Source organism: Bos javanicus, chromosome 5 (assembly GCF_032452875.1).
Source record: "Bos javanicus breed banteng chromosome 5, ARS-OSU_banteng_1.0, whole genome shotgun sequence".
Classification (NCBI taxonomy): domain Eukaryota; kingdom Metazoa; phylum Chordata; class Mammalia; order Artiodactyla; family Bovidae; genus Bos; species Bos javanicus.
The window spans coordinates 59,630,686-59,702,774 of NC_083872.1; the positions used below are offsets into that span (position 1 = coordinate 59,630,686).

Here is a 72,089-nt window from a genome sequence, read left to right on the forward strand (position 1 = left end):
CCCCCCTTTTATCTTCCTGGCCACCTCTGTCTCCTTCCTCCCTCATCACTTCTCTGTGTAACGCCGTGAACATCTCTGAGGGATCCAGACTGTGGAGAGCATATAGGGAAGTGATTACTGGCTAGCATGCTCTCTCACCTTTTGATTCCCCCTCTCCTCCTCCTGGTCATCTCTATCTCCCTCTTCCCTCTTCTCTTCTCCATGTAACTCTGTGTGCCTCTTTGGGTGTCCCTCACTGTGGAGAAACTTTTCATCATTAACCTAGAATTTTTATCATTGATGCTGTATAGATGGAGAAGTCTTGAGGCTACTGTAAGAATAAGACTGAAAACTAGACGCAGGAGGCTTAAGTCCAAATCCCGAGAACACCAGAGAACTCCTGACTCCAGGGAACATTCATCAATAGAAGCTCGTCAAATGCCTCCATACTACACTGAAACCAAGCACCACCCAAGGGCCAACTAGCTCCAGAGCAAAACATACCATGCAAATTCTCCAGCAACACAGGAACATAACCCTGAGCCTCAATATACAGGCTAACCAAAGTCACTTCAAACCCATTGACATCTCAAAACTTATTACTGGACATTTCATTGCCCTCCAGAAAGAAGAAATAGAGATTCACCCACCAGAACACTGACACAAACTTCCCTAACGAGAAAACCTTGACAAGCTACCCATCCACCCCATCCACAGCAAGGAACCTCCACAAAAAAGAAGAAACACAAACTGCTAGAATACAGAAAGGCCATCCCAAACACAGCAATATAAACAAGATGAAAAGGCAGAGAAATACCCAGCAGATAAAGGAACAGGATAAATGCCCACCAAACCAAAACAAAGAGGAAGAGATAGGGAATCTACCTGATAAAGAATTCCAAATAATGATAGTGAAAATGATTCAAAATCTTGAAATCAAATTGGATTTACAAATACGTAGCCTGGAGACAAGGGTCGAGAAGATGCTAGAAAGGTTTAAGGACCAAGAAGAAATTTAAAAAAGAGTCAATATATAATGAATAATGCAATAAATGAGATTTATTTTTATTTTCTTCTGAAAGCATCTTTGTTATATATTTCAACTATTGACTAATAAGATATAACTCAAAATTGAATCATTTTATTCACTAATAAAGACCACTGTATTCAATTTGTTGAAATATGTATATATACATGTACATGTATATGTGTGTGTGTTTGTGTGTGTGTGTGTATATATATACATATTAGGTCAGATCAGTCGCTCTTTCATGTCTGACTCTTTGCACCCCGTGAATCACAGGACCCCAGGCCTCCCTGTCCATCACCAACTCCCGGAGTTCACTCAGACTCACATCCTTCGAGTCAGTGATGCCATCCAGCCATCTCATCCTCTGTCATCCCCTTCTTCTCCTGCCCCCAATCCCTCCCAGCATAAGACTCTTTTCCAATGAGTCAACTCTTCACATGAGGTGGCCAAAGTACTGGAGTTTCAGCTTTAGCATCATTCCTTCCAAAGAAATCCCAGGGCTCATCTCCTTCAGAATTAACTGGTTGGATCTCCTTGCAGTCCAAGGGACTCTCAAGAGTCTTCTCCAACACCACAGTTCAAAAGCATCAATTCTTTGGCGCTCAGCCTTCTTCACAGTCCAACTCTCACATCCCTACATGACCACAGGAAAAACCATAGCCTTGACTAGACGGACCTTTGTTGGCAAAGTAATGTCTCTGCTTTTGAATATGCGATCTAGGTTGGTCAGAATTTTTCTTCCAAGGAGTAAGTGTCTTTTAATTTCATGGCTACAGTCACCATCTGTAGTGATTTTGGAGCCCAGAAAAATAGTCTGACACTGTTTCCACTGTTTCCCCATCTATTTCCCATGAAGTGGTGGGACCGGATGCCATGATCTTCATTTTCTGAATGTTGAGCTTTAAGCCAACTTTTTCACTCTCCTCTTTCACTTTCATCAAGAGCCTTTTGAATTCCTCTTCACTTTCTGCCATAAGGGTGGTGTCATCTGCATATCTGAGGTTATTGATATTTCTCCCGGCAATCTTGATTCCAGCTTGTATTTCTTCTAGTCCAGTGTTTCTCATGATCTACTCTGCATATAAGTTAAATAAGCAGGGTGACAATATACAGCCTTGACGTACTCCTTTTCCTATTTGGAACCAGTCTGTTGTTCCATGTCCAGTTCTAACTGTTGCTTCCTGACCTGCACACAAATTTCTCAAGAGGCAGATCAGGTGGTCTGGTATTCCCATCTCTTTCAGAATTTTCCAGTTTATTGTGATGCACACAGTCAAAGGATTTGGCATAGTCAATAAAGCAGAAATAGATGTTTTTCTGGAACTCTCTTGCTTTTTCCATGATCTAGAGGATGTTGGCAATTTTATCTCTGGTTCCTCTGCCTTTTCTAAAACCAGCTTGAACATCAGGAAGTTCACGGTTCACATATTGCTGAAACCTGGCTTGGAGAATTTTGAGCATTACTTTACTAGTGTGTGAGATGATTGCAATTGTGTGGTAGTTTGAGCATTCTTTGGCATTGCCTTTATTTGGGATTGGAATGAAAACTGATCTTTTCCAGTCCTGTGGCCACTGCTGAGTTTTCCAAATTTGCTGGCATATTGAGTGCAGCACTTTCACAGCATCTTCTTTCAGGATTTGGAATACCTCAACTGGAATTCCATCACCTCCACTAGCTTTATTCATAGTGATGTTTTCTAAGGCCCACTTGACTTCACATTCCAGGATGTCTGGCTCTAGTTGAGTGATCACACCATCGTGATTATCTGGGTCGTGAAGATCTTTTTCCTACAGTTCTTCTGTGTATTCTTGCCATCTCTTCTTACATATATGTAAGAATACATATATATTTGCAACATATACAAATAATGTTAAGGAAAGTCTCTAGAGTTTGGAGAGACAAACATTTGCTTGGAATTTCAAGTCTACATGGTGCTAACAATGCCCTACTAGACTAGCAAGATTCTTTAAGTTTTTAATATTTGCAAATCAAATTTATTATGGTTAATGTATTTTGTCAGTTTTACTTCTATAAGAGGTAATGACTATGCAGAAGAACATTTATTAATGGAAATACTTTCAACACAACGCTTAAAACCTTCTATCTGTGGTTTAAGACACAAATGAAATTCTTATATTAAGACACTTTTATTCAGTTAACCTCATTCTGTGTAATCAAATTATAAACATTCAGTGTCAAGAACTATGTCTTGCATGTACTCTTCTACAACTTGAAGTTTTTAGATTTGTTGCAATAATGAGTGAAAAACAAGCACCATTCTCTTTTCAGCGATTTGCTGAATATACAGAATTTATCCTACGGGACTTCCCATATTTGCCTTCCAGTGGTTAAGATTTTGCCTTCCAATGCAGGGCGTGTGGGTTCAATCTCTGATTGAGGAGCTAAAATCCCACATGCCTCCTGGCAAAAATCCAAAACATAAAACAGAAACAATATTGCAACAAATTCAATAAATATTTTAAAAATTATTCTCATGAATAATAATCTTTAATTTTTTTAACAAATAATTTATCCTAGATCTTGTAGGTCTTGCTCTCCTTTGGACATACTTCTATCTAGACTTGTATGAGCCACATGGGAAACTTAAATTACTTTAAAAGCAATATATATATTTTTAACTTTTATCACTCTTTTCTTGATTCTTCCCTTCATCAGAAACCCCATCTACCATATCCTGTAGAAACATGACTTTAAATCAGGGTGTCAAAGGTGTTTGAAATAATTTGAAAGATTACCTCAATACCAGACCACCTGATCTGCCTCTTGAGAAATCTGTATGCAGGTCAGGAAGCAACAGTTAGAACTGGACATGGAACTACAGACTGGTTCCAAATAGGAAAAGGATTACATCAAGGCTGTATATTGTCACCCTGCTTATTTAACTTATATGCAGAGTAGATCATGTGAAACACTGGACTGGAAGAAACACAAGCTGGAATCAAGATTGCCGGGAGAAATATCAATAACCTCAGATATGCAGATGACACCACCCTTATGGCAGAAAATGAAGAGGAACTAAAAAGCCTCTTGATGAAAGTGAAAGTGGAGAGAGAAAAAGTTGGCTTAAAGCCCAACATTCAGAAAATGAAGATCATGGCATCCGGTCCCACCACTTCATGGGAAATAGATGGAGAAACAGTGAAAACAGTGTCAGACTTTATTTTGGGGGCTCCAAAATCACTACAGATGGTGACTGCAGCCATGAAATTAAAAGACGCTTACTCCTTGGAAGGAAAGTTATGACCAACCTAGATCGCATATTCAAAAGCAGAGACATTACTTTGCCAACAAAGGTCCGTCTAGTCAAGGCTATGATTTTTCCAGTAGTCATGTATGGATGTGAGAGTTGGAATGTGAAGAAAGTTGAGCACCAAAGAATTGATGCTTTTGAACTGTGGTGTTGGAGAAGACTCTTGAGAGTCCCTTAGACTGCAAGGAGATCAACCAGTCCATTCTGAAGGAGATGAGCCCTGGGATTTCTTTGGAATGAATGATGCTAAAGCTGAAACTACAGTACTTTGGCCACCTCATGCGAAGAGCTGACTCATTGGAAAAGACTCTGATGCTGGGAGGGATTGTGGGCAGGAGGAGAAGGGGACGACAGAGGATGAGATGGCTGGATGGCATTAACGACTTGATGGACGTGAGTTTGAGTAAACTCTGGGAGTTGGTGATGGACAGGGAGGCCTGGAGTGCTGTGATTCATGGGGTTGCAAAGAGTCGGACATGACTGAGTGACTGAACTGAACTGAAAAACCAAAATCTTTAAGTACTCTTCCATATAATGAGCGTGAGTTGGGCAAAAACGTGCAAAAAAATTATCAGATGTTCTAATTTTTTCCTAATAATGACATCATTTTTCAGGCAGAGCTAGTGATAAAAGCAAAACCTGCAATTCTAAGCCCATATTTCTGGTTGTTTTCAAATTATCTGCATTGAATTTTCTGTGGCCAAATCGTCATGTATGACTTTCTGCGAGCCTTCTAACTGTGATGGAGAAACCAGGATGCCTTTTTCCAGAGTTTTTTCCCCTTATGTTGCTTATTTCAGTTTGTCTGTGAGAGGTACTGGTACAAAAGTCGGAAATTGGAAGAGAAGCAGTGGCTATTATTCTCCAGAAGTATCTGTGGCCAGACAGGTGAGCAGAGGCAAGATCCATGTCAATTCTTAGTAAGGGAGAACTACAAACTTTACTGCTAAGGCTGTTAATAAGTAATTTCTCAGAATTTACTGAGAGCTACTGCCTTTTCCCACAAGATTTCCTGAACCACTCTACACGACTGCAATCCGAGATCTTTCATATTAGTTTTCTCAATATGACTCTAGCCAACATAAGCACACTGGTTTTCCTAACTTTTAAAAACTCAGGTTGAGTCTTGGAACCTGTTGCATTAAAATAAACTAGTAAACTAATTTGGAATTGAGATGGACTTGTAAATGAACAACCAGATGATCAATGGTGTTGTATCATTCTCTTTCTCTTTAGGGACACTTTCTGTTGCTTCCACTGCTTTGGAGAATAGGAAGTGATCAGTAGAGTCACCAAGATACAGAGGAGCAACCCTTTCAATCAAATTCCTTCTGGTAGACAATTATTTCAAAGGACATTATGAGACAATAGATTTTTTTCAGTGAATGGCATTTTAAAATGTGGTATGTGCTGATTTTTCAACTGGTTGTTATAAGTGATTCAGTACTGATGAAGGTTCCTCAGAGTAACAATACCCAGGCCTAAGAATAGGAGACAGTATACAAGCTGTGGGGGGGGAGGGGGGGAACCTAGAGATTCTGCTAAATTATATCCGAAAAAGGAATGAACTAAGGATGCAAGCATCAGCTTGCATCAACCTCAAAACCTTTATGATGAGTAAGTGAAGCTTACAGTACATACTTTTTTTAAAAAAATAAGAAGTTACAAAAAGCTATAACTCATTTATAGTGATTTAAATGATGTTAATGGTGGAATGGAGTGGGGTGATGGCTGTGAAGCAGCAAAGGGAATTCCTAGCAAGATGTAAATGATCTCTATTTTTATTGTTGCATGGGTCTCAATATTTGTTCAAATCCACTGATTTTATATATACACTATCATGTATAAAATAGCTAGCAGGAAGCTGCTGTATAACACAGGGAGCTCATTCAGTGCTCTGTGATGACCAAGAGGAGTAGGATGGGGTGGCTCAGGAGGGAGGGCTTATAGGTATATGTAAGCTCTTTTGTGTAACAGAAACTCACACAATACTGTAAAGCAATTAGATGCCAATTAAAAAATCTAAAATGATAGTGTGTGCTTGTATGTATGGTGTACTTAATAAATTTGATTAAATTGATATAGCAGCATGGATTAGGATATTTATAATTTACAAATGTTTTTAAAATATGTAGAAAGATCCAAAAATCCAGATATAAATCAGTTACCTTGAATTTGTTTCACAGCTTACTATCATTGTAGGAGTAAGACTATATTGTTATATTGAATATAAGCAATTTTAACCAAAGCATGGAGTTTAATTACTTTTATACAAAATAATGATAATTTATACAAATATCGATACCATATTTTAAAATATTTTAGCTCTCTAGGTGAAACTTATTTAGTAGAATCTCAGTTCTGCTGGGGTCCAGCCCTGGTGGATCCAGGGAAACTTGAAAGAGAGATGGCATCAGCTTCGATCAGGAAACAACTGATAGATTAAATATTAACTAGAGGCTTATAGAGTGGTTAAGTGAGGATAGCTCAGCAGGGAAATTCAGTGGAGAAAAGAGGCTGAATAACTTGGTTTATGTGGAAAACCAATAAAACTTCAAGACAAGAAGTTTGCACCACCCACGTAGGCCACAGGCGTCTTCCCGTTCTCCGGAGGGAAAGGAGACACTAAGGCCTCCCCGGTCAGATCTTAGAAGCCCAGGCAAAATTAGTAGGCTTGGCGGGCCTCCGCTCTTCAGATGGGAATTTAGCCAGAAGGTGAAAGACAGAATTACATGAGGAGACCAGTCTTTCGAGGAACTTATCCCATTTTTTATTTTCCAGGGTCTGTTTTTATACACTGAGATGTTATACAAAAGTCACGTAGGGTCAGCAGTCCTGACTTTTATTAAAGTCAGGTGCTTCATACAAATGTATACAGAGGTCTTAGGGGTGTTACATCATCTTCTGGCCAGGGGGCCTGCTGACAATTTATGACCCTCTCCTTGTGACAGCAGTCAGTCAACCAGAACACTTATTTTTCCAGGGGTGATTATCTTTAAAACAGACGCCACCTTCCAAAGGTACCAGATAAAGTTACATTCCTATAGGGTGAGGGTGCAGTGGGTTTTAATTAAGGAAAGAATTTGCTTAGCCTAAGGTCTAATGTGATTAATATCAAAGATTAATACTTATTTCTTCTATGTATTCATTAATGTGTATAAGGGCAGGGGATGTGGAGACTTAGCAACAAACATTGGCTCAACAAATGAAAAACCCTTCACCAATACAATTTCTAATCAGCCCACTGGACTACAGTAATAATTTCCTAACTTCTCAAAATAATCTCTTTTTAGAAAGTTTAGAGCATCTCGTGCCTCTCACAGTTGGGAAGCTGTGAATAATCACATGGACGGACAAGCCTGTCAGGCAGGCTAGAGAACCTTCAGAGGAGTTTGTAGGTTGAAAGACTCTTGTCACGCCCAGGAATTTTTATTAAATGGAGCCCTAAGTTAACTCTTTTTCAGAGAGAGGTGGTGGGGGACAGCCCCCCGTAAAGTCAGAAGTGTAGGTGAGAGCACAAAGCAGTAAAGTATGCAGACTCTGGTTTTGGGGGTAGATGCTCGAGAATTTCCAGGGGGACTCCTGAGGCTCGATCCCAGCTTTGCGTATGCTGAGCCTCCTTCCTCATGACATTTGCCATGGGCGGAGTTCTTCATGCTGGTTCCCGGCACAGTTCCTTTACACATTTTATGCCTCTGGTTACAGTTCTTTTGAAATATTTATTCCCTATTCATCTTTCAAGGTTGAAATCAATAAACGTTTTTCATAGAAGGGCATTTTGATCTTTAAAATTAATCTGATTTCTACCTGATTTCCATCACAATGTCAATTATGTAAGGTAATAATGATCAGCGGAGAAGGCAATGGCACCCCACTCCAGTACTCTTGCCTGGAAAATCCCATGGATGGAGGAGCCTGGTAGGCTGCAGTCCAAGGGGTCGCTAGGAGCTGGACAAAACTGAGTGACTTCACTTTCACTTTTCACTTTCATGCATTGGAGAAGGAAATGGCAACCCACTCCAGTGTTCTTGCCTGGAGAATCCCAGGGACGGGGGAGCCTGGTGGGCTGCCGTCTATGGGGTCGCACAGAGTCGGACACAACTGAAGCAACTTAGCAGCAGCAGCAGCAGCAGCAGCAGCAATAATGATCAGGGTTTGAGTCTGTCTCATATTTTTAGCAGAACAAAATATTAAGAGCAGATGCAGTTTGATGCATGATACTGGTTGCTTGGGGCTGGTGCACTGGGACAACCCAGAGGGATGGTATAGGGAAGGAGGAGGGAGGGGAGTTCAGGATGGGGAATACATGTATACCTGTGGTGGATTCATGCTGATGTATGGCAAAAACAATACAATATTTTAAAGTAATTAACCTCCAATTAAAATAAATTTATATTTAAGAAAATAAAAGAAAAATACACCATAAAAAAAAGAGCAGATGCAATGCTTATCAATTAGCACAGATGTTGAAGTAGTTAAGACAAAACCAATACAATATTGTAAAGTAAAAATAAAAAATAAAACACTTGTTTAAACAAAAAATAAGAATATACAGTAAAGTTCATTTTTAGAAAGCAGTCAGCACATGATAACATCATTGATGAGAAGAGATATTTCTAGTCAGAGGTAGAATTTAATCTTCTGCATGGAAGAAAGCAGTTTACTATTAAAGAATAAAATTATCTACTCAGAAAGAAAAAAAATTGCAGAGATTCATAAGGTTGAGTAAACCCAATGTGAAATGAATCAATGAGCAGAGAAAGGTCATAGCTATGAACTGCTGAATTGAAAACTGTTTTCAATTCCTTCACTCATATTTCAACAACATCTTACTGATATCTACATTTTTGCTCATTGTTTTGAAAATAACAAAACCTTTGAAGCACATCTTTGAGAGCTTCTTTCATCTGCTGGTTCCTTAAGGTGTAAATGAAGGGGTTTAGTAAAGGACCAACAGAGGTGCTGAGCACAGCTACAACTTTACTTAAAGTCACACTTTTCTTAGCTGATGATTTCATATATGTAAAAATACAACTCCCATAAGTGATAGACCCAACAACCATGTGTGAGTAACAGGTGGAAAAGGCTTTTGTTGGTACTTGAACAGAAGGGAATTTTAGAATGATTTTTTACGATGTATGTGTAGGAGAGGACCACCAACAACAGAGTGACTACAAGTGTCACCACAACTAAGACAAAAGCCGTCAATTCTGGGATATGTGTGTCTGTGTAAGAGAGCTGAAGGATAGGGGAAGTGTCACAGAGGAACTGGTCAATTATTTTGGAAGCATAGAAACCCAGCTTAAGTTCTAAGACCAAAGGAGGAAATATAATTAGGAAGCCAGTTATCCAAGAGCTGAGTATAAACTGATGGCACACTTTTCTATTCATAATGATTGGGTAATACAATGGCTTACAGATGGCAGCATAGCAGTCATAGGATATGGCAGCCAAAAGATAAAATTCTGTAGCTCCTAATAGAAGAAAAAATAACAATTGTGTTACACAGCCACTGTAAGAAATAGTTTTGTCTCCAGTCAAAAGGCTGATCAAGAATTTTGGAATGCAGGCAGTTGTGAATGAAATCTCCAAGAAAGAGAAATTTCGAAGGAAGAAATACATTGGAGTCCTGAGACAGAGATCCAGAAAGGTGAGGAGGATAATGATTAAATTCCCCCTTACACTCAGGATCTAGTTGAAAAATAGAAACAGGAAAATCACAATTTGCAATTGTGGGTCATCTGTCAGTCCTAGGAGTAGGAAGTCTATTTCCACTGAATGGTTCTTCATTTCCCCCTCTTATCAAAGCTAAAGGAAACAAAAACTAAGTTACAAGTTAGAAAAGAGTTTTCTTCATTCTCAGCCATAGAATGTTCCATATTCAGAAACATACCTATGTGCAAATATTTTCTCAAGTCTACTTTGATTCCATCAAAATGAGTATGTTGGTCAATGTCAATCACTTATATAAATATGAGATTTTCTCCTTGACAGAAGTCCTACTTACCATTAATAGAAGACTAAATTATTTGAAATTTTGCTCTGCAATTCAGTGTCAATCATTGAGCCACCTTTGAAAGACCTTATCCTAACAGATTATTTATATGTTCATATTTTCTGTTTTCTGAATCTAGAAAATATCTCATCATTTTTATATCTTTTATCCATTTCTATTTCTTTCTTATGTATTTTGTTATTAACTTCTTTCAGTTATTTTCTAAACAGTCTTCCCTATTGGGTCACAGGTAAAGAATCCACCTACCAATGCAGGAGACTCAAGAGACACTGGTTTGATCCCTGGGTGGGGAAGATCCCCTGGAGGATGAAATGGCAACTCACTCCAGTATTCTTGCTAGGAAAATCTCATGGACAGAGGACCCTTGCGGGTTACAGCCCATGGGGTCGCAGAGACTCAGACACGACTGAGCACAGAGAGTGCATTTTCTTTACCTCCATTTGCTTGTCTCTCCATATACTTTATTAACAGGGCTTCCTTGGTGACTCAGCCCATAAAGAATCTGCGTGCAACAGAGGAGACCTGGGTTCCATCCCTGGGTCAGGAAGATCCCCAGGAGAAGGGAATGGAGACTCACTCCAGTATTCTTGCCTGGGAAATTCCATAGACAGAGGAACATGGCCGACTACACTCCAGGGGATACCAAACAGTCGGACACGAGTGAGTTACTAACACTCTAAATTCCGCATGAGAAAATTCTCAGTCATTAACGATCTCTTAAATCTATATGACTAAGGAAAAAACAAAGAAAAACTAAAATTAGTATTTCTATATTTTAATCTTGCTTTTATTTTATTCAGTTTATAATAAACTTATATTACTTTCCTTAATAGTCTGCAGGTACATTAAGAAGCCTTATATATTCATTTGTATATAAAATGATTTTTAAGTACAATTTTTCTCACTGACTGGTGCTACAGCAGTATTTCATGTGTGTGTGCGTATGTGTGTGTGTGTGTATAAGTTGCTCAGTTGTGTCTGATTCTTTGCGACCCCATGGACTGTAGCCTGCCATGATCCACTGTCCATGGAATTCTCCAGGAGAGAATATTGGAGTGGGTTGTTATTTTCTTCTCCAGGCGATCTTCACAAGGCAGGGATGGAACCCGGGCTCCTGCATTGTAGGCAGATTCTTTACCATGTGAGCCCCAGTGAAGCACACAGCAATGTTTCATAGTCATTAATTAAAATGTCTTTTTCTAACTATATTATTTATACTAGAGACTTTTTCTTGACTAGTTTTTATAACTGGCAGGCATTATTCAAAAAACTTTCTTTTTCTTTTTTCCTATTTTAAAATAAAAGCTATTATTCAGTTCAGTTCAGTCACTCAGTCGTGTCAGACTCTTTGAGACCCCACGGACTGCAGCAGACCAGGCCTCCCTGTCCAGCACCAACTCCTGAAGTTTACTCAAACTCATGTGCATTGAGTCAGTGATGCCCTCCAATCACTTCATCCTCTGTCGTCCCCTTATCCCGCCTGCAATCTTTCCCAGCATTAGGGTCTTTTCAAATGAGTCAGTTCTTCGCATCAGATGGCCAAAGTATTGGAGTTTCAGCTTCAGCATCAGTCTTTCCAATGATTATTCAGGACTGATTTCCTTTAGGATGGACTGATTAGATCTCCTTGCAGTCCAAGGGATGCTCAAGAGTCTTCTCCAACACCACAGTTCAAAAGCATCAATCCTTCAGTGCTCAGCTTTCTTTATAGTCCAACTCTCACATCCTTATATGACTACTGGAAAAACCATAGCCTTGACTAGATGGACTTTTGCTGACAAAGTAATGTCTCTGCTTTTTAATATGCTGTCTAGATTGGTCATAACTTTTCTTTCTAGTTGCTGCTGCTGCTAAGTCGCTTCAGTCATGTCCAACTCCGTGCGACCCCATAGACGGCAGCCCACCAGGCTCCTCCATCCCTGGGATTCTCCAGGAAAGAATACTGGAGTGGGTTGCCATTTCTTTCTCCAGTGCATGGAAGTGAAAGTGAAGTCACTCAGTCGTGTCCGACTCTTAGCAACCCCATGGACTGCAGCCTACCAGGCTCCTCAGTCAATGGGATTTTCCAGGTAGGAGTACTGGAGTGGGGTGCCATTGCCTTCTCTGGAGGTAGGGCAGGGTGATATGAATTGGGAGAGGATTGACACATATACACTACCATATATCAAACAGAGAGCTAGTGGGAAGCTACTGTATAGCACAACTTGGTACCCTGTGATGACCTAGAGAGGTGGGATGGGGACAGTGGGAGGGTGGCTTAAGGAACAGAGGATATATGTGTACATGTAGTTGATTCACTTCTTTGTACAGCAGAAATTAACACAAAATTGTAAAGGAATTATACTTTAATGCAAATAAAATAAGCCCCCAATAGAAGGCATTTTTCATCTGTAATTGAAATATTTGTAATGTTAAAAGTTCCTTTATAGGTACCGACAACTATTTTCTATGGAAAATGCTTTAAACAATGATTTTTAAACTAAACATACTCTAATTTGAGCAATAACAATAATGGTTAATCTCTGCTACAATTAGTTTTAATTTCATTGGATAGTGTATGCACAAATAAACTGATAGTGTTACCAAAAATACTCTTACAAAAAAAAAAAAAAAAAAGCACCTACTTATGAAGAATCTCAAGAAATTCCTGCTGTCTCTTCGTTTCTGAAGCCAAAATTTAACTTTGTAAATTTAAGCTTTGTCAAATTGGAAAATTCTGGGTCAGAACTTAGGTGTTTAGCTCTGAGCACTGAAATCTTATTCCCTAAGAAGCACAATGAATCCACCATTTCTCAAAAAATAAGTGAAACAAGGTTTGAATAATCTCATCCCTTATTTTGGTTAAGATTTCCTGCCTTAACTGTTGACAATCATAGATTACATCTTATTTGTAGTGTTAATCATCATCCAGAGCCCTCAACATTTACATACAGTTTTGAGTATGCAGTAAAAGAAAAGAAAGAAAATTCATAATCATACCAGAGGGAGATTCAGAGAACAGAAGCCATGAAAATAACAGAAATAAAAAGAAACTCAAGAATATCCATACATATTTACCTTACAGTTTGAAAATAATGAGAAATAATTTCAATAAAGAGCTAATTACCAATGTAAAATAATTGGTATGAAGAGTCCAAGGAATACTTAGCCAATAATTAGAAGTAGAGGAATAAAGGTTCATGAAAGAAGACAATATGAAACATTGAAGGGAACAGCTACCCACTCCAGTATTCTGGCCTGGAGAATGCCATGGACTGTATTCCAAGGGGTCACAGAGTTGGACAGGACTGACTGACTTTCACTTCACTTCACTTCACAGTGGTTATCAGGAATTTATAGACCAGTGGGGATGAGATTCTTTAGAAGGAGAAATTTCAGAGGAAAAAATATAGTAAAATGTTTAGGAAAAAATTCAGCAGGATCAAGAGGATAACCTCTCAGTCATAGTCTACATTATTACTCTTGCAAAATAGAAACAGGAAAATAACAATTTACAGTATGGTGAATCTGTCAGTCTAAGCTGAATGAACTCTATCTCCAGTCATTGGTTCTCAATTTTCTTTTATGTATTTACTGAAACCACATGATAACTAGTGAAAGGTAATATTAAATTGACAAGCAAAGAAAGAAACTTTTTCAGAATCCTATTCATGAGCACCTATTTTTTCTGCGTAAGTATCATATGATACAGTCATATAGCAAACTGCTTTTGAGATCATGATATTCTAAGACTTCTTTCCTGTTAAATAATTTGTTTAGTCCCTATTTGTCAAAACACATTTTTTAAAATATTTCCAGTGTGACTCCTACAATATGAATGTTTTAAAGAATCAAGGTGTATGACTTTTGAATTATACTTTCTCATGATATTAAAAGAATAGTTGTAATATATTCTAAAGAGCTTCCCTGGTAGCTTAGTTGATAAAGAATCTGCCTCCAATGCAGAAGACCTGAGTTCAATTCTTGGGTCAGGAAGATCCCCTGGAGAAGGAAATGGCAACCCACTCCATCATTCTTGCCCAGAGAATCCTATGGACAGAGGAACCTGGCAGGCTACAGTCCATGGGGTCGCAATAGTCAGACACAACTTAGTGACTAAACCACCACCAATATATTCTAAATGTTTGTGGCTCAGCTAGTAAAGTATCTGCCTGCAATGCAGGAGACCTGGGTTCGATCCCTGGGTTGGGAAGATCCCCTGGCGAAGGGAAAGGCTAGCCACTCCAGAATTCTGGCCTGGAAAATTCCCATGGACTCTAGTCCATGGGGGCACAAAGAGTCCTACTTTCTCTTAAGAAGCTCTACCTAAATTTGACAAGCTGTGCTACATATTCAAGACAATTAAAAACAACAATAATACTATTAAACTACTGAGGAATCAGAATTCAGAGGTCAGTGCTAATGGGAAGTGATATATCATAGACTATTTGAAGCAGTAAAGATTGAGAGTATAACTTTAATCTTCCTGGAATTGGGAAGAGAAGAGTGGGAGTGAGGATGCCTGTTCAATAATGCTAGGTCCTTATTAGGAGTGTGAGTGTATCTTTTATGGCAAGTAACTATTGAAAATATTTAAATGAAGCATTTCAGAGTACTCTAATGAAAAATTAATGGCTTAACTGGAAGGCGATGTATTTTTAACCAAACTCTATCTTGGTTAACACATAACAGAATCATAACTTGAGAATATTGAGAGATTCTTAAGCTTTTCCTATGTTAGACAGTCTCAATATGGAACATGCATACATATATATACCATATATATATATATATATATATATATATATATATATATATATATTATTTTCACTTACATGCTCTTAAAACTTACAGAAGTTATATAATGCTCCATGATCATTATATCTATTTTCTCAAAATGGAAGATGTAGATATACAAATAATCAAGAGAAAATGCAATTATTTTACTCTTTCAAAAACACTATTTATGAGTGAAATTTCTTTTAATGTTCACCTCATTACCAAGCTGAACAGAAATCTGTAAAATAATCCAATCAATTACATAATATATGTATATTTCTCCCTGACTACATTTTATTCTATTATTTTAGATAGTATTCAAATCATGACCCATAGGTAAAGTAAAAAAGAAGTAAAAAATATATTATGGTTTAATGCTTATATGTTTCTGGCAAAAAATCATGAAACATACTGTGTACCTGTGAAAATTTTTTAATTAATTTATTTATTTTAATTGGCTAATTACTCTACAATATTGTGGTGGTTTTTGCCATAGACTGACATGAATCAGCCTCTGTGAAAATGTTTTAATCATATTTCATATTTTAAAATTTTGGTCAAACATAGAAATTCCTTTGATGAATAAAATCCAGATTATTACCAACAAAGGTATAATAGGAATATTAAGTATAGGAATTTCAAAATTACTTAAGGAAGGAAAAATTCAGCTTATTCTACTAATTTGGTTTCATTGTTAGGACATATCGGCATATATTTCTATGTCCATATGTATGACACTCTGAAGGAATCAATACATTTTGTTAGCATTGTTCTCTTTCATTTAACAGATATTTACAATCACTCTCCAATTAGCTTCAGAAGTGTTGCAAGTTATTGAAGGGGGTGCTTATTGGGTATGTAAACATTGTATTTCATTTTTAATTTTAATTTTTAAAATAAACCAGCAATTCTCCCAAATAATCCCCCACCTCTCTCTCCCATAGAGTCCAAAAGACTGTTCTATACGTCTGTGTCTCTTTTGCCGTCTTGCATACAAGGTTATCATTACCATCTTTCTAAATCCCATATCCTCTCTCTCCCACAGAGTCCAAAAGACTGTTCTAGACGTCTGTGTCTCTTTTGCTGTCTTGCATACAAGGTTATCATTACCATCTTTCTAAATCCCATATATATGCATTAGTATACTGTATTGATGTTTTTCTTTCTGGCTTACTTCACGCTGTGTAACAAGCTCCAGTTTCATCCACCTCATTAGAACAGATTCAAATGTATTCTTTTTAATGGCCGAGTAATATTCCATTGTGTATATGTACCACAGCTTTCTTTATCCATTCATCTGCTGGTGGACATCTAGGTTGTTTCCATGTCCTGGCTATTATGACCCAGAGGGATGGTATGGGGAGGGAGGTGGGAGGGGGTTTCAGGATTGGGAACACATGTACACCCATGGCAGATTCATGTTGATGTATGGCAAAATCAATATAATATTTTAAAGTAATTAGCCTCCAATTAAAATAAATAAATTTAAATTAAAAAAAATAAAACTAATACACAAGGAAAAAGAAAAACCAGCAAGATAATGCACTTTTCTTTCATAACTGAACCACTAATAAAACTTAACAATTCTCAAATAGAAACAACTAGTTCCTATAGAAAGTCACATAGCAATCATTTCTTAAAATATTTCCTAATTTGAACAATAGCATTAATGTTTCATCTCTGCTACACGTTTCTCTCAGCTCATTAAGTAGATTATGCATGAATAGATTGGTAGTATTACAAATGTAAATTAATATTACTATTTAACCTCAGATATGCAGATGACACCACACTTATGGTAGAAAGCAAAGAAGAACTAAAGAGCCTCACTCTTCTGAGTGAAAAAGTTGGCTTAAATCTCAACATTCAGAAAACTAAGACTGTGGCATCTGATCCCATCACTTCATGGCAAATAGACAAGGAAACAATGGAAACAGTAACAGACTTTATTTTGAGGGGCTCCAAAATCACTGCAGATGGTGACTGTAGCCATGAAATTAAGACACTTGCTCCTTGGAAGAAAAGTTATGACCAACCTAGACAGCATATTAAAAAGCAGAGACATTACTTTGCCAACAAAGGTCCATCTAGTCAAAACTATGGTTTTTCCAGTAGTCATGTATGGATGTGAGAGTTGGACTATAAAGAAAGCTGAGAGCCAAAGAATTGATGCTTTTGAACTGTAGTGTTGGAGAAGACTCTTGAGAGTCTCTTGGACTGCAAGGAAATCAAGCCAGTCAATCCCAAAGGAAATCAGTCCTGAATATTCATTGGAAGGACTGATGTAGAAGCTAAAACTTTGGCCACCTGATGTGAAGACCTGACTCAGTAGAAAAGACCCTGATGCTGGGAAAGATTGAAGGCAGGAGGAGAAGAGGACAACAAGAGGATGAGATGGTTGGATAGCATCACCAACTCTATGGACATGAGTTTGAGTAAATCAGGGAGTTAGTGATGGATAGGGAAGCCTGGCATGCTGCAGTTCATGGGGTTGCCAAGAGTCAGAGATGACTGAGTGACTGAACTGAACTGAACCTAAATACAAATGTGATATAATATTTACATTGCTTGCTACATTAAATATAACTTACATAAAACTAGTTTATATTCCTGATAACTAAAACTCAAAGAGAAAAGAAACACTTTGAAAACTGGTATAACTACTTTCATATAATCAGAGGAAAAGGAAGAGAGATGAGAAAAAAGTTTCTATTGAAGAACATGAAGAAAATTAGCTTCATTGAAACAAGGCTTTTGTAAAAATAACTGTGAAAAGAGAGAAAGATGATTATCAAATATAATAAAAGGGAGGAAACTACAATTATATACACTATTATTATTATTATTATTGACACCTTCATTTATTTTCTTAATACATCATGCAATAACATATTCACTTGTTTGAAAAAGAAACAACTGTGTGTATTATATTCACTAAGGCTTTTTTCACTTGTTGGTTCTATAAGCTATAGATGAAAGGATTCAAAAGTGGGGCAATGGAGGTATTGAGTAGTGCTATTCCCTTTTAAAAAGATTCTCTTTGACTGATGGTTTAACATACATGAGGATGCAGCTGCGATTGGAAAAGAATATCACAATCATGTGAGAAGAACATGTTGAAAACGCTTTTTTCCTCTCATTAGTTGAAGGGATTTTCAGAATTGTTAATGTATTATAGGTACGTGATGTGAATACCATTGACAATGGGACCACAAGAGTCATCAAAGCAGAAATGAATCCCATTGTCTCAGTGAGCTGTGTGTCTGAGCAGGAGATCTGCAGGAAGGTAGCTGGGTCACACATGAAATGATCAACAATGTTAGAAGCACAAAAGCCAAGGCTTAGGGTTAAAAAGAGAGGTACAAAGATGATCAAAAAGCCAGCAATCCAACAACAGAAGACAAGAAGTGTGCAGATTTTACTGTTCATGATGGCTGTATAATGCAGGGGTTTATGGATGGCAACATAGCAGTCATGGGACACAGCTGCCAGAAAGTAAAATTCAAATGTTCCAAGTAATAAGCTAAAAAACAACTGTGCAATACAACCATTATAGGAAATAGTTTTGTCCTCCATTTCCATAATAATTAGAAATTTAGAGATGCATGTAGTAGTAGTAGTCAGAGAAGGCAATGGCACCCCACTCCAGTACTCTTGCCTGGAAAACCCCATGGATGGAGGAGCCTGGTGGGCTGCAGTCCATGAGGTCGCTACGAGTTGGACACGACTAAGCGACTTCACTTTCACTTTCCACTTTCATGCTTTGGAGAAGGAAATGGCAACTCACTCCAGGGTTTTTGCCTGGAGAATCCCAGGGACAGAGTAGCCTGGTGGGAGGCCGTCTATGGGGTCGCACAGATTCGGACACGACTGAAGCGACTTAGCAGCAGCAGCAGTAGTAAAGAATATTTCTAAAAAGGAAAAATTCTGAAGAAAAAAAATATATGGGGGTCTTGAGGTGAGAATCCACCATGGGGAGAGTGATGATGGTGAGGTTACCAGTGATGCTTAACAAGTAGGTGAGAAGTAGGAAGATAAATAATACAATTTTCATTTGTGGGTCATTGGTCAAACCTGCCAGATAAACACTGTCACTCTTGTGTGATTTCCCATTAATGCCCTCTACTTTACGAGGTCAACATAGAAAAAAAAAATGGAAAGGAAGAAAACAATGTTCCCAATGGGAAAATGACAAGGGAGATAACTAGTGTCTAAGGTAGAGTTAGCAAATTGAAATTTCAGATGGGTAACACACTGATCCTTCATGTTATAAAAATGGTTAATGCCATGAAAAACAATCCTTTGCATTTCCAGGATATCTGGACAGTTGATTCAAAGTTTCCCTTCTAATTTCACCACTGAATAATATATGTGATCATATTAATTGTTGGTTGATTTTAAGTGAATAAATTCAAGGAAAATTAAGCAGACTGTTAAAGCATAGAAACATGCTTGCTTTTCCACTCTTAATTTTGGGGAAGAATTATGATAGATGTCATTTTCTGTTTTTCATAAGAGCACCTGAATACACATCATCACTTCATGTTTTGTATTTAACACAAACACACACACACACACACACACACATGCACATGCACATGCACACCCCTAGCTATCATCAGTAAATAGGACTAATACACTTTTGCCATTTTACTCAATCAAATTCAAATTTCTGACTAATGTTTCATTTACTTTCATGGCAAATGAGATCCAGTTTTACGTGTATGAATATGAGACATCAGGAATATACTTATTTGGTGTCCTTACTGGTATTTACATTCCCTTGATATCTATCACCATCCTCATCCTTTCCAGTTTGTGTTCTGAAAAAAATATAAGCAAGAATATTCTGATGACCTGAATATATAACAAGAAAACTTTTCCTCTACATGGTTTGACTATAAGTGTAGGTCAGCTAAAGTGAAAATGAAAAAAAAAAAAAAAGCAGGATTTAGGAGTGGATAGAAATGCATAACTATGTACTCAAGAAATTATATGAGGTGTCAGAATTAAAAGCAAGAGAAAGATAAAGACGAAGTTTATGGAAACCTAGAAAGGTAAGTTGGGTTTTTAGTGATAAGACAGTGAATTTGAGAAAAGCTATTAAAATGTGTAAATAATAAGTAAAATTTAATAAAATTAAAACTGTACATATTATTAAAAATGTGCAACTTAGTATATAAAATTAATAAATAAAATTTACAAGAAGATAGTAGGTACCAATGAAATTTCTCTCCATCTACTTGTTATTTACACTTGCCATTTTATTCTTTGTCTAAAGCACAGACTAAAAACGATGACCAGTTTTGAGATCAACACGCCTAAGAGATGAGGAGTAAGTATTTGGTAAAATTCAAACACATAATAAATCTCAGAATTATTGACAAAAGTTTATGAAGCATACATTTCCATATCATAAAAATATTAAAATGGATGGCTAACATGTAAAAGTTATGAAACATTACCTAGATATAACTATTTTCAACGACAGGCATATTTCAAGTGAGGGTGAATCGTTCAGGGTTGTATAGCTAACAACTGGGAAATGGGATGAAGAGCTGAAAGAGTGTATTTTCTAAAATTGTCTTCTTAGACAAGTCAAAGTTTGTATAAATAGTTTTAGACCAAATATAGCATATTTCTTAAACAAAAAATGATTAATGATATCTCTAGGGAAATGTTACTTCCTTGGTATCTTCCTCATCAAACACATAAAATGATCAAGCTTTTGTTATGGGAGATAGAGAAGATAATGTTTTCTCTATTTAGAATATCCAGGTTTATTTCTAATCTCTGAAACATATGCTATTATTGAAAATAGAGCAACAAAAATAAAAATAATCATATATGGACAAATGAAAGTTGTTTTCAGTAATATCCAGAGGGATTTATAGGAGAATTCTTAGATAAAGAAGTTGGTGATGGACATGGAGGCCTGGCGTGCTGCGATTCATGGGGTCGCATAGAGTCGACACGACCGAGCAACTGATCTGATCTGATCTGAAGATGAGGAAATAAGATCTGCTGTCGAAATCATGAAGTTAATAATGTAGATAAATATGGGTAAAGGAAGAGACTATTATTTTTCCTGGACATTCACTTTATATGCAAATAATTATGGAGCAATCAATAATAAATGTTTATTTACACAAATGACTCAATGACAAAAATTGTAGGAATGCATATACTAAACACCTAAATCAAACTTTACCATGTCAAATTATCTTTCTTCAACTTAAACAATTTAACACAGAAACTTTCCCCAACACACACTGTAAAAAAAAAAAATAATAAAGTCCAATTACAAAACCATTAGAAGTCAGCCTATGAATGCAATAGTGTTTAGTTGTATTAGCTATTATGAAAGTGAAATATATTTGAAAAAGAAAAGCTTCTCAATAATAAATCACCTGTGTATTCCATATGCCTTTCCTAAAACAATGTTTAAATGATTGGAAAAGTGAGGTTAAAGTTTAATGATAAAAATAGAACAAAAGTGAATTAAAACATATCTAAAAGGAAATCCAGTTTTTAAATTTAAAATTTTCCACATACCAATTCTTATCATGTTTTTCAGTGCTAAATCAGTCTCCCCAAAATACTTAAAATTTCAAACAATTTTTAAGAAGATATATACACAGATTTATTCAGACAAAATCATCTCTGCCCAGTAGTTAATACTTTTGTCATCATGCTGAACAGAGCACACTGATATTCCATTCTTCTCTGAACAGATCTCACTCAACTCCTCAACATACGATTCTTCTCTCAGATCATTTTATGGCAACTTTGTGCATGTTTTGATTAGCACTTTGTTTTTCTTCAGGTTTTTTGATTACTGTATTAAATTTTTCCATTACTAAATGAACAGCCTAATTAGATCCCATTTGTTTAATTTTGCTTTTATTTCCAATATTAAACTTAAAAGCTTCTGCTACAACAAAGGAACCTATAAGCAAGGTGAAAAGACAGCCTTCAGAATGGGAGAAAAAAATAGCAAATGAAGCAACTGACAAACAACTAATCTCAAAAACATACAAGCAACTCCTGCAGCTCTATTCCAGAAAAATAAACTACCCAATCAAAAAATGGGCCAAAGAACTAAATAGACATTTCTTCAAAGAAAACATACAGGTGGCTAACAAACATATGAAAAGATGCTCAACATAACTCATTATCAGAGAAATGCAAATCAAAACCATGATGAGGTACCATTTCACGCCAGTCAGAATGGCTACGATCCAAAAGTCTACAAGCAATAAATGCAGGAGAGGGTGTGGAGACAAGGGAAACCTCTTACACTGTTGGTGGGAATGCAAACTAGTACAGCCACTATGGAAAACAGTGTGGAGATTTCTTAAAAAACTAGAAATAGAACTCCCTTCTGACCCAGCAATCCCACTGCTGGGCATACACACTGAGGAAACCAGAATTGAAAGAGACACGTGTACCCCAGTGTTCATCGCAGCACTGTTTATAATAGCCAGGACATGGAAGCAACCTAGATGTCCATCAGCAAATGAATGGATAAGAAAGCACTGGTACATATAAATAATGGAGTATTATTCAGCCATTAAAAAGAATACATTTGAATCGGTTCTAATGAGGTAGATGAAACTGGAGCTTGTTACACAGCATGAAGTAAGCCAGAAAGAAAAACACCAATACAGTATACTAATGCATATATATGGAATTTAGAAAGATGGTAATGATAACCTTGTATGCAAGACAGCAAAAGAGACACAGATGTATAGAACAGTCTTTTGGACTCTGTGGGAGAGGAAGAGGGTTGGATGATTTGGGAGAATGGCATTGAATCATGTATAATATCATATATGAAATGAATCGCCAGTCCAAGTTCGATGCATGATACTGGTTGCTTGGGGCTGGTGCACTGGGACGACCCAGAGGGATGGTACATGGAGGGAGGAGGGTGGGGGGTTCAGGATGTGGAACACGTGTATACCTGTGGGTGATTCATGCTGATGTCTGGCAAAACCAATACAATATTGTAAAGTAATTCACCTCCAATTAAAATAAATACATTTTTCATATTTAAAAAAAATAAAATAAATTAACAATCTAGAAGAAATGGACAAATTCTTAGAAAGGTACACAAATAAATACATATTTATGTATTGAATATTTTTTTAAGTATCACCCAAAATGCCATAAAATAAACCAACACTTGACCCATGGAGTATTTATGCTTTCTGTGCTCTGTAGGAGGATATCTAAAATTTGTGAATTATTCTCAGGAGGATAGGAAATCTAAGAACACCAATTGCAAAGATCAAACATTTATTATTCAAATGTTCTCCCCAGGCACTAAATATTTTTAACAGTGAAATTATATATTATATATATATATATATATACCTTTAACTATGTCCCCAGAGATCTCAGTATAAATGTCTCCAACAAGAATGTTTATTCCACACACTCATGTTTTGAAATCCCAGACACATAGGTAGGATCTGGAAGCAGGAAAAGAAAACATTGCTTATGTTGATAACAAGAAGTAACAATATAAGATGATTAGCCTGTCCAGGAAACATTATATCTCAGTATAAATGCAGTATCACTAATTCTTCAGACACACCTAGCATTTCATGTCCCATATGCCCTCAGTTTCTTTTTCAAAAACCATTTTTTATCCAAATAGTCTTTGTGATATTTTTTTATTTGATCTTCAGCTAAAGATTCATAATAAGTAAGAATTCTCCACTTCTATAGTTTTAAACCCTTTATGTATGTCTATACCTTGCCAATCATGCAACATGTTGCAGCCATGTGCCAAAATTCTGTCCAAAGGATGTAAATGGAGATATCTGTGCAACTTCCAGGGATCATACTCTGAAAAATGGAATTTTCACTCCTCTTCCTCTTGATCCCCCTTACTGCTGAAATGCAGATGTGATGGCAAGCCATTTGGAGCCGTGGCTATGATCAATTACAGTAGAAATGATGAATAAACAAGATAGAACACACATAGGTTCCTGACAGGACTGTAGACCATACCAACATAAAGACAGAATCACATTATGGAGGAGTTTTAGCATACCAGCTGAGAGGGTAACAGGCAAAGAAGGCTAGAGGCCGGAGAAAATAGGCTGCAAGTGTCAAGGCATTTTTTATATCTTTCTTAAGCAAAAGGAGGAAACAAATTACAAGTTCAGATTTTTTTCCCCTTCTCACTCCAGTACTTTGGCAAGCTCATGCAAAGACTTGACTCATTGGAAAAGACTCTGATGCTGGGAGGGTTTGGGGGCAGGAGGAGGAGGGGACGACAGAGGATGAGATGGCTGGATGGCATCACCGACTCGATGGACGTGAGTCTGAGTGAACTCTGGGAGTTGGTGATGGACAGGGAGGCCTGGCATGCTGCGATTCATGGGGTCATAAAGAGTCAGACACGATTGAGCAACTGAAATGAACGGAACTGAACTGATAGAAAATTAAAAAGAGATTTTTAAAAAATTCTGTGTTGCAATGATGACACCTGGTTCCACCTGAACTTAACTTTTCTCAAACCTTGAGCTAACCAATGTATTTTCCTTATGGAAATGTTTTCCTTAAGCTATGTTAATGAACTAGGTATTTACCCTAGACACCAGACCACCAAACTCAACTATTGAGAAATCGGTATGCAGGTCAGGAAGCATCAGTTAGAACTGGACATGGAAAACAGACTGGTTCCAAATCAGGAAAGGAGTACATCAAGGCTGTATATTGTCACCCTGCTTATTTAACTTATATGCAGAATATTCATGAGAAACGCTGGGCTTGAGGAAGCACAAGCTGGAATCAAGATTGCTGGGAGAAATATCAATACCTCAGATATGCAGATGACACCACCCTTATGGCAGAAAGTGAGAAGGAACTAAAGAGTCTCTTGATGAAAGTAAAAGAGGAGAGTGAAAAAGTTGGCTTAAAGCTCAACATTCAGAAAACAAAGATCATGGCATCTGGTCCCATCACTTCATGACAAATAGATGGAGAAACAGTGTAAACAGTGGCAGACTTTATTTTTAGGGGGACCCCAAAATCACTGCAGATGATGACTGCAGCCATGAAATTAAAAGACACTTACTCCTTGGAAGAAAAGTTATGACCAACCTAGATGGCATATTAAATAGCAGAGACATTACTTTGCCAACAAAGGTCCATCTAGTCAAGGCTATGGTTTTTCCAGTAGCCATGTATGGATGTGAGAATTGGACTGTAAAGAAAGCTGAGCATCGAAGAATTGATTCTTTTGAACTGTGGTGTTGGAGAAGACTCTTGAGAGTCCCTTGGACTACAAAGGAGATCCAACCAGTCCATCCTAAAGGAAATCGTCCTGAATATTTATTGGAAGGACTGATGCTGAAGCTGAAACTCCAATACTTTAGCCACCTGATGCGAAGAGCTGACTCATTTGAAAAGACCCTGATGCTGGAAAAGATTGAAGGTGAGAGGAGAAGGGGACGACAGGGGGTGAAATGATTGGATGGCATCACCAATTCAATGGGTATGAGTTTGAGTAATCTCCAGGAGTTGGTGATGGACAGGGAGGCTGGTGTGCTGCAGTCCATGGGGTCGCAAAGAGTCAGACACGATTGAGCGACTGAACTGAACTGAACTGAACTGTCTCTCTTCAAGTCTGTCCCAACTAAGACTAGAACCGATAATGGCTCAACAAACCAGTATGCTTTACTCATACAATTATTCTCCTAATCTGTGTTATTAAGATTATGTATTTCCTTGGAAACCTGCCTTTCTTCAAGATTCATGTCAATCGTTTAATGGCCCAGGATGACTCACCTTTAGCCAATGTTGTCTCAAAATGCATGTTGTAGGTGAGAGGGCTTTTGCCTCTCTCTGAGTTTTGAGATATTTGCTTTCTCTAATTAGCAGCCTGCTAGTAGGTATATGGTTCAGTTCAGTTCAGTCACTCAGTCGTGTCCAACTTTTGCAACCCCATGAATTGCAGCACACCAGGCCTCCCGTCCAACACCATAACTTTCTGCTAAAGACAAGCAGGGGGGCACTCTTTCTGCCTGCTTCTGAAGTCTATGTCAGAAGCTTTCTCAATCTCTTTTATACTTTAATAAAACTTGATTACACAAAAGCTCTGAGCAATCAAGGGCTATCATTGGCCCTGGATTGAATTCCTCTCCTCCAGCGGCCAAGAATTCTGGTATCTTTCATGGCTCAGCAATAACCTTTCACAGCATGACTATTAAAGATAGAAATAAATTATTTTTTGCTTTACATGCTATGCTATTTTTCTCATACTATATAAAATATATATTTTCAAAACCTGTTTACTTGGACTGATATTTCATATTTGTTTAACTTGTTTACTCTGTCTGTGTGTCTTCTCTCATGATCCTTTATTTTATGATTATAATTAATGGATATGTATGACTTTAATCCTTACAGGTAAGTTTGGCCTTGGAGTAGAAAACGAAACAGGGCAAAGCCTAACAGAGCTTTGCCAAGGGAACACACTGGTTATATCAAACACCCTCTTCCAACAACACAAAAGACGACTCTACACATGAACATCACCAGATGTTTAATACCGAAATCCAATTGATTATATTCTTTGCAGCCAAAGATGGAGAGGCTCTATACAGTCAGCAAAAACAAGACCTGGAGCTGACTATGGCTCAGATCATCAATTATTGCAATATTCAGATTTAAATTGAACATGGTAGGGAAAACCACTAGGTAATTCAGGTATGACCTAAATCAAATCTCTTATGATTACACAATGGAAGTGATGAATAGATTCAAGGGATTAGACCTGTTAGGGTGCTTTACAATCTATAGATAGAGGTTCATGACCTTGTAAAGGAGGTGGTGAACAAAACCATCCCCAAGAAAAAGAAATGGAAGAAGTCAAAATAGTTGTCTGAGGAGGCCTTACAAATAACTGAGTAAAGAAGTGAAAGGCAAGGGAAAGATATACCCAACTGAATGCAGGGTTCAAAGAACAGCAAGGGGATATAAGAAAGCCTTCTTAAGCGAACAATGAAAAGAAATAGAGGAAAACTATAGAATGTGAAAGTCTAGAGATCTCTTTAAGAAAGTTGGAGATATCGAGGGAACATTTCATGCAAAGATGGGCACAATAAAGGACAAAAAATGGAAAGACCTAATAGAAGCAGACGATATTAACAAGAGGTAGCAAGAATATAAAGAAGAACTGTACAAAAAAGCTCTTAATGACTCAGATAACCATGATCGTGTGGTAACTCACCTAGAGCCAGACATCCTGTGCGTGGCTCAAGTGGGCCTTAGGAAGCATTACTACAAACAAAACTAGTACAGGTGATGGAATTCCAGCTGAGCTATTTCAAGTCCTAAAAGATGATACTGTTGAAGTGCTGCACTCATTATACCAGCAAATTTGGAAAATCCAGCAATGGTCACAGGACTGGAAAAGGGCATTTTTTATTCCAATCCCAAAGAAAAGCAATACCAGTATTTAAAGTACCTTTAAATTTCTTTTATTTCACATGCTAGCAAGATTATGCTCAAAATCCTTCAAAAAAGGTTTCAACAGTACTTGAATTGAGAATTCCAGATGTGCAAGCTAGATTTAGAAAAGGCAGAGGAACCAGGGATTAAATTGCCAGCATAGACTGGATCATAGAAAAAAATAAGACAATTCCAGAGAAACATCGATTTTTGCTTCATTGACTATGCTAAAGCCTTTGACTGTGTGGATCACAAAAAAAACTGTGGAAAATTTTTATAGATGGAATACCAGACCCCCTGGAATGGAATACCCGCCTCCTGAGAGACCTGTATGCAGTTCAAGAAGCAATATTTAGAACTGGACATGAACAATGTACTGGTTCAAAATTCAAAAAGGAGTATGCCAAGGCTGTATATTGTCACTCTGCCTTTTAACTTATATGCAGAGTACATCATATGAAATGCTGCACTGGATGACTCACAAGCTGGAATCAAGATTTCCAGGAGAAATATCAGCAACCTCAGATATGCAGATGATACCACTTTAATGGCAGAAAGCAAAGAGGAACTAAAGAGCTTCATCGTGAAAGTGAAAGAAGAGAGTGAAAAAGCTGGCTTAAAACTCAACATTCAAAAAACTAAGATTATGGCATTGGGTCACATCACTTCATGGCAAACAGATAGGGAAAAAGTGGAAGCAGTAGCAGACTTTATTTTCTTGGGCTCCAAAATCACTGTGGAAGGTGAGTGCAGCCATTAAATTAAAAGACATTTGCTCCTTGGAGGAAAGGTAAGAAAAACATAGACAGAGACATCACTTTGCTAACAAGAATCCATATAGTCAAAGCTATAATTTTTCCAGTAGTCATGTATGGATGTGAGTGCTGAATCATAAAGAAGACAGAATTCCAAAGAACTGATGCTTTCAAACTATGTTTTTGGAGAACATTCTTGAGAGTCCCTTGGTCAGCAAGGAGATCAAACCTGTCAACCCTTAAGGAAATCAGTCCTGAATATTCATTGGAAGGACTGATGCTGAAGTTGAAGCTCCAATACTTTGGGCACCTGATGTGAAGAGCTGATTGATTGGCAAAAAGCCTGATGCTGGGAAAGACTGAAGGCAGGAGGAGAAGGGGATGACAGAGGATAAGATGATTAGATATTATCACACACTTAATGGGCATGAGTCTGAGCAAACTCCAGGAGATAATGAAGAACAGGGAAGCTTGGCATGCTGCAGTCCAAAGAGTCAGACACAACTGAGCAACTGAACAAGAGCCAACTCTGATAGTTTTCTTTTTTCATATTTTCTAGTTCCTTGTTAAAATTATCACTCTGTTCATCTATTGTTTGCCCTAGTTCAGTTAACATTTTCATTACTAATATTTTGAACTGTTTATCTGTTAAATTATTTTTTTCATTTCACTAGTTGTTTGTTCAAATTTCTTTTGTTTGATTTGAAACAAATTACTCCATCTTCTTGTGGCTTAAATTTCTGTCTTTATGAAATCCGGTGAAACAGTCATATCTATCCCTGTCTTGAAGGCTGTCTTGTGTGGGTGCATCACTAGACAGTCTGTGTGTGCCTAGTGACTTTGGCCAGAGATCTGGATCAGAAGTGAGTACAAATCCTATTTCCCCTGGACTGTGCTGGCGGCTATCAACTTGGTGGGATGGCAGTTGGAGATGAAGGGGCTAGAATCAGAGCCAGATGTAAGCTGGGGCTTTTTCTATGGTCAGAGGCCAACACAGCCCCATCAATATATGGACTGTCCCTTGGTGCTGAAGAAGAAGCACTGAGGGTCAGGTTATATCTGATTTCCCGTTCCGTTTAAGTGTGTGCTCTCCCTGCCTCTCATCATCAACACCTTTATCCAGAAGGGGCTAGAGCTGGAGTAAGAGGGGCCAGAATGGGCACCTGTTGCAAGCCAGGGTGTGTTCTTGGGGGGCTCTGGCACACTAGTATTCAAGACTGGACCTGATATGCTACCTCTGTGAGTACCACCAGCAAAGGCCACCCCTACCTTGTTCAGATATAGTGCCAGATCTAAATTGACTTTATCCCCTTGCCCTAGTTGGGAGTTGCACCATGGAGCAAGAGGGGCTGAAGTGAACACTTGACATTGGCCAGGGCACACATGTGGCCAGTATGGGAAAATGACCAGAGTCCCAGGCAGTTTCAATCTGCTTCTTCCACCTTGTTTCAGGAGCAAGCAAGTATATATGCTCTTCACAGAGTATAAGTTTCCCGAAGCCCTGCTGCAAGCCCCATGGGTTTTCAAGTCAGCCAAGGAAACTTGTTTTCCCAGTCTTAGACTCTAGGACTGTGGTGGATATGTGGTTCAAACTGCTCACTCCCCAGAGAGGACTTCTGAGTCCATGTAACCTCTCCCTTCTTCAGTGTCCCCTCCTAAGGCTGAAGTTCCCTACCGGATTGCTTCTTTTTCCTTCCTACCTGACTCTGAGGGGATCTTTCTTTACACCTTTAGTTGTATAGCAATCTTTCTGGCAGTCTCCAATTTGTTTTCAGTGAGAATTGTTCCATAGGTATATGTGTTTTCGATGTATTCACTGGGGGAGGTGAGCTCAGCATCTTCCTACTCTGACATTTTCATCTCCCTAAGTAATTTGTTTTAAAAATATTGCTTCATATCTTTTAATCCCCTTCACCTATTTTAACCCTCCACCAACTCCTCTTCCCTTTGGTAATCCCTAGTTTCTTCTCTGTATCTGTTAGTCTCTTTCTGTTCTGTTAAATTTATTTTATTTTTGATTCCACATATAAGTGAAACATTTGGCATTTCTCTGTCTCTGTCTGACTTACTTCCTTAAGCATAATACCCTTCAGCTTCATCATGTTTCCACAAATGACAAAATTTCATTTCATGGTTGAGTAATACTCAATTGCCTATATACAGGCACCCCTTCTTCCTTATCTATTCATCTCTTGATGGACTTTAGGTTACTTCCATATCTTGGCTACTATAAATAATGCTACTGTGGACATTGGGGTACATCTATTTTTTTTTCAAATTACTGTTTTTGCTTTCTTTAGACAAATATTCAGGAGTGGAATGGCTGGATTGTATGGTAGTTCTATTTTTAATTTTTGAGTAATCACCATGATATTCTCCACAATGGCTACATCAGTTTAAATTCACATCAACAGTGCACCAGGGCTGCCTTTCTCCCACATTCTCACCAACACGTATTATTTACTGTCTTTTTGATGATAGGCATGCTGATAGGTTTGACATGGTATCTCATTGTGGTTTTGCTTGGCTTTTTCCTGATGATCAGGGATGTAGAGCACCTTTTCATGTGCCTGTGGGCCATCTGTATGTCTTCTTTGGGGACAAAAAATGTCTATTCAGGCCCTCTGTCCAATTTTTAATTGAGTTGTTTGCTAAGGAATGGCAACTCAGTCCAGTATTCTTACCTGGAGAATCTCATGGACAGAGGAGCCTGGTGGGGTACAGTCCATAGGGTCACAAAGAGTTGGACACGACTGAAGTGACTTAGCCATCATGCACTGTTTCTGGGCTTTCTATTCTGTTCCATTGATCTCTCTGTCTTTTTTTTTTTTTTTGAAAGACTATACTGATTTAATGACTGTAACTTTATAGTGTGGTCTGAAGTAAGGGAGTGTGAGATCTCCAGCACTGTTGTTTTTTCTTAAAATTTCATTGACTATTTGGGATCTATTGTGATTCCATAAAATTTTAGGATTATTTGTTCTAGTTTTGTGAAAAATGTCATAGGGATCTTAACAGGGATTTCATTAAATCTATAGATAACTTTGGGTAGTGTGGATATATTAACAACATAATTAATTCTTTTAATCCATAAACACCAGATATCTTTCCATATATCTGCATCATACTCAATGCCTTTCATCAATGTTTTATACTTTCAGAATAGAAATATTTCACAACCCTGGTTAAATTTCTTCTAGAGCAATTTATTCTTTTTGATGCAATTATTAATAGGATTGTCTTCTTGATATTTCTTTCTAGTAGCTTCACTGAGCTATCTTTTGCTCTTATGCATAATGACAATAATTTTTATATCACACGGTTGTTTCTAAAATTATATGATTTGCATAAAACACCTACCAGTTTCTGTCATTTATGGAGTAGTCAATAAACTGAGTTCTTATCTCTAATTCTATATTTGTTGTTCAGTCTACTTCAGTAGAGCTGAAAAGGTGAAAGCATTTAAGGATAAAGTATTTTAGCATTTCACATGGAAGATTTCTTAAGAAGTAAATTGTACTTCTATTTAAAAGTTGTGTTAGAGATCTATTTTAATCAAAAACAAACAAAAAGTAGTAGAAAATTCTCTGAGGATTCAGGATTCCTAGGTGATGGTACCAGCATGATTAGAAATAATCAAATTGATATTTCATATACAAACTGAAATAATGAAGATGACAGATGATATAACTTTAATCTACCTTGGTACAGGAAGAAATAGTAATTGGGACATTTTAGTTTAAAACTGCTGGATCCCTATCAAGAGTTTCAGTACATGCTCTATGTTAAGTACAGTGTAGATGATAGATCTTTAAAATATATATATTTCAGAATAGCTCAGTGATAAAGTAGTGGTTTAACTCAAACTTATGTTTTTAAAGGACATTCCTCCCAATTAGCACATAGCAGAGTCAAAATTAGTCAGGAATTTAGAGAGCCTTGTCTTATTTTAATTAGATTGTCTCAAAATGTATATATGTATCTTCTTCAAGTTTTGTGTTCTTAAAATTTCTAAAAGTTTAATAATGCTTCAGAGTCATTAGCTCTACTTTCACAAAATGGATAAAAATGATACTTAAATTATCACCAAAAATGTAATAATTTGTTTAAATACACATTTTCCCAACAATTATGTTTAAGACCCAAATAGCCTTTAAAGTATAGTTCATTTTATGGTTTTTAAATAAACATATAAAATTCTCTGGTCAGTTACGTATTATATGTAGTTTTCTTCCTGCCTATCATTTATTCTGCTCATAAGATAGTAGTCAAATATACTTTCTTATAAAGAACTAATTTCTAAAGAATGTATTAAAACAACTATATTTTAATAAACATTTAAAATATGAACATTGTATTAATTTGTTTTAATTTTCTATTATTTTAAGTAGAATATACATTAATAAATTAGTAGTATGAAAAATATAAATGGATATTAGATTTAAGTAGGTATTAAGTGATAACAACTAAAAGATAGTAATAACATGGCATCACAAGCTGCTTTAAATATAGTTCAAATGTAAGGATACTTTTAGGCTTGACTAACTAGAACTGAGAGATAAACAAATTTAAAATGTGTCTCAATTTCTTTCACATGTACAAAGAAGGTGAGATTCAAAATAAATCTCTATAGAAGACTATAAATAAAATTAAATTCTAGCACAAAATTTGTGTAAAAATAAAGCTTTAAATAAAGATTAATGTTGTAGAAATGAAAGGAAAAGCAGAAGAAATATGTATTAGAACTACATTGGATATGCTGTTGTTGATTGATGCCCTTTTGCTTATCTTCTTTATGTATAGTGCAAATCATATTCATTCCTTTGAGAAAGAAACAACTCTATGTATCGTATTCATGAAGGCTTTCTTCACTTGTTGGTTCCTTAAGGTATAAATGAAAGGATTCAAAAATGGAACAACAGAGGTGTTGAGCACTGAAATTCCTTTGGAAAAAGATATTCTTTGTTTGACTGAAGGTTTAACATATATAAAGATGCCGCTGCCGAAAGTAAGGGATATCACAATCATGTGAGAAGAACACGTTGAAAAAGCCTTTCTCCTATGACTAGCTGAGGGAATTCTTAGAATGGTCAAGGCAATACAGGTATATGATATAATCACCATTACCAGTGTGATCACCAGTGTCACCACAGCTGAGATGAATCCCATCATCTCGATTAACTTTGTATCTGAGCAGGAGATTTGTAGGAGGGGAGTGGAGTCGCAATAGAAATGATCAACAACGTTGGAGGCACAGAAGTCAAGGTTTAGGCCATAGAGGAGTGGTGGAAAGATGACAAAGAATCCAGCAACCCAACAACTGAGGACAAGCTGCATGCAGATTTTACTGTTCATGATGGTTGTGTAATGCAAGGGCTTACAGATGGCAACATAGCGGTCATAGGACATTGCTGCCAGTAAATAACATTCAGATGCTCCAAAAAGAAAGGCAAAAAACAGTTGAGTCATACAACTGTTATAGGAAATGGTTTTGTCTCCTATTGCCATCATAACCAGCAATTTAGGGATGCATGTAGTAGTATACGAAATTTCTAAAAAGGAAAAATTTCGAAGGAAAAAGTACATGGGGGTCTTCAGGTGTGTATCTACCAGGGTGAGCGTGATGATAATAAGATTGCAAGTGATGCTTAGCATGTAGGTGAGTAGTAGGAAGATAAATAAAACAATTTTTGTTTGTTGGTCACTTGTTAAACCTGCTAGAATAAACATTACCACCCTTGTATGATTTCCCATTCCAGTTTTCTGACAATTGCTCTGTCTGAATAGAAGAAAAAGAAAAAAAAAAAATGAAACCAAGGGAGACATAACAGGAATAATCACTATTTAAGTTAAAGTTAGGTAATGACAACCCACTCCAGTACTCCTGCTGGAGAATCCCATGGATGGAGGAGCCTGGTAGGCTTCATGGTGTTGCTAAGAATGAGACACGATTGAGTGACTTCACTTTCACTTTTCACTTTCATGCATTGGAGAAGGAAATGGCAACCCACTCCGGTGTTCTTGCCTGGAGAATCCCAGGGATAGGGAAGCCTGGTGTGCTGCCGTCTATGGGGTCACACAGAGTCGGACACGACTGAAGCAACTTAGCAGCGGCAGCAGCAAAGCAATTTTTCATGTACAGCAAAACAATGCTCATTCATGTTTTAAAAGTGTGTTGTTGTTTTTTTTTTAGAGATAGTAATAGATGCATGTGCAAAATATCTGGATAGATTAATTAAAAGTTCAGCTTGCAGTTCTTTTAGAGAATCATCTATATAACAGTAGTAATTGTTGATAGTTTTTATGTAAGGCAATCAGAGATATAAAGAACTTTTAAAGTATAATAAATGTTTTTACTCTCTTTATATCATCCATGAGTTTGGATATATGCCATTTCCTGTTCAATTAAGTTCTCAGACTAGAACCAAAATTATATCTATCATTGAAGCCCCGGTTTCATACACACACACACTATTCATCCTCAATAAACAGAGCTAGGAGAAAGCAATGGCACCCCACTGTAGTACTCTTGCCTGGTAAATCCCATGGATGGAGGTGCCTGGTGGGCTACAGTCCATGAGATCTCGAAGAGTCGGACACGACTGAGTGACTTCACTTTCACTTTGAACTTTCATGCACTGGAGAAGGAAATGGCAACCCACTCCAGTGTTGTTGCCTGGAGAATCCCAGGGACAGAGAAGCCTGGTAGGTTGCCGTCTGTGGGGTTGCCCAGAGTCGGACACGACTGAAGCCACTTAGCGGCAGCAGCAGCAGTACATCTTTTCCATTTTACTCAATTAACCAAACTCAAATGCCTGATTTTAGACTCATTTATCTTCATAGCTAACCTCATCCGATTTCATATAAATTAATATGGGGCACTGGAAATAGTCTTATTTTCTGTTCTTGGGTTTACCTGGTGGCCCAGTGGTTGAGAGTTCACCATGCAATGAAGGGGACACCAGTTGGACTTCGGGTTCAAGAGAATCTCATATGCTGCCCAGTGAGTAGGCTCTTGCATCACAACTACTGAGCCTGCACTCTAGAGCCTGTGCTCTTCAACAAGAGAAGCCACTCCAATGAAAAGCCCGTACACTACAACTATACAGAGTAGACCACACTTCCAGGAATTAGAGAAAGCCTGCACAGCAACGAAGACCCAGAGTAGCCAAAAATGTGCACGTGTTAGTCGCTCAGTTGTGTCCGACTCTTTGCTACCCCATGGACTGGCTGCCAGATTCCTCTGACCATGGGATTCTCCAGGCAAGAATACTGGAGTAGGTTGCCATTCCTTTCTCCAGGGTATCTTCCCAACCCAGCGATCCAACCCAGGTCTCCTGCATTACCATGTAAGCCACTGGGGAAGCCCAGCCAAAAATAACTAGCTAAATAAATAGAATGTTTTTATAGTCTTACTTTTTGTTCTTTATAGTATTTCCATCTCCTTAGTCTCTGATGTAACCTATCCTTCCCATTTTGTATGCTAAAACAAAATCTGCAAGTACAGTCTGTAAAGTCAATGTGTGTATTGAGAAATTGCAGTTTGCCTCTGCAGGTTATGATTCTGAGAATGGATGTGGTAGAATAAAGTGAAAAATAAGGATAAGGGATACAGAGGCAAAGAGAGAAATATAAATATGGCACCATGAGATTGTATGAAGTGGAGGAAGTTAAGATAAGAGAAATATAAACATAATGGTAAAGCTCTATGTAAATCAAGAGAGGTAAGAAAAGGTTTTCAGGGATAGGGTAGTGAGTTTGAAGGAAAAATTAAAGTAAGGTTAAAATATGTATATATTAAAGGAGGAAATTTTTATGACTGAAATTTCTCTCCATCTGCTTATATTTTTATACTTACCTTTTTGTTCTCTATCTAAAATACAGACTGAAAATATGAACAATTTTGAGAGTAGCATAGTCTAAAAAAGACGATTAACTGGTAAATTTCAGTACATAATGAATCACATAATAGGGTGACACAAATATTAAGAGACACATATGTCCCTATTGTAAGGATATTAAGTGTCTGGATAATGTGCAATTAAAGAAATATTGTCTATTTACAACTACTCCCCTCACTGGCATATAATGAGTGAGACAGATTATTCAGGTTTGCACAGCCAGTAAAAGTGGACATGAAGATTAATTGAAAATGTGTTCTCTCTAAAGCTGTCCCCTTAGTAGTAAAACATTTTTATGAATAATTAAAAGCCAGAATATAGTGTATTTGCTCAAATTCATGTATCAAAACCATACATATAAATATATAGAAATTTAAGAATGAAAAGAGATGCCATTTTTCTTGGACATTCAGAAAATTGTACAGCAATCTGTTATAACTTTTTTCTCATTTACACAATTTATCATAAAGGCAACGATTGTAGAATGCATATATCTAAATAATCTTATAAGAATTTTATCATGTCACATCATTCCTTTGTCCAGCTTCACCAATCATATCACAGTAACAGTTCCCCAACAGAGACTATAAAAAATTTACATTACAAACCGTTAGAAAGAAGGTCTATGAACACAGTTAGGGTTAGCTGTGTTAGATGCTGTGAATACCAGCTAAATTACAAAAAGAAAAAAGAATTTCAAGACTAAATTTTTGTTATGTTGCATTACACTTCTTTCACTGTTTTCCCCTAAATCAAAATTTAAAAGGTTAACAAAAATAAAGTAAAATAGAACTAATGTGTATATACATATACACACACATATGTACACAAAAGAAAATATTATCTTTACATTTTAAAACATACCAATTCTTTTCATATGTTGAGTCCTAAATCATTCTGCCAAAAACATTTAAAAATCCAACATCTTCTTTACAGAAGACATAATGCATATTGATTTATGTGACATATCTTTGCTTCAATATTTAGTTTTTGTCATCATGAGGAACAGGGTACTGATATTTCATTCCTCTCCAAATGCATTTCACTCCACTTCATAATCTTTGATTATAGTTTTTTACATATATTGCAAAGTTTGAAACAATTTGATTAGAACTTTTAACACAGTTTTTAGGCTACTACTTTAAAGTCCCCATTATATACTGAATACTTTTCTATGTACTACCCAGAGTGCCATACAAATTAATAAACTCTTGACCACAGGTAGTGTTTATACCTTCTGTGCCCCAAAGGAAAATATCTAAAGATGATGGAGAATTCTCAGGAGGATGAGATTCGTGAACACTATTTCCCAATGGGCAACTAATTTGCATGTTATAAAGTGTTCTCTCTAGGCACTAAATAATTTAATATATATATAGATATAACTGCTTTTAATGTATTTTCAAAGAATTAAGTATAATTTGTCTAATATATTATTGCCCTTCCACACATTCATGTTTTGAAATCCCAGATACAAAGATAAAGCTTTGAAGGAGAAAGAAAAAAAATTATTTTAATTAGTAATAAATAGTAAGAACATTAGATGGAGAACATAGCTTGTTATAGAAAACATTGTATCTTAGGCTAAATACGTAATTATTGACAATTCAGGCATGCCCAAAGAAAAGTTGTTCTTTTTTGTTTTCCAAATAGTGTCTGTGATATTGTCTAGTAGAATGCAAATTAATAGTTCACAATAACTGAGCATTCTCCATTTCTTCACTATAAATAGAATATTCATATATGTGTACATGTAGCTAGCCTTTCTTGCAACTTGCTGTGGTTATTTGACTAAATTCTATTCAAAAGATGTAAATGGAGATACTTTGTGCAACTTTCAGGCATATCCTTTGATAGAAGGGGTTTGTTCTCCTCTTTCTCTCCCCTCGCCCCCACTGTTCGAATGCAGTTGGGATGGAAGTATTCTGAGCCATGAGTATTCAAAATCTCAGTAGGAATGGTGAATCAACAAGACAGAACACACCCAGGTTCCTGAGCCGATCATAGGCTACATCAGAATAGAAACACGATGACTTAATGAAGAGTTTTCATCATACCAGCCTGAATATTTAAATGAGATAAAAATAAGCAATTTTTTTTGAAACTTTCCATTCATTTTTGTTTTTTTAATCTTTTAAATATTTTATTTATTATTATTATTTTTTTTATTTATTTTTTTACTTTACAATATTGTATTGATTTTGCCATACATCAACATGCATCTGCCACGGGTGTACACATGTTCCCAATCCTGAACCCTTGCTCCCACCTCCCTCCCCATACCATCCATCTGGGTCATCCCAGTGCACCAGCCCCAAGCTTCCTGTATCATGCATCAAAGCTGGACTGGAAATTCGTTTCTTATATGATATTATACATGTTTCAATGCCATTCTCCCAAATCACACCCCCCCGCCCCACAGAGTCCAAAAGATTGTTCTATACATCTCTGTCTCTTTTGCTGTCTCACATACAGGGTCTGTCATTACCATCTTTATAAATTCCATATATATGAATTAGTATACAGTATTGGTGTTTTTCTTTCTGGCTTACTTCACTCTGTATAATGGGCTCCACACAATGGAGTATTACTCAGCCATTAAAATGAATACACTTGAATCAGTTTTAATGAGGTGAATGAAACTGGAGCCTATTATACAGAGTGAAGCAAGCCAAAAATAAGCAATTTTTAAATCACTGTGATATTTATCTTTCTCATACTCTACCAAATACAGGATATTATACAAATCTAAGAACGGTATGAAGTTTTATTCCACTTAAGAGTCAAACAGGTTAGCCCATCACCACTTCACAAATATTGACAAAAGAACACAGCCTACTGCCACAGAGGTGGAAATTTTATTATTCACTACACAGGTGAAAGCATGAGCTTCATGTTCTCACGTTTCCCCTTTTCCTCTACATTCCATGAGAACCCCTAGTGGGTGTTGTTTACAATATGCTCCTCTATCAACAATAACCTTAGAGGAACCCCAAGGTTAGTTAATTCTCAACTTTTCAAAGGGAAAAACTGCCTAAATTTGTCCAATTAGAAGACAATGTCTTTAATTTTCTGAAGGAAATGAAAAATCTGCCAAAGCTGTAAAACATTCTTGAGAAGGCAGTCCAGGACAAGACTGACCACAAGAGGTACAGACGTATATACAAATAAAGCCACCCCTCATTTCTAAAGCATTTTGACTTCTGTTGAAATTTCTCCTAAGTACATCATTCTGGTGAGCTCTCAAATTAAACTGGAGGACTTTTCTCTTGCTCCTAAGGTGCAAGTCACAAATATTTCAGAAGAGTCAGCCCAATGCTTAGTCTTCACACAAGAAATACAAACCCAGGTGTGCATGAGGTTTCTTAAAAAGAAAGTGTTTACAATTTTTGCTGCAAGAGGCACCCAGATTAAAATCTTATTTTACCAGCATAGCCTTCCACTTGGCTGGTAGGCCTCAGGGATCCCATCCTGTAACTTGGTTGTGGATGGAATGTTTTAATTCAGTCTTTCTTATTTAATTTAATCCAATTTAATCCTAAATCAATCCAATCTGTCCTATTTGTTCATGCCATCAGACGTGGTATTTTTCACCCTTACTCACTGGCTGGGAGTAGGGGTAGGAAAAGCATCAAGAAATATTTTGCCTTAGGATGGGGGTGGGGGGTGCTTCTAGTGATCTCCCCTATTGTGTCTTTTATCTTGATAATCTTTCTGAGTGAGGATTGCAAGACCAACTGTCATGTAAGCTTAAGTTGTTTGCAACTGTTCAAGAGATCTGCAGTGGAGTGTTTTTCTTCTGGAGAGAGGCTCCAGGGATAGTTCTTACTGAAAAAGATCAAAAATGTTTGTTCCAACTCATGGTTGCTAAGGCCTAAGGTATTCAAAAGCAGAGACATTATTTTGCCAACAAAGGTCTATCTAATCAAGGCTATGGTTTTTCCAGTAGTCATGTATGGATGTGAGAGTTGGACTGTGAAGAAAGCTGAGTGCTGAAGAATTGATGTTTTTGAACCGTGGTGTTGGAGAAGATTCTTGAGAGTCCCATGGACTGCAAGGAGATCCAATCAGTCCATTCTAAAGAAGATCAGCCCTGGGATTTCTTTGGAAGGAATGATGATAAAGCTGAAACTCCAATACTTTAGCCACCTCATGAGAAGAGCTGACTCACTGGAAAAGACCCTGATGTTGGGAGGGATTGGGGACAGGAGGAGAAAGGGACTGCAGAGGATGAGATGGCTGGATGGCATCACCAACTTGATGGATGTGAGTTTGAGTAAACTCCGGTAGTTGATAATGGACAGGGAGGCCTGACGTGCTGCAATTCATGGGGTTGCAAAGAGTTGGACATGACTGAGTGACTGAACTGAACTGAACTGAAGATATTTTCTCACTAAATGCTAGGATATTCTGTCCCCGCAATTCCAGGAAAATTGGTGTTCCTTTTCAGTTAGTATAATTTCATCAGTGTTTCCAACATCACCTACTTACACTCAGAATTTTTTTTTAGAAGAGTCAAGTGACTCAATGACAAGCCCCTTTTAATGAAACTTAACCAGAATTGGAAAAGGTCAGTTTTCATTCCAATCCCAAAGAAAGGCAATGCCAAAGAATGCTCAAACTACCACATAATTGCACTGATCTCACATATTAGTAAATTAATGCTCAAAATTCTCCAAGGCAGGTTCAGCAATACGTGAACTGTGAACTTCCAGATGCTCAAGCTGGATTTAGAAAAGGCAGAGGAACTAGAGATCAAATTGCAAACATCCACTGGATCATCGAAAAAGAAAGAGAGTTCCAGAAAAACATCTAGTTCTGCTTTATTGACTATGCCAAAGCTTTTGATTGTGTGGATCACAACAAACTGTGGAAAATTCTGAAAGAGATGGGAATACCAGACCACCTGACCTGCTTCTTGAGAAATCTGATGGAGGTCAGAAAGCAACAGGTAGAACTGAACATGCAACAACAGACTGGTTACAAATAGGGAAAGAAGCAGGTCAAGGCTGTATATCGTCACCCTGCTTATTCCACTTATATGCAGAGTACATCACAAGAAACACTGGGTTGGATGAAGCACAAGCTGGAATCAAGTTTGCAGGAGAAATATCAATAACCTCAGATATGCTGATGACACAACCTTTATGGCAGAAAGTGAAGAACTAAAGAGCCTCTTGAAAGTGAAATGCTGCTAAGTCGATTCAGTCATTTCTGATTCTGTGCGACCCCATAGATGGCAGCCCACGAGCCTCCCCCATCCCTGGGATTCTCCAGGCAAGAACACTGGAGTGGGTTGCCATTTCCTTCTCCAGTGCATGAAAGTGAAAAGTGAAAGTGAAGTTGCTCAGTTGTGTCAGACTCATAGCAACCCCATGGACTACAGCCCACCAGGCTCCTCCATCCATGGGATTCTCCAGGCAAGAGTACTGGAGTGGGGTGCCATTGCCTTCTCCATGAAAGTGAAATAGGAGAGTGAAAAAACTGGCTTAAAACTCAACATTCAGAAAACGAAGATCATGGCATCTGGTCCCATCACTTCATGGCAAATAGATGCGGAAACAGGGGAAAGAGTGACAGACTTTATTTTTGGGACTCCAAAATCACTGCAGATGGTGACTGCAGTCATGAAATTAAAAGACACTTGCTCCTTGGAAAAGTTATGACCAACGTAGACAGCATATTAACAAGCAGAGACATTACTTTGCCAACAAAGTCTGTCCAGTAAAAGTTATGGTTTTTCCAGTACTCATGTATGGATGTGAGAGTTGGACTATAAAGAAAGCCGAGCACGGAAGAATTGATACTTTTGTACTGTAGTGTTGTAGAAGACTCTTGAGAGTCCCTTGGACTGCAAGCAGATCCAACCAGTTCATCGTAAAGGAAATCAGTACTGAATATTCATTGGAAGGACTGATGCTGAAACTGAAACTCCAATACTTTGGCCATCTGATCTGAAGAACTGACTCATTTGAAAAGACCCTGGTGCTGGGAAAGACTGAAGGCAGGAGAAGAAGGGGACAACAAAGGATGAGATGGTTGGGGGCATTACTGACTCAATGCACATGAGTTTGAGTAAACTCTGGGAGTTGGTGATGGACAGGGAGGTCTGGCGTGCTGTCGTCCATGGGGTTGCAAACAGTCAGACATGACTGAGTGACTGAACTGAACTGAACTGGACCAGAATTAAGTGCAAATCCATAAGGTCCTCCTCTGTGAAGTTGTTGCCACCTGGAAGTCGTGCCAATCAGACTGACTAGGGGATGTAATTAGGGGAAAGTAAAATATCATTCCCAAGAATAATCTAGATGGAATCTCGGGTTTTCCAAGTAGATGTGTGTATCTCTTTATCCCCAATACCCCTTATTCAGATCACTACCAAGAAGAAATGAAAGGAGATAACTCCTTTCTGAGAACAGTTGGATTCAGTGACTACATCCTTTAACTAGGTCCCAGGGATCAGGAAGAGATGAGAGAGATGAAATCTGACTTTTGCTCATCAGTTTGCCCAATAAATGTGGTCAAATTTCAGTTTCTCTGAAGAGCTGAACACTTGACAGAGATTAGTATATAGAACCAAAATAGTGTAGATGCAACCAACTGATCCCTAACTTGAAATATTGGCAAAATATGTGGAAATGCTGAATAGACATTTTTCAAAAAAGGCATGCAGATGGACAACTGACACATGAAAAGATAACTCAAAATTTTGATCATTGGAGAAATGCAAACTAATACTGCAATGAGATATCAATTCACACATTTTAAAGTGACTATTATAAAAAAGGACAACGAATAACAAGTGATGTGGAGAAAGAACAATTGTGAATTATTGGTGGGAATGTAAATGATGTAGCCACTACGGGAAATACTATAAAGTTCACAAAGAAATTAAAAATGGAACTACTATATGATCTAGAAATTCCACTTCTTGGCATTTATCTGAAGAAAATTAACTTTTATTCAAAAAGATATAAGAGCCCCCATGTAAACTACAGCATAATTTGCCACCACCAAGGTATGACCATCACGGATGAATGGATATTCAAAACTTAACGAAGAGATGGTCATTTCTTCATTGTACCTTCTTCCTTCCTTTGTGCATGTGTGCCTTCAGTCTAAGTCACTTCAGTCACACCCAACTCTTTATGACTCCAAAGACTGTAGTCCACCAGGCTCCTCTGTCCATGGAATTCTCTAGGCAAGAATACTGGAGTGGGTTGTCATGCCCTCCTCCAAGGGAACTTCCCAACACCAGGAGAACCCACATCTCTTATGTCTCCTGCACTGGCAAGCAAATCTTTTACCACCAGTGTTATCTGAGAAGCCCTCTTCCTTCCTTTGTTGTCAACTAACTGCCCATAGATGAGTTAGTGTATTTCTGGGCTCTTTATTCTGTTCCATTGATCTATGTGTCTGTTTTTGTGTCCATAGCACATTGTTTTCATCACTGTGGCTTTGAAGTATTGTCTGAAATATGGAAGAGTTATACTTCCAGCTTTGATCTTTTTCTCAGGATCATTTTGCAATTATGGGTCTGTTTTGGATCCATATAAATGTTAAGATTATTTGTCCTAGTTCTGTGAAAAATATGGATATTTTGATTCTGTCTTTCAATTGCTCAGTCATGTTCAACTCTTCATGACCCCATGGATTGCAGCAAGCCAGGTTTCTGTCCTTCATTATCTCCCAGAGTTTGGTCATACTCATGTCCATTGAGTTGATGATGCCATCCAACCAACTCATCCTCTGCGTCCCTTTCTCCTGTGCCCTCAGTCTTTCCCAGCATCAGGGTCTTTTCCAACGCTTGGCATCAAGTGGCCAAAGTATTGAAACTTCAACTTCAGCATCAGTCCTTCCAAAGAATATTCAGGGTTGACTTCCTTTAAGATTGTCTGGTTTGATCTTGCTGTTCAAGGGACTCTCAAGAGTCTTCTCCACTACACAGTTTGAAAACATCAGTTCTTTAGTACTCAGCATTCATTATGGTCCAACTCTCATATCCGTACATGCTACTGAAAAAACCATAGTTTGACTAGATGGACCTTTGTCAGCAAAGTGATGTCTCTGCTTTTTAATACACTGTCTGGGTTTTCATAGCTTTTCTTCCAAGGAAGAAATGTCTTTTAATTTGATGGCTGCAGTCACCATCCTCAATGATTTTGGAGCCCAAGAAAATAAAATCTCTCACCATTTCCATTGTTTCCCCCATCTATTTGCCATGAAGTGATGGGACCCAATGACATGATATTAGTGTTTTGAATGTTGAGTTTTAAGCAAGCTTTTTCACTCTCTTCTTTCACCTTCATCAAGAGGCTCTTTAGTTCTTCTTCACTTTCTGCCATAAGGGTGATGTTATCTGCATATCTGAGGTTATTGTTATTTCTCCTGGCAATCTTGATTCCAGCTTGTGATTCATTCAGCCCATCATTCGCATGATGAACTCTGCATAATAGTTAAATAAGCAGGGTGACAATATACAGTCTTGATGTACTCCTTTCCCAATTTTGAACCAGTTGGTTACTCCATGCCCAGTCCTAACTATTGCTTCTTCACCTGCGTACAGGTTTCTCAGGAGGCAGGTAAGGTCGTCTGCTATTCCCATCTCTTTTCAGAATGTTCCACAGTTTGTTGTGATCCACACAGTCAAAGGCTTTAGCATATTCAATGAAGCAGATGTCTTTCTGAAATTCCATTGCTTTTTCTATGATCCAACGGCTGTTGGCAATTTGATCCCTGGTTCCACTGCCTTTTCTAAATCCAGCCTGTACATATGGAACTTCTCAGTTCACCTACTGTTGAAACCTAGCTTGAAGGGTTTTGAGCATTACATGCTAGGATGTGAAATGAGTGCGATTGTGTAGTAGTTTAAACACTCTTTGGCATTGTCCTTGTTTGGGACTGGAATGAAAACTGATCTATTTTAATAGGGAATCATTGAATCTGGGTACTATGGTTACTTTCACAACATTAATTATTCTAATCCAGCGAGTTAGTTAAGCTTTAAATAGGCTACAGATTGTTATTCATAAGTGAGTATGATAATACATGTCTTATGCTGTTTTTAAGATGCAGGCTAGTACATTTCACAAACCTGGCCATTGTAAAAAATTAGTTAATGTTAGCAATAATTTATCTGGTTATTGCATGGCAGTAATTCCTTAACATCTCTAGATTTTCTTCAATCTGTTTCTAAACATATACCAGAAGTCCAAGCCTGGTTGAAAATTTGAAACTATCAATGTGTGTAGTTTAAGAAATGCATTAAATTGGTTTGTTCCAAATTTCTATTCAGAATTCAAACTTGGAATCCACTACAGAAAAGCTGATTAGGTGATCAAATCTAGGTGGGGTACTAAACTCTGCATAGAATATACACCAAACTGAATCTCTAAATTTCTGAACGGTGGAAAGGAACATGGATAATTGAAGTCCCACTTTGTCTTCCTATGAGGGAATTTTTAAAGGAAATCAACAGAGTCACCAAATCAAAAGGCAAATGAATATGATCATATATAAGAAATGTATATGTGATCTGAGCACGAGGAGAAAATAGAAGTGAATGTTAGACTGGGATTTTTAGGCAAGTCACAATGAACCATGTAAGTCATGTAAAATAGTAATATTTTGTAGAACACAAGCATAGAAGAGATGTACAACACACTTCACACTTGTTGATTTATTTTACTTATAAACTCAAGAATGTCACTAATGTTGTTCACTTCATTAAGAAAGCCTCAATATTTTTGATCATGAGCTTAAAAGCATATTTCACTTGTCTGTTTCTCAGTGTATAAATAAAAGGATTCAACATGGGGGCAACAGAAGTACTGAGCAGAGCTATCCCTTTATTTAAAGACACCCTTTGCTTGGCAGAGGGTTTCACATACATGAAGATGCAACTTCCATAAGAAATGGACACAGCCACCATGTGAGAAGAACATTTAGAAAAGGCTTTCCTCCTCTTTTGAAAGAAGATATCTTCAGAATAGTCCTAATGATGTTTGTGTAGGAGAAAATCACTAACACCAGAGTAACCAGGAGAGTTAAAATGGCTGAGAGAAGCATCATTATTTCTACTTTTTCTGTGTCTGTGCAAGAGAGTTGTAATATAGGAGATACATCACAGACGAAATGATCTACAGTGTTGGCTGCACAGAAATCAAGCTGGAGACCCATGAGGAGTGGTGGAAAAAGTATTATGAAACCAGCCAACCATGATGCAAAGACCAGTAAGTTGCACACTCTGTCACTCATGATGGTCGTGTAATGCAGGGGTTAGCAGATGGCCTCATAGCGGTCATAGGACATGGCAGCCAGAAGAAAAAATTCGGTTGCACCCAAGAGAATAGTAAAAAACAGCGTGCTGCACAATTGTTGTAAGAAATGGTCTTATCACCTGTTGCCATACTGACAAGAAAATTGGGGATGCAGACAGTTGTGAATGAGATTTCTAAAAATGAGAAATTTCGAAGAAAGAAATACATGGTTGTCTTGAGGTGTGAATCTAGCAGGGTAAGGGTGATGATGATTAGATTTCCAGTGACGCTCAATAAGTAAGTGAAAAAAAGGAGAAGAAAAATAACCACCTGTAATTGTGGATCATTGCTTAGTCCAAGAAGAATAAAGGTTGTTACTGTTGTGCGGTTTCTCATCACTGACGTCTATTTAAAAAAGGAAAGAAAGAAGAATCAAAAAGGAATAACAGCCTATAAAAATGTACTCATATAATCTTTATTCAAAATTTCACTGAGTGCAATTCATGAGGTTTTTTGGTTTGTTTCCTTAAGTGTCATAAATTCATGTGTTCCCAAAGGGAAACATAGTACATTGATAATCTTATAAAAATAGAAACAAAGAGAAAAAAAATAGTATCTTAACTTGTATTTTCTGTATTTTCAAAGTTTCCAATCTATTTAGTATACATTAAATTATTTACATAACTTTCTTCTTCTTTCTTTATTAAAAGAATCAATTATGTTTATACGGATGAAAATACAAAGTGATGGAACTATCTTCTTGGGTCACAAATTCTAAAGCTACACAGAGCCTCCAAAGATCTTCAGAAAGCCATTTACTTAAGAAAGGTTAAATGTCATTATCTTCAATTTACAGGAAGATGATTAATTCTACTCTGCCAAACATCTCTTTTTGTGTTTATTACAGTTTAAGGTAAACTTTATACTTCTGGAAGTCAGATTTCACCTGAGGTGAAATTTTCACCTTTAAAAATTAACATAACTTGACCTAAATATCCCTAGCCTATATAAAGTGGGAATTACTTTTACCAAACTTCTATACTCTTCAATATTTAAATCCTCATGGCAACTTTTAGTTCTGCTTTTTCCACTCTACCTGAAGATTAGAATTTACTTTCATCTTACTCACTCTGGCTGTGCTCTTTTTTCTGATATTCACTCAAGCAGATACAAAGTATATCATCCTGAATGGAGTGTGTTATATAGCACACCTTACTAAATATCTGCAGTAATGAGCAAGGTTCTCGAATAAGGTATTTAAAACAATAAAAGATTATCTAGACATGCCTGGTGCATCACTGCTCCATGTGTCTCCCCCTCTTGCCATGGGAGCCACTTCTTATTCACCTCTAACCTCATTTCTTTCTGGTTCAATACATGACAATTTGAAATTCTGTTCTCCATCTTTTCTTATTTTTTTATCTTCTTCAAAATCATCCTTACACCTTACATTCATCACCACTAAAGTGTGTCATAAATTCTTTCTAGAGAATGAAAATATTTTCCTCAAGAATAATATGATGTCATATCTGAAACTATTTTATCCCTATTATATTTCTATATTACAATTCTGGACTTAATATGCAAACATCTCAAATGGTTATAAATGAATACAATGCAACTAAAATTTTTGTCTTTCTTCTTTTACCTCCTTTGTTTTCTATCCTCTTCAATGGATCCTTTTTTCTAAATGTGTTTATATTCTAAGTAAAATTTATACTCAGTGAGATTTTAGAAATATAAAGTTAGTTGATTTTAAAGGTGAAATGTATAGGCAAATATCAATAAATTGTGATGAGCTATATAAACTGCCAGAGTATTTTGTCAGAGGTAGATTCATAAATGTTAACTCTATTTTGTAGGGGCTTCCCTGGTGGCTCAAATGGTATAGAATCTTCCTGCAATGCAGGAGACCCAGCTTCTGTGTCTGGGTCAGGAAGATCTTCTAGAGAAGGAAATGGCAACCCACTCCAGTATCCTTCCTGGGGAATCCCAGGTACAGAGGAGCCTGGCAGGCTGCAGTCCATGGAGTCACAAAGAGTCGACACAGCTAAGCAACTAGGCACACACACTAGCCTAACCTTAAATTACAACATTCTAAACAAGTATTCTAAACTCCATGACAACATTATTTTCTTCCTAATTCCTCAAATAAATTCTTGCTGGGTAAAAGTAAAATAGTCATTGTTTAACTACTGTTACAGTCCCAGGGAGTCTTCCCTGGTAGCTCAGCTGGTAAAGAATCGGCCTGCAATGCAGGAGACCTGGGTTCAGTCCCTGGGTTGGGAAGATGCCCTGGAGGATGGCATGGCAACCCACTCTGGTATTCTTGCCTGGAGAATCCCCACGGACAGAGAAGCCTGGTGGGCTACCTACCAAGGGGTTGCAAAGAGTCGGACACTACTGAGCGACTAAGCATAAGCACACATTCCCAAGGGCTTCCATAACTGCTTTGACAATTTACAGGTACAAGATAAGAGATTCTCTTATAATATTAAAATTAGACAGCTCTTGAAAGGCTTAAATTCTATTAAATTCAATACAACTGCTTGATAAATACAAAAATAATTTCCCAAGTTCAGTCCAGTGTCATAATCCACATTATTTACACTGACTCTGTGCACTAAAGGAACACGCATTTACAATTATCTGAGGTAAACAGCATTCATTTAATAAAGAGATTTCTGAGATTCTGTTTAATGATGAGAAGAATATCTACTGAAAGCCAGATTCTAGGAAATGAAAAGTTCAGATTTCTTACTACAATACAACAATTGATGCCTTCAGTGTAAGTTTTAAAAGTCAATTTAATGTTTATTTGTAAAAGAAAAATATTTCTAATTGCATGCCATCCTATTTCAACTGATAAGCAGGGGTTGAATATTTCTTCCAGTTTCATGCAGTAAAGTTATTCTAATTAAAATAAAAATGGACTTTTCCCCCCAACCTTAATGTCTTTAGTAGCAATTCATTCTTAACTTGCTTCTTTTGACATGAGTTCCAGGATAGAGGCAATTTTTAATGTTGCCTATCCACCATGTTTTTATATTTTGCTTTAACCCATACTTTTATTTTGCATTCTTATTCAAACAACGTTAGCTTCAGTAATACACACTCAAATGTGTAAATTCAAGGATTCTGTCACAGTAAGAAACTCAGTTTCATTTCTTCTCATTTTTTTAAGATAGGAAATATTCTCCAATTTATGTTTTATTTAACTTGGAGCATATTTTTCAAGATTAGAGCAAAACAAATAGTTTTTTTCTTTTTTTAAGAAGTTAAGAAAAACATGAATAAAAGGAGAAGATTTCAGGCTCCTTTTATTTTGAAATGGTTCTGTCTTACATGGAAAGCTCAGCTGTTTATTTTGTAGCTTTAAGATTATAGGTATCATCCATTTTTAAGCAGTATGTCACATGTCTCAAGAGGATTAACTGATTTTAAAAAAATTTTTAAAGGAAAGTTTTCCCTGAGAACATTGCACAAGATGTTAAGACTATATGAAAAATGACTGAATGGAGAAATTATAATCCATAAGCTCCATATAGAACAAGAAAAAAACACCTTTGGTTTGTTTTTTTTTTTTTTAAGGCAGCTCTAAGTTGTATGAGGGCTTCCCTGGTGGCTCAGATGGTAAAGAACCTACTTGCAATGCAGAAGACAAGGGTTCAGTCCCTGGGTTGGGAAGATCTCCTGGAGAAGGGAATGGCAACCCATGGACAGAGGAGCCTGGTGGGCTACAGCCCATGGGTCACAAAGAGTTGGACACAACTGAGGGACTACACTTTCACTTCTCATTTTCATAAGTTGCAAACCATAGGAATTAAAAAAAAATACTAAGTTACCCTACATGTCCATGACAAATATACATTAAAAACAAAAGAAGAAAAAAAGAAAAGTGAAATGCACCTATCTCTTTTTCAGTCCAGCAGGAAACATTTTGTAATTAGAAGACGGTGTCTGCTACAACTGCCACCATTCTAATCCAATAAACCATTACCTTCCACCTAGTCTTTATAATAGCCTGTAGGAGATGTCTAAATAATCTTTGCTTCCTTCCCTCATCCAATCCATTTTCTACAGAGAAGATAAAAATATGTTCTCTAAAATTTAATTCATATCATCCCACATCTTTGCTAAAATTATGTCCTGAAACATAATTGAATGGCAAGGTACCAGAGATCAGCAAAGAATCCTTGGTATAACTCCTCACTTCCTTCCTGTCCTATCTTCACGTTCTTCCACTCTTTTCTTTTTATATTTCATTCTCGAGCTCTTTGTCACCTCTCTCCCCACCTCTGCTCTCACTCCCTCACCAAACTCGAGACCTCAGATTATCTTGGGTTGGCCAAAAAGTTCATTCAGATTTTTCCTTAACATTTTCATGGAAAAGCCTGAATTCACTTTTTGAGCAACCCAATATATCTCCATCAAAAAATCAATTTGCAAAGTGACCATTGTGAGGAGACATTTCTCTTCTCATGGATTTTATGTATAGACATTTATTGCTTATAATTCTATCAATATTTATTTCTACATGTTATTTCTTCACTTTTTAAATCTGGTTCTCCTACAAAATTCCAGTTGCATCATAGTAAGACCTTGTCTATTATATTTTTAATTTTAGCATCTGGAATAACCTTGGTACTAAGTAGTAACTGAATTAATATATGTGATGAATTAAAAATGAAATTATCTTGATAGGAGAGTTGATGAAGTTTATTCAAAAATTTTGATGAAGATAGAACAGAACAAAAAATAAGGCAAATTCACTACATATGACCAAGCATAGCAACAGGAAGTCTGGGCAGTAAGAACGGGGAGAATTTAGAGGAGATGGCACACCGAATTCTATTCAATACTCTGTAATGACCTATGCTTCAAAAAAAAAAAAAAAAAATTCACATGGTACAACCAAGTGTTTGCATGCCACAACAAAAATCAAAGATCCCACGTGCCATCACTAAGACTTGGTACAGCCAAATAAATAAATAAAAATTTAAAAATATTTGAAAAATGGTTTAATTATTGTGTTATTTTTTCAACCTGAAATACCACTGTAATAAAATTGCTTTTTAAAAAAAATTAAAGATATATATATGCAAAGTTCAAAAAGTGAAAAATTCTGGAACTCTGCCAATGAAAATTAGTAGCCTCCTGCTTCATCCCTCACCTATGATTAACACTTATTCTCTGGAGACTTCCAGTATTAGCTTTTGTCCCCCTTGATATTTATTACTGTTTCTTAATTGACATTTTCAGTTTAGGCTATTGGAATTCTAGTATGAAAAATTAGTTATTTATTTTCTTATATCCTTACTCCTCCCCTAGGTTGGGAACATGCCCTGGAGAAGGAAATGGAAACTCGCTCCAGTATTCTTGTTGGCTTCCCCAATGGCTCAGTGGGTAAATAATCTACTTGCAATGCAGGAGACAGAGGAGACTTCCCAGTATTCTTGCCTGGGTAATCCCATAGACAGAGGAGCCTGGCAGGCTACAGCCCATGGGGTTGCAAAGAGTCTGAGACAATGTAGAGACTAAATCACCACCACAAAAATAATTTCTATTAATATTTCTCATTTTTATTATATTTTTCATACTTTTATAGTGATCATCAGTTTTATCTTAATTTACACTATTTTGACAATGAAATTATTTTTCAAGCTGAGCAACATCTTTGTCTACATGCTTTTTCTCTATTTAACAATATTTTGTACCCACAGGGATCAATTTACATTAAAATAATTGCATAAGTATTTACGTATTTTTCAGTATTCCCAACTCAGTCTAGAATCCAGAAGTGCGACTATATCCTCAAAAATAATAAATACATTAGGCAATCTTCCATCTTCATTTTCCCTTTCCTCAGCATCATCTGTTCTGGAACACTTTTTGCTTCCAGCCATGTCAGCATGGATTGTTTCTAGGTTCGATGTACAACTCTTGTATTGAAATGCCTGTTCCCCATATACATGAAGAGTACTTTTACCTTTCTCCTCTTTCCAAGTGTAGTTACATGTTTGGGGGATATTTGAACTTCCTAATATTAGAGTGCCATTCTTTAAGGCAGCAATAACAAAATTCTGAGAGCAAAATTCATAAATATGGAATTAGAAACATACATGGATGTTATTTAGAATAAGGAAAATCACAGCAAGCCACACATTAATTAAGCTATTAAAATCATAAAATGCAGAAGTGAGAATAAGGTCTGTTCTACTTTACTTTAACTTAGTAAACAAGGTCCCACACAGTGAACATGGGGTTGCCACCATCAGGACCAATGCAAACCCAGAGACGGGGCTGAACAAGGGAAAATAAAAATGCTGCAAACCTCTCCTATGGTTTTCAGTTGAATTTTCTTTATTCAACACTCACTTGGTTGTTGGAAACATTTGCTTGTGTCCAGAGTTCCAGAATAATTGATTCTGAAATTTTGGCTCAATATGTCTGTATTTCTGTGATGTTACATCCAGTAGAAAAATCTGAATGAAATGTTTGGCCAACCCAATACTACAGGAAAAACTGGATACCCAAATACCATCAAAATAATTATGATCTGTGCTCAAATTATCAAAAGATTAATTTAGTAATCCAGTTCCCAGGAGCCAAGTACAAGCTGATAGCACATTTTGCTGTACATATTGATCAGGCAATGAAAGAGTCTGAATCACAACAAAGTAGCCATAGAACATAGGAATATAAAATGTGGAATATCCCCAAAAGTGGGGAAATTAATTAGCTACACTCTGTTTCCACTGTTTCCCCATCTATTTCCCATGAAGTGATGGGACCGGATGCCATGATCTTCATTTTCTGAATGTTGAACTTTAAGCCAGCTTTTTCACTCTGCACTTTCACTTTCATCAACAGGCTTTCAGTTCCTCTTCACTTTCTGCCATAAGGGTGGTGTCATCCACATATCTGAGGTTATTGATATTTCTCCCAGCAGTCTTGATTGCAGCTTGTGTTTCTTCCAGTCCAGCATTTCTCATGATGTACTCTGCACATAAGTTAAATAAGCAGGGTGACAATATACAGCCTTGACGTACTCCTTTTCCTATTTGGAACCAGTCTGTTGTTCCATGTCCAGTTCTAACTGTTGCTTCCTGACCTGCATACAGATTTCTCAAGAGGCAGGTCAGGTCGTCTGGTATTCCCATCTCTTTCAGAATTTCTCACAGTTTATTGTGATCCACACAGTCAAAGGCTTTGGCATAGTCAATAAAGCAGAAATAGATGTTTTTCTGGAACTCTCTTGCTTTTTCCATGATCTAGCAGATGTTGCCACTTTGATCTCTGGTTCCTCTGCCTTTTCTAAAACCAGCTTGAACATCAGGAAGTTCACGGTTCACATATTGCTGAAGCCTGGCTTGGAGAATTTTGAGCATTACTTTACTAGCATGTGAAATGAGTGCAATTGTGCGGTAGTTTGAGCATTCTTTGGCATTGCCTTTCTTTGAGATTAGAATGAAAACTGCCCTTTTCCAGTCCTGTGGCCACTGGTGAGTTTTCCAAATTTGCTGGCATATTGAGTGCAGCACTTTCACAGCATCATCTTTCAGGATTTGAAATAGCTCAATTGGAATTCCATCGCCTCCACTAACTTTGTTCATCAGATTTTTTATTTTGGGGGGTTCCAAAATCACTGCAGATGGTGATTGCAGCCATGAAATTAAAAGATGCTTACTCTTTGGAAGGAAAGTTATGACCAACCTAGATAGCATATTCAAAAACAGAGGCATTACTTTGCCAACAAAGGTCCATCTAGTCAAGGCTATGGTATTTCCTGTGGTCATGTATGGATGTGAGAGTTGGACTGTGAAGAATGCTGAGGGCTGAAGAATCGATGCTTTTGAACTGTGGTGTTGGAGAAGACTCTTGAGAGTCCCTTGGACTGCAAGGAGATCCAACCAGTCCATTCTGAAGGAGATCAACCCTGGGACTTCTTTGGAAGGAATGATGCTAAAGCTGAAGCTCCAGTACTTTGGCCACCTCATGTGAAGAGTTGACTCATTGGAAAAGACTCTGATGCTGGGAGGGATTGGGGGCAGGAGGAGAAAGGGATGACAGAGGATGAGATGGCTGGATGGCATCACTGACTCGATGGATGTGAGTCTGAGTGAACTCCGGGAGTTGGTGATGGACAGGGAGGCCTTGCGTGCTGTGATTCATGGTGTTACAAAGAGTCGGACATGACTGAGTGACTGAACTGAACTGAACTGAACTGAGGAATTGTTCAGTCTTTCATCACAGTAGTTAACTCTAGTAGTAGTTAACTGTGTTGAAAGACTAAACAATTTCCTAGAGTGTAGCTAATTAATTTTTCCCACTTTGGGGGATCTTCCAAATTGTATGGCAAAACCAATACTATATTGTAAAGTAAAAAAAAGTAATAATAATAAAAGGAAAAAAATAAATAAATACTAAAAAAACTTTAGGAATATATATTTCAAAAAGAGAAATTTTGGACGAAAAATTACATTAAAAATTTTAGGTAGGGATTCAACATTGTAAAGAGGATAAATTCTTGATTTATCTCAAGAATTATTCTCAGTCACTTATTTGTGAAACAGAAACAGGAAAATAACAATTTTCAATGAAGTTTAAGCTATCAGTCCAAGTCAAATGAACTCTATTTCCATGATTGATTCTTATTTCCCTTTTATGAATCTTAACAAAACTACACAATAAAGATAATTAAAGTGGCAATAGAAGTGTTTTTTTTTTTTTTTTTTTTTTGAGGTTGACAACCAAAGAAAGGCATATTTGCAGAATCTTAGCCACGAGGCAGTATTTTTCCCTGCATAAAATGTCACATAAGAGCTGAAGTCATATAACAGACAGACCTAGAGATCGCTATATTCTAACAGATATTCCCCTCTTTAAGAACTTGTATAGCTCTAGTTGCCAATACATAAATTACCTTATTGTTTGCAATTTGATTCCTTACTCTATGAATAGTTTAAAGAGTTATTTTAAAGAACATGTTAGTCACTTATAGTGATATCTAGGAAAAAATTACGGAAGCACATTTGAAATAGTAAAGTCAAATATAATCTATGGTCCAAAGGGCTCCTCTCAATAATAGACTTTTAAGTCCATGTTATTTCTACACATGGAATACATGTGATTTCTACACATATTTCTACACAAAGTTATTTATATTTTTCATGGGCTTCCCTGGTGGCTCAGTTAGTAAAGAATCTGCCTGCAATGCGGGAAACCTGGGTTTGATCCCTGGGTTGGGAAGATTCCCTGGAGAAGGGAATGGCTACTCACTCCAGTATTCTGGCCTGGAGAATTCCATGGACTGCATAGCCCATGCGGTCCCAAAGAGTCGGAAACGACTAAGCGACTTTCACTTCACTTCATACTTTTCACATTTTATTTTTCCATCAGTATCTGAATTTAACTTATAACCGCCAAACAGTGTTCATTTATTTAACACAGAAAATCTCATTTATTATTTTTTAATAAGTATCTTATTTTTTGCTAAATGTATTAACCTGCAGATATATTTATTATATTGTTTTATCTTTAGTCCAATTGATGAGTTTATGCTTTCAAAATCTGTATCATATAAAAGGACAGAACTTTAAGAAAGCTGAGTGAAACAGAAACCAAAAATGCTTTCCTTTATCATCTTCCTTATGATACATGGGAAAATATGTGTAATATTTATAATTTGTAATTCCTTCAACTCATTTATTGTTGTACAAACCATAGGAAGTAGGCTTGTATATCCAAGTGATTTTCGAAACCTGAGTTAGGTATTTCTTTGTCATTAATATGTTGGTCATTTCTCCAAGAGGCAGCAGTCTTCTATACCTTCTTATGGCCCTTATTGTATTATTTTTGGAAATATCTACATTTCCTTTAACTCTTTAGTTCTACTGTTTTGTACACTTGAGTATTTTGCCATTTATAAACTGGTTAGATTTATTCACACAGACATTTATTAAATGTTTTAACTGAGAAATCCTGGAAGTTAAAATGGTTGAAAACTGTTGAGTTATCAATTTTACTAGACATGATACTTTCCAGTCCATTCTACAGGAGATCAGCCCTCGGTGTTCTTTGGAAGGAATGATGCTAAAGCAGAAACTCCAGTACTCTGGCCACCTCATGCGAAGAGTTGACACACAGGAAAAGACTCTGATGCTGGCAGGGATTGGGGGCAGGAGGAGAAGAGGACGACAGAGGATGAGATGGCTGGATGGCATCACTGACTCGATGGACGTGAGTTTGAGTGAACTCCGGGAGTTGGTGATGGACAGGGAAGCCTGGCATGCTGCGATTCATGGGGTCGCAAATAGTCGGACTCGACTGAGCGACTTAACTGAACTGAACTGAATATTTTCATGTTATTTTTAACAGCTTGATTTTCTATTACAGATACTCTATATCCAGTATTTTTATGATGTACTTGTTTAGTCTCTAAGTCGTGTCCAACTCTTTGTGATCCCATGTAGTGGTAGCCCTCCAAGCTCCTCAGTCCATGGGATTTACCAGGCAAGAATACTGGAGTGGATTGCCATTTCCTTCTCCTGGGGATCTTCCCAACCCCGGGTTCAAATCCACATCTCCTGCTTAGCAAGTGGATTCTTTTACCACTGGGCCACCTGGGAAGCTGGTACTTATTTAACTGTTTTCTCTAAGGTCTGAATTTAAGCATCTGTGGAAAGTAATTTCAGTAATATTTTCCCACTTTTCTTGGTCCAACTCCATGTATTATATTTCTCCTCTTACTAATCACTGGACTTGCCTGGTGGCTCAGTCAGTCCAGTATTCTGGCCTGGAGAATTCCATGGAGTATGGTCGATGGGGTTGCAAAGAGTCAGATATTACTGAGCAACTTTCACTAATCACTACTTCTAATCATTACTACTAGTAATCACTTACTAATCATTACATAATTTAGTACTCCTTTAAAGGAGTACTGAAAACTAAAATCTTTCTAAATTTGTTTTCATGATTCTATTTTTTTCCATCATCAACACCTTTTATTTTATTTTTTAAACTAATTTATTTATTGAAATTGGAGGCTAATTACTTTACAATATTGTGGTGGGTTTTCCCATACATTGACATGTATGATTCTATTTTTTAGCTCTGTCCCCTTCAAAATGAACTTATCTTATACTTACTGAACTATCTTTTTGCTCTTATGTGAAATTCTAACTATTATACTATATTGTTATTTCTAGAATTATATATAAAATCCCTACCAGTGCCTTTACTGAGTTCTCAACAAAACAGAGGTCTTATTTTAATATCATATTTGCTGTCCAGCAGAAAAGCTGAATGCATTTCAAAGTAAAGCATTTCAGTACTTCAGGTAGAAGCTCAGCTGACCCTGTATTGAAGAAACTGTGTTACTTGTTCAAGAACAGATTTTTTTTTTTAAAGCACTATTAAACTATCTGGAGATTCAAATTCAGACGCCATCAGTTGTGGGTCTATTAGATATAAAGAAATGCGATATGATACAGACTAAGCAAAATGGCAGAGAAGACAGATAACATAACTAATTTTCCTGGGAGTGGGCAGAATAGGAATGAGGAAGTTGTATTTTAGAAGTGCTAGACCCTGAATTGTAGAACATCTGTGCAATATAAGTAGTAAATGACAGACATTTAAAAATATATAAGTGAAACATTTCAGAATAGCTCCATGATAAGTTACTGGTTTAACTTGGATAGTGTTTTTTAAGCAAATTCTTCCTGACTCACACATAACAGAATCAAAACTAAAAAGAACAGTGAGAGAGCCTTAGGTTTTACTTGTATAAGATTGTCCCAATATGTTACATGTTTTTTTCATATTCTGTGCTCTTGAAATTTCTAAATGTTAAATAGTGTTTCAAGATCATTAGATATATATTCTCAAAATGAAATAATGATGAAGTAAAATGATAACCAATTTTTTAAATGTTATTCCTGAAATCATATTCCTGACACATATCTTTTAAGATATAGTTCATTAACTGGTTGTACCAAAACCTGTAAAATTGTCCTGTCACTTATATACTATATATATTTTTCTCCCTGGCTATATATTTTTCTGGTCTGTCATAAGACAGCATTTTTCAAACATATTTTATTCAAATCAAAAAAATTTATTCAAAATCAAAATACTAAAAGGAAATGAAAAAGATATTATAGTCAAATGCACAAACATTTCTAGAAAAAATCATGAAAATGATGTGTACTTGGGAAAACCCTTTTTACTCTATTTAATATCTCCAAACTTTGGTCATGACACACAAATTGATTTGAGTTCCCCAAATTCCACTCACTTTATGACTAAGAATTCAAAAATCCTTAAAAAAAAAACCATTATTCTGTCATCTTGGTTTCCCTGAGAGAAGATATAGCTATGTAACTATATATTGACACTTATGATAATCTGAAAATACATTGACTAGCATTGTTTTCTTTATTTAACAGTTATTTACATGCACCTTTCAATAAGTTTCAGAAGTATCCCAAGTTACTGAAAGCTGTCTTTTTATATATGGAAACACCAAATATGTTTTATTATTATGTTTTATTAATATCTTGTTATTTAATATTATTATTTATATTTATTTTATATATTGTTATAGTATTAATGTGTTATATTCATTATGTTTTATTATTAACTTTTAAAATAGGCTAGTAAAATAATACATTTTCATCTACAATTTAAATACTTGTAAATGCTACCAATTCTCAAACACAAACTAAGCAACTAGTTTCTATGAAAATTATTTTAAAATAACAATCATTTAAAAAAAATCTCTAGCCTGACCATCAACACTACAGGTTAATCTTTGCAACAATTTTCTTTCATTAAATTAAATGGACTATGTACAAATCTATTGTTAGTATTACAAAGGAATATAAAGAAATATTAGCTTAAGTAGGTTATAACTAAGTACAAATAAAGGATAGCAATAACATTTACATTGCATGCTACATTAAATATAATTTAAATAAAAATTATTGTATTCTTGACTAAATAGAATTCATAGACAAGTAGATGGTTTGAAAACTTAGGTATACATCTTTCAGCTTATAAAAGAAAAGAAAGTGATTTTTTTTTTAATCTATTGAAGAACATAGGAAAAAGCTGTGTTGTAACAAAGATTTTTGAAAAAATAAAGCTTGAAAGGTACAAAGATGAATGGAAATAAAAGAGAAAATATGTATCAGAAGCTATAATTGGATACAATGTTATTACTATAGACCCCACTCTTTATTTCATTTATATAAAGTGAAATATAATATTCATTTCTATTAGAAAGAAATAACCCTGCATATCATATTCATGAAGGCCATTTTCACTTGGTTCTGTAAGCTGTAGATGAAAGGATTCAAAAGTGGGGCAACAAAGGTATTGAGCACTGCAATTCCCTTGGGAAAAAATAGTCTTTCTTGGACTGAAGGTTTTACATATATGAAAATGTAGCTGCCATAGGAAAGAGATATCACAATCATGTGAGCAGAACATGTTGTAAAAGCTTTCTTCCTCTGATTCGATGAAGGAATTTTTAGACTTGCTCTTGCAATATAGGTATATGATATTATCACCATTACTAATGTGACCACAAGAGTCATTGCAGCAGAAATGAATCCCACTGTCTCAATTATATGTGTGTCTGAGCAGGAGATCTGCATGAGGACAGTTGTGTCACAGTAGAAATGCTCAACAACATCGAGGCCCAAAAATAGTTTTAGATCTAAGAGGAAAGCACAAAGGTGGTAAAGCAGCCAGCAATCCAACAACAGAAGACAAGCTGAATGCAGATTTTACTGTTTATGATGGTTGTGTAATACAGGGGCTTACAGATGGCAACATAGTGGTCATAGAATATAGCTGCTAGCAAGTAAAACTCAGAAACTCCAGGAAGGAAGACAAAGAATACTTGAGAAACACATCTACTATAGGAAATGTTTTTGTCCCCAGTTGCCATCATAACTCGCAAATTAGGGATGCATGCAGTAGTATAGGAAATTTCTAAGAAGGAAAAATTCTGAAGGAAAAAATGCATGGGCTTCTTGAGGTGAGGATTCATTAGGATGAGTATGATGATGATGGTATTGCCAGTGATGCTCAGCAAGTAGGAGATAAGTAGAAAGATAAATAATATGACTTTCAATCATGGGTCATCAGTCAAACCTGCTAGAATAAACAGTCACTCTTGTATAATTTTCCATTAATATCCTCTACTTTTCCAGTTCTATGTAGGAAAAAAAGAAAATGGTTTAAGTGAAAAAAATAATATTGGTAACTAATGTTCAAAGAAAATTTAGCACAATTATGTTTCAGATAGAGTAACACAATTCACATTTGTGTTTTAAAAATGGTTATGCCAGAAGGAGTGGTAGTTTGCATTTCCAGCATCTATAACAGATGATTCAATCTTAATTCACAATTCTAAAATAGCCTGGATGATGGAAATACATGTTGATTGATAATACATGAATAAGTTGAAGGGAACTTAAATGCACATTTTAAAGCATACAAAAATGCTTTTTCCTTTGTTGTTTTTATTGCAAGGGTTGGTATGAATGCCAATACCTGTTTAATTGAACGCTTTGCATTATTAAAGCAAAATGATACCTGTCATTACATGTATATCAGCCCTTCTTATGCATTTAACACACACACACACATGCACACATTCACACACACGGTCCTAGCCACCATCAATGAACAGGGCTAACATATCTATACCATTTTAATTAATTAATCAAGTCAAATGCCTGATACTCATTTCCTTTACTTGCATGGCTAATGAAATCCAATTTCTGATAAGTCAATATGATAAATTGGGAATGTACTTATTTGCTGCACTTATTGTCATGTACTTTCTCTATTTCTGTTACCATTCTCAAAATTCCCCCTTTGGAATCCTGAAACAAAATTAGCAGAAATACAGTGAAATTTTCAATATATGTTATAAGAAACTAATGTTTTCTTCTGCGTTACAAATCTGAAAGTACATGTAAGAAAAAGTAAAAATAAGAATGCAGGATATAGGATCAGATAGAAATATGCAAATATGTGTTCAGGAAACTGTAGAAGGCTTAAGAAGTAGAAAAAAGAGAAAGGAAAAGCAAAGCATTATGCAAAAGTAGAACATTAAGAAGAGTTTTTAGAGATAGAATTAAACTAAGGAAAAATTTGAAAAAAGACTGAAAATATGCAAGTTATTTTCAAATTAAAATACATAAATTAGTAAGTGAAAATTATTAACTTAGTAAAAACTAGGAAATAAAAATTATAAGGAGAAAATTTTGACCATTTGAAATTTTTCTCTATCTGCTCTTATTGTTTACACTTACCACTTTATTCTTTTGTCATAGAGATAAAAATATAGCAAATTTGAGTTCAGCATAGCCTGAGAGATGAGTCACCAGTTGGTACATTTCAAACGCATACTGAACCTTAGACTTACTGACAAAGTTTAGGAGGTATATATTTCCTTATTATAAGGATATTCAAACATATGAGTAACATGTAATTCCAGAAATATTAACTATAGAGATCTATTCTCATCACTGGACATACATGAAGTGGGACAGTCCTGTTGTTCAGGTTTGCACAGATAAAAATTTGAGGGTCAGGATCAAGTTAAAAGAGTTATATTTTTCAAAATTCTCCTCTTAAAAGTACATTTTGTACAAATAATTTTATAGCAGATATACTTCATTTTTTTTAATAAAAAAGATTAATGACATCTCTAAGGAACTGTTACTTCCTTGGTATCTTCAACGGGAAGCATATAAAGTAATTAAGGTTTTGTGAGAAGTACTAGATAAAACTGTCAGGAGCCAGCGTGAGGAACTCCGCCCGTGGGAAAGGTCATGAGGAAGGAGACTCAGCATACCCAAAGTCGGGATCAAGCCTCAGGAGTCCCCATGGATATTCTCGAGCATCTACCCCCAAAAACCAGAGTCTGCCTACTTTACTGCTTTCTGCTCTCACCTCTGACTTTACGGGGGCTGTCCCCCACCACCATCTCGCTCTCTCTGAAAAGGAGTTAACTTACAGTTCTAGTTAATAAAGTTTTTGAGCATAATAGGAGTGTTTAAATCTAAACCCCTCAGATAGCTCTCTAACTTGCCTGACAAGTTTACCTGGACTCCTACAGCTATGCATACGATTGTTTACAGTCTCCCAGCTGCAAGAAGCACAGGAAGCCTAAGATATTCAAATAGCTTAGAGCCTCTCAGAGAGTTAGAAACTGTCAGAATAAAACTAGTAAAAGATTTCATTGATGAGCCAGTGTTTGTTGCCAAGTTTCCACATCCCCTGTATTGTATCCTTGAATGTGTATTAATTAATATAGTTGGTATATAGAAAAAATAAGTAGTGGCCTTTGTGTTAGCAACTTTAGACCCTTAAGGTAATAAATTCTTTCCTTTGTTGTAAACCCACTGCACCACTGCCCTATAGGAATGCAACTTTATCTAACACCTTCAGAGGATGGCGCCAAAACTTAAAATAATTACTCTTAGAGAAAATAAGTCTTACAGTTGACAAACCTTTGTCAGAGTCATAAAATGTTAATAGGCCTTCTGGCCAAAAGATGATGTAAATCACCTAAACCATTTGCATACGATAAATTTGCAAAAAAGAAAGCCTGGTTTCAATAAGGATCAAAGACTGCTGACTTTGCATGATTTCACGCCCCCTATTATCCTCTATGTGCAACTTATGGTATAAAAGCCCCTGTTGAAAATAAAGCTATGGGCCTTGCTCACCAAAGCTTGGTCTCCCCTTGTCATTCTCTCTTGTTTCCTTTTCCTCCTTTTCTATTCTGTTCTTCCTTCATGCCAAAATAATTTGGAGCATGGGGGTCCTCTGTGACCACTTATTTGCCTGAGCTTCTAAGACCCACTCGAGAAGGTGCCTAAGGTGGGGGCACCTTCCGCTATTCGAGAGGGTGCCTGTGGCCTCCGTGGTCAGAGCAAGTTTGGTGTCACGAACTTTATTGATTTCCCACGTAAACCAGTTATTATTGAGCATCTAATAATCACTCAGCCTTTGCTATCCCTTAATCGCCAACGCCATCATCCTGAGGGAATCCCTGGATCCAACCGGGGCTGGACCCCAGGATAAAACGCTTACAACATTGAAAATATCAAGATTATGATTCCCAACTTCTAAAATACACATTATTATTATTAAAGAAGTGTACATATATTTATATATATTATACACATATATGTGTGTGTGAAGTCGCTCAGTCGTATCCAACTCTTTGCGACCCCATGGACTGTAGCCCGCCAGGCTCCTCTGTCCATGGGATTCTCCAGGGAAGAATACTGGAGTGGGTTGCCATTTCCTTCTCCAGGGAATCTTCCCAACCCAGGGATCAAGCCCGGGTCCCTGCATTGCAGGCAGACCCTTAATCCTCTGAGCCACCAGGGAACCAATCAGTCAGTTAGTTCAGTCGCTCAGTCGTGTCCGACTCTTTCCCTTCATATAGGGACGCCATATATGTATGTATATATACATATATGCACAAAAGGACAAATAAAAGTTACTCAATAAGATCTGAAGAAGTTACACTAGAATTCTAAGAAAAAAAAAAAAAACAAGATCTGATGTCATAATCATCTTAACAATGTAGACATATTCAAAAAGAAGTGACTATTCATATTCCTGGACAATCTTTCAGTTCAGTTCAGTTCAGTTCAGTTGCTCAGTCTTGTCCGACTCTTTGCAACCCCATGAATTGCAGCACGCCAGGCCTCCCTGTCCATCACCAACTCCTGGGGTTCACCCAAACTCATGTCCATCGAGTCGGTGATGCCATCCAGCCATCTCATCCTCTGTCATCCCCTTCTCGTCCTGCCCCCAATCCCTCCCAGCATCAGAGTCTTTTCCAATGAGTCAACTTCTCATATGAGGTGGCCAAAGTATTGGAGTTTTAGGCTCAGCATCAGTCCTTCCAAAGAATACCCAGGGCTGATCTCCTTCAGAATGGACTGGTTGGATCTTCTGGCAGACCAACAGACTCTCAAGAGTCTTCTCCAACACCACAGTTCAAAAGCATCAGTTCTTCAGCACTCAGCTTTCTTCATAGTCCAACTCTCACATCCATACATGATCACTGGAAAAACCATAGCCTTGACTAGACGGACCTTTGTTGGCAAAGTAATATCTCTGCTTTTCAATACGCTGTCTAGGTTAGTCATAACTTTCCTTCCAAGGAGTAAGGATTTTTTTTTTAAATTTCATGGCTGCCATCACCATCTGCAGTGATTTTGGAGCCCAAAAGTAAAGTCTGATACTGTTTCCACAGTTTCCCCACCTATTTGCCATCAAGTGATGCAACCGGATGCCATGATCTTCGTTTTCTGAATGTTGAGCTTTCAGCCAACTTTTTCACTCTCCACTTTCACTTCCATCAAGAGGCTCTTTAGTTTTTCGCTTTCTGCCAAAAGGGTAGTGTCATCTGCATATCTGAGGTTATTGATATTTCTCCTGGCAATCTTGATTCCAGCTTGTCTTCTTCCAGCCCAGTGTTTCTCATGATGTACTCTGCATAGAAGTTACATAAGCAGGGTGACAATATACAGCCTTGATGTACTTTTTTTCCTATTTGGAACCAGTCTGTTGTTCCATGTCCAGTTCTAACTGTTGCTTCCTGACCTGCATATAGGTTTCTGTAGAGGCAGGTCAGGTGGTATGGTATTCCCATCTCTGTAAGAACTGTCCACAGTTTGTGGAAAATAAAGTACAAATGTTAATTTTCCAGACACAGCTTCCACTTCATGTCATATATGACCTCAGTTTCTTTTCTCCAAATAGTTTTGTGATGTTTTTTATTGGACCTGAGATTGATCTTTAATAATTAAGCAGTCTCTACCTTTCTTATGTGGAATGAATATTTTTCCATGTATATAGTTAGCCTTCCTTGCAACTTATTGTGGCCATGCAACTAAATTCTGTCCAAAGGATATATTAAAAGAAGATACCTTATTCAATTCCATGGATTATCTTCTGATAATAGTGGTTATTCCTCGTCTTCCTCTTTACCGCCTCTCACTACTGAAATACTGATGTGATGGCGAGTCATTTGCAGTCATTATCATGAGAAAGTACACAAGGAACGTTGAATACACAAGATAGAACACATCCAGGATCCTGATACATTTGTAGGTCATACCAGCATAAAAACACATGATTTTAGGGAACGGTTTCACATACCAAGCCAGATTAAAATAATTTTTTGTTCAAAGAGCTCTGATATTTGTTGATTACTGTCCAAACATCAATTAAGTTACAAATTTCTTAGTTATTTAAAGAAATATTAACTATTTACAGATTGTGTTTTAAATATGGTTAGATCATCTTGGGTCTCTCTATTGGTGTCATTTCCATTATTTTTGGTCATTTGATCTCCCTCTGGTATACCTGCAAATTTTTTAATCTATACTCAAAACTATCTGCAAATGTTAAAGGCTCTGGATGACAAGTTATGCCTACAAATAGAATTTATTATATCACAGCACACAGGTAAAGCCTGATGATCTTGATCAAAACAAATAGTAAGATTATTCAAATCTGTTTTTCATCTTTTTTGAGAAATAATGAATTCATTATATTTATTCTTAAGGTACAAAATTTCAGCACTCTGAACTAAAAGCCTACATTTTTACACATGTTTTTGAATCTTCATAAACTGTAACTGTCAAAATTTTGCCTTCAGTGACTAGTAGACAGAAAGAATTTCTTCTCAGAGGTTTAATCTGTTAGCTGTTGTTTTATTCGTGCAGGCTCAGGTTTCCATTGTGTTAGTCGCCCAGTCATGTCTGACTCTTTGTGACCCCATGGTCCGTATAGCCCGCCAGGCTCTTCTGTCCATAGGATTTTCCAGCCAAGGATTCTGGAGTGGGTTGCCATTTCCTTCTCCAGGGAACGCAGGGATCGAACTCGGGTCTCATACATTGCAGGAGGATGCTTTACCATCTGAGCTACTAGGGAAACCCCCAGATCTCCATTACTTAAGGATTAAGACTGATCAAATGTGTTCAGGGAAAAACACTGAAAAATTTCAGGCTTGTTAGTCATCAGTTGCTTTTTCACAAATTCATGATACTACTGTCAAAATTAAAATATATATCAAAGAAACAAGCACTGGCACACTGCTATTAATTAAAATCCTGAATGAGTTTGTATTTCATTATTTTTCCTAGGACAACAGATGTTTGAAAAGCCACCATGGGCTGAGAAGAACATAGTGATACAGAGATAACATTTATTAGGCAGAACAACTATATACACTCCTTTTGATCATGAGTGTAGAAAATCCAGCCTGAAATTTCAAGGGAATCTAGCTTTTGCTAAGGGTGGTTACAGGAAATCAAGACAAGTAATTGGTATTTATCTTTCCCAATTATTTTCTGATTTCTTTATACTATTTTCATAGTCATGTAAACATACTATATTTAGTAGCTTCCAAAGACCCAAGTTTATTTTTTCATAGCTCTAACTGTAACAGAAAAGAATATTTTCTCAAACATTTAGAAAACTTTATTAAATTGAGTTTTACTGAACTGATTTTGGCCTCATGCCAAACTATGCTTTATGGATGATTTTCTACCTGAATAAAGAAATAAATAAAATGATTGGGGTAGAGCTAAAGATGAATGTGTGTGTGAGAGAGAGAAAGAGAGAGAGAGATTGTGAGATTAGCCTGTCAGATAGATTATCTGACAAATTGTATATATCATTCAAGACAATTCATGTTGATAATACGCCATATGGTAAATGTATAAGAAGCATCCTCCAAGTATAAATATATACCTGGCCTGCAATGTTACAGAGCTTTCCAGCTATTTAAATGGCTTGGCACACGTACTAATGACAAGCTACTACTTGCAAATTATAATACCAGCATGATATAACCTGGTACTGCATCAGGTTACTGAAAGTGTCTTTTTGTTACTGAGTGACTGAGAGCCTGAAAGGCTCCTTTGTGCACCTCCAAACCCAATCGCTAAAAAGTACTTATCACTATCTTGGCATGTCTGTAAACCACTCTTGGTCACAAACTTACTGGGAAATGTTGAAACTGAATAGAACAAGCCTATGGCATCAAACAAAAATGAATTTGAGTTCTGTCTCTCTCTTTTTTTATCTTCTTATTTTTTTAATTTATTTTTTAAATATAAATTTATTTATTTTAAATGGATGTTAATTACTCTATAATATTGTATTGGTTTCACCATACATCAACATGAATCTGCCACAGGTATACATGTATTCCCCATCCTGAACCCCCCTCCCTCCTCCCTCTCAGTACCATCCCTCTGGGTCGTCCCAATGCACCAGCCCCAAGCATCCAGTATCCTGCATCAAACCTGGACTGGCGATTCGTTTCATATATGATACTATACAGGTTTCAATGCCATTCTCCCAAATCATCCCACCCTCTCCCTCTCCCACAGAATACAAAAGACTGTTCTATACATCTGTGTCTCTTTTGCTGTCTCACATACAGGGTTATTGTGACCATCCTTCTAAATTCCATATATATGTGTTAGTATCCTGTATTGGTGTTTTTCTTTCTAGCTTACTTCACTGTGTAAAATAGGCTCCAGTTTCATCCACCTCATTAGAAATGATTCAAATGTATTCTTTTTAATTGCTGAGTAATACTCCACTGTGTATATGTACCACAACTTTCTTATTCATTAACCTGCTGATGGGCATCTAGGTTGCTTCCATGTCCTGGCTATTATAAACAGTCCTGCGATGACCATTGAGGTACACATGTCTCTTTCAATTCTGGTTTCCTCAGTGTGTATGCCCAGCAGTGGGATTGCTGTGTCATAAGGCAGTTCTATTTTCAGTTTTTTTAAAGAATCTCCACACTGTTCTCCATGGTAGCTGTACTAGTTTTCATTTAGGCTAACAGTGTAAGAGGGTTCCCTTTTCTCCACACCTTCTCCAGCATATACTGATTGTAGACTTTTGGATTGCAGCCATTCTGACTGGTGTGAAATGATACCTCGTTGTGGTTTTGATTTGCATTTCCCTGATAATGAATGATGTTGAGCATCTTTTCATGTGTTTGTTAGCCATCATTATGTCTTCTTTGGAGAAATGTCTATTTAGTTCTTTGGCCCATTTTTTGATTGGGTCATTTATTTTTCTGGAATTGAGCTGTAGGAGTTGCTTGTATATTTTTGAGATTAGTTGTTTGTCAGTTGCTTGATTTGCTATTATTTTCTCCCATTCCGAAGGCTATCTTTTCACCTTGCTTAGAGTTTCCTTTGTTGTGCAGAAGCTTTTAAGTTTAATTAGGTCCCATTTGTTTCTTTTTGCTTTTATTTCCAATATTCTGGGAGGTGGGTCATAGAGGATCCTGCTATATGTAGGTCGGAGGGTGTTTTGCCTATGTTCTTCTCTAGGAGTTTTATAGTTTCTGGTCTTACGTTTAGATCTTTAATCCATTTTGAGTTTATTTTTGTGTATGGTGTTAGAAACTGTTCTAGTTTCATTCTTTTCCAGGTTGTTGGCCAGTTTTCCCATCACCACTTGTTAAAGAGATTGTCTTTAACCCATTGTAAATTCTTGCCTCCCTTGTCAAAGGTGTCCATATGTGCGTGGATTTATCTCTGGGCTTTCTATTTTGTTCCATTGATCTATATTTCTGTCTTTGTGCCAGTACCATACTGTCTTGATGACTGTGGCTTTGTAGTAGAGCCTGAAGTCAGGTAGGTTGATTCCTCCAGTTCCATTCTTCTTTCTCAAGATAGCTTTGGCTATTCTAAGTTTTTTGTGTTTTCATACAGATTGTGAAATTATTTGTTCTAGCTCTGTGAAAAATACTGTTGGTAGCTTGAGAGGAATTGCATTGAATCTATAAATTGCTTTGGGTAGTATACTCATTTTCACTATGTTGATTCTTCTGATCCATGAGCATGGTATATTTCTCCATCTATTAGTGTCTTCTTTGATTTCTTTCACAAGTGTTTTGTACTTTTCTATATATAGCTCTTTAGTATCTTTAGGTAGACATATTCCTAAGTATTTTATTCTTTTCGTTGCAATGGTGAACAGAATTGTTTCCTTAATTTCCCTTTCTATTTTCTCATTATTAGTGTATAGGAATACAAGGGATTTCTCTATGTTTATTTTGTATCCTGCAACTTTACTATATTCATTGATTAGCTCCAGTAATTTTCTGGTGGAGTCTTTAGGGTTTTCTATGTAGAGGATCATGTCATCTACAAACAGTGAGAGTCTTTCTTCTTCTTTCCAATTTGGATTCCTTTTATTTCTTTTTCTGCTCTGATTGCTGTGGCCAAAACTTCCAAAACTATGTTGAATAGTAATGGTGAAAGTGGGCACCCTTGTCTTGTTCCTGACTTTAGGGGAAATGCTTTCAATTTTTCACCATTGAGGATGATGTTTGCTGTGGGTTTGTCATATATAGCTTTTATTATGTTGAGGTATGTTCCTTCTATTCCTGCTTTCTGGAGAGTTTTTATCATAAATGGATGTTGAATTTTGTCAAAGGCTTTCTCTGCATCTATTGAGATAATCATATGGTTTTTATTTTTCAATTTGTTAATGTGGTGTATTACATTGATTGATTTGCGGATATTGAAGAATCCTTGCATCCCTGGGATAAAGCCCACTTGGTCATGGTGTATGATCTTTTTAATGTGTTGCTGGATTCTAATTGCTAGAATTTTGTCAAGGATTTTTGCATCTATGTTCATCAGTAATATTGGAGTGTAGTTTTCTTTTTTTGTGGGATCTTTGTCAGGTTTTGGTATTAGGGTGATGGTGGCCTCATAGAATGAGTTTGGAAGTTTATCTTCCTCTGCAATTTTCTGGAAGAGTTTGAATAGGATAAGTGTCAGCTCTTCTCTAAATTTTTGGTAGAATTCATCTGTGCAGCCATCTGGACCGGGCTTTTGTTTGCTGAAAGATTTCTGATTACAGTTTCAATTTCCATGCTTGTGCAAGGTCTGTTAAGTTTTTCTATTTCTTCCTGGTGCACTTTTGGAAAGTTGTACTTTTCTAAGAATTTGTCCATTTCTTCCACGTAGTCCATTTTATTTGCATATAATTGCTGATAGTAGTCTCTTATGATCCTTTGTATTTCTGTGTTGTCTGTTGTGATCTCTCCATTTTCATTTCTAATTTTATTGATTCGATTTTTCTCCCTTTGTTTCTTGATGAGTCTGGCTAATGGTTTGTCAATTTTATTTATCCTTTCAAAGAACCAGCTTTTGGCTTTCTTGATTTTTGCTATGGTCTCTTTTGTTTCTGCCCTAATTTTTAAGATTTCTTTCTTTCTACTTACCCTGGGGTTCTTCATTTCTTCCTTTTCTAGTTGCTTTAGGTGTAGAGTTAGGTTATTTATTTGACTTGTTTCTTGAGGTATGCCTGTATTGCTATGAACTTTCCCCTTAGCACTGCTTTTATAGTGTCCCACAGGTTTTGGGTTGTTGTGTTTTCATTTTCATTCGTTTCTATGCATATTTTGATTCCTTTTTTGATTTCTTCTGTGATTTGTTGGTTATTTAGCAGCGTGTTGTCTAGCCTCCATATGTTGGTATTTTTAATAGTTTTTCTCCTGTAACTGAAATCTAATCATAGTGCATTGTGGTCAAAAAAGATGCTTGGTATGATTTCAATTTTTTTGAATTCACCAAGGCTAGATTTATGGCCCAGGATATGTTCTATCCTGGAGAAGGTTCCGTGTGCACTTGAGAAAAGGTGAAATTCTTTTTTGGGGGGCTGAAATGTCCTATAGGTATCAATTAGGTCTAACTGGTCTATTGTATCGTTTAAAATTTGTGTTTCCTTGTTAATTTTCTGTTTAGTTGACCAATCCATAGTTGTGAGTTGGGGTATTAAAATCTCCCACTATTATTGTGTTCTTGTTAATTTCCCCTTTCATACTTGTTAGCATATGTCTTACATATTGCGGTGTTCCTATGTTGGGTGTATGTATATTTATAATTGTTATATCTTCTTCTTGGATTGATCCTTTGTTCATTTTGTTGTGTCCTTCTTTGTCTCTTTTCACAACCTTTGTTTTAAAGTCTATTTTATCTGATATGAGTATTGCTTTTCCTGCTTTCTTTTGGTCTCTATTTGCATGGAAAATTTTTTTCCAGCCCTTCACTTTCAGTCTGTTTGTGTCCCCTGTTTCGACGTGGGTCTCTTGTAGACACCATATATCGGGGTCTTGTTTTTGTATGCATGTAGCCAGTCTTTGTTTCTTGGTTGAGGCATTCAACCCATTTAGGTTTAAGGTAATTATTGATAAGTATGATCCAGTTACCATTTGCTTTGCTGTTTTGGGTTTGAGTTTATACACCCTTTTTGTGTTTCCTGTCTAGAGAATCTCCTTTAGCATTTGTTGGAGAGCTGGCTTGGTGGTGCTGAATTCTCTCAGCTTTTGTTTGTCTGTAAAGCTTTTGATTTCTCCTTCATGTTTGAATGAGATCTTTTCTGGGTACAGTAATCTGGGCTGTAGGTTATTTTCTTTGATCACTTTAAGTATGTCTTGCCATTCCCTCCTGGTTTGAAGAGTTTCTATTGAAAGATCAGCTGTTATCCTTACGGGAATCCCCTTGTGTGTTATTTGTTATTTTTCCCTTGCTGCTTTTAATAT

The 72,089-nt window shown here is 36.8% G+C and overlaps 1 protein-coding gene and 4 pseudogenes across 1 annotated transcript; all 5 read right to left on the reverse strand.

Annotated features, from left to right (window-relative positions):
* Positions 1-9,110: 9,110 nt before the first annotated feature.
* On the reverse strand, positions 9,111-10,071 carry LOC133248902 (olfactory receptor 6C6-like; annotated as a pseudogene).
* A 7,877-nt stretch (positions 10,072-17,948) lies between these two features.
* Positions 17,949-19,168, reverse strand: LOC133248903 (olfactory receptor 6C3-like; annotated as a pseudogene).
* A 13,928-nt stretch (positions 19,169-33,096) lies between these two features.
* On the reverse strand, positions 33,097-34,035 carry LOC133248904 (olfactory receptor 6C74-like). Its single transcript, XM_061419179.1, has one exon. It carries the CDS (start codon positions 34,033-34,035, stop codon positions 33,097-33,099), a length of 939 nt encoding a protein of 312 aa, XP_061275163.1.
* Positions 34,036-45,900: 11,865 nt separating this feature from the next.
* On the reverse strand, positions 45,901-46,866 carry LOC133248905 (olfactory receptor 6C74-like; annotated as a pseudogene).
* A 12,858-nt stretch (positions 46,867-59,724) lies between these two features.
* On the reverse strand, positions 59,725-60,645 carry LOC133248906 (olfactory receptor 6C74-like; annotated as a pseudogene).
* Positions 60,646-72,089: the final 11,444 nt, after the last annotated feature.

Excerpts from the sequence above, each read along its gene's own strand:
- LOC133248904 (XM_061419179.1), bottom strand. The coding sequence starts at position 34,035 with ATGGGAAATCATACAAGGGTGGTAATGTTTATTCTAGCAGGTTTAACA.